We start from the raw sequence: 72,089 nt of genomic DNA, 5'->3' as shown, positions 1-72,089 counted from the left end.
ATTATAATCTATTATGAGTTATTATTCTATACACCTACAGTAGAAATAAAATATTTCACAAATAAAATATAATATTATTATGTGTCTTATTTATAAATTTTAAAACAATAACCTTAAATCATCATAGAATATATAATAACATTAAAATTGCATTAATGAACTATTTTTCATCATGAATATTTAAGATAACAATTTATATATTATACAATAATATATTTTTGGTACCACTAGCCCATACAAGAAAGCACACAGTGCGTAGGTAAGTGAATTAAGATAGTGAAATGTGACAATTGAATGGCTACGATTAAATATATTAGTGAATTAAGAACAATAAGAAATTTGTCGTTGCTTTGTCTATTTATTACGCACAGGTTCTGTCAGTTCATCAGAAACGAGCAATCATGATTCAGTGCTTTAATTTATTTTAAAAAGAAAATGAGCCAAAAGAAATTAGACGTTTTTCCCAATAAATCACCGGTGATCGGTATATTTATCGATCTAATACCAGTCAGATTATATTTCTCGATCTAACACCCGTAGCAGTAAAGCGCGCCCCCTGAACCGCGCTTTACGCTGATTTGGCGCCACGTGGGTATAGCGCACCCCCTGCCCCGAGATATACGGTGATCTGGCGCCACGTTGGTATAACGTGCCCCCTGATCCGCGCTATACCTGGTTATCTGACATGTGTGGTATAGCGCGGTGCAGGGGGCGCGCTATACCCCTAAATACCCGCCCGTCCACATCTCAATCCTCCCTATAAATACATCCATCCTCAATCACTTTTATCACACTAAATTCTTTCAAATTTTCTAAATTTTCTCAAATACTATCTCTTTTAAGGTATATTTTATAATATTTTTATTATTATATATTTAATTTATTTAAGTATTTTATTTTATTTAATATTTTACTAATATAATTCTTTTGCATATATATAATGGAAGGCAGTCTACTTCGCTCGGATGGAAATTATATATCTCTACACTTTACTAATACGGTAACATTTTAACGTTTTAATTTAATTTAAATTATTAGTAATATTTAGTTGATTTATTTAATGTATGATTATTAGATTAAGAATTAAATATCTCGATACTTTGCTGATACGGTAACATTTTAACGTTTTAATTTAATTTAAATTATTAGTAATAATTAGTTGATTTATTTAATGCATGATTATTAGATTAAGAATTAATTTTTGTAATCATTTATTTTTAGGAGAAGGACCGTGTGTTAGATCATTTTTTTAGGAATCTTAAGTTAGTGATTGTTCGCAGTTTGTGAATACTATAAATGAGTGCGGATATGTGTGCAAGTATACACAATCGAATAAGTAATAAAGTGATAAGTTGAGTATCGTCCCTACAGGGAATTGGAGAAATCAAATAGATTTGTAAATGCATTTTACTTTGTCACCTAAGTAAAGTTAGTGATGGTATATACAAATAAGAATGATGTGGCAAAATAGAATGACTGATGCGGAAATAAAATGATGGTAGTGCGGTAGCAATTGATATGTTGTGGCAATTTAAATTGTGATACGTGCAAGCAAATGGAAATGTCAAGGTAAAATAAAATGCAAATATTAGATTTAATAAATATAGAACTTTAGCTTTCTCACACGACAAGCAGCAATGGGAATGAGTGATGGGAGTCAATCTGGAAAACCTAAGTTTACTTCTCAGAATGGTTTTACTTCTGTGCCTAGTCTGTCCGACAGAGTCTCCTAAGGTGCCCTAAGCTATCTCTAGTAAGGGACTCGACAGATTAAAGATGCATTGGCAAAACCGATTGGCGTAAACCCCTGCAGTGATCCTATTGGTTCAGATAACAGAATTTGTCTCGGCAATACCTTTTTGCGGCAGCATTAACATCTAACCTATCGTTTTTTTAGCTCCTTTTAGTCGAATGAAATCCTAGTCTTATCTCTAAGGTGGATTACTACCTAGAACCCTTTGTTTATGTAGTTCCTCCCTAGTTTCTCTCGAATACTAAGGATATTTTGCCAAGGTATTCTCTCGAACCCTAAAAACCTCCTAAGAAACGGATACTCTTGTAGTTCCTACAACCTTAAGGCATTAAGTTTCATAAACAAAACAGAATAAAGCATAGAAAAAACAACCATTCATTGAAATATTACTTAAATATCCGAATGAACTCCCACCAAATAGGATTAGTTTATGGTGGGGTTCAAAATAAACAAGCACAAAGTAATTATCATTCGTTCCTTACAACCTGAATAAGAAAATATGAAAGCAAAGAACTAAGGGAAGGAGGAAGAGCCTTCAACGTGCACTGTTTGATGCTCTCCTCGACCACCACGAACTGCCCCTAGTGAACTAGCTCCTCTCGGATGCTTAGAACGCCACTCCCTCAAGCTTGTCAGATGAGAAATGCCACGGTAAATCGGATTGACGTAGAACTTTTTCTCTGAATTTTAGGCTCTTGGCGGCTTGTATATATCTCCTCTAACATTGTGGCTTCATCCTCTATTTATAGGGGAGAAAAACCCTAAAGGTTGGTGTCAAAATTCCAAAGATACCCCAAATCATGCTTAATTCACGTGAGGATCAGGCAGAGCTGGCAGTGATCCTGCTGGGCAGCTGGCAATGGTCCAGCATGGGTGGTTGACTGGGCAGGTAAGGATTTGCGCTGATCCAGGCGGATTTCTCGGTCATGATCAGAGATCCCATGAAAATAGGGACAGCTGGCTCCAAAAATATCTTCTTTCATTTTGTTCGCTCTCGAAATGCCAATCCAGCTCGGTATTTTCATTCTGCTCAGCAATCTTCTTATGCCACGGCATTTCCTTTTTTTCTTTTCCTTGCTATCAAATCCTGCACATCATCAAACAAACACCTTCCCATAAAATAACACTGATAACAAAATAAAATGCCACAGCAAATAGAATTCCACCTCATGCAACTATATGCTCATAAATGCATCTAAATGATCCTAAATGGGCTCTTAGATATTCAATAACTTAAGTGAAAAGGTCCCAAAATATGACATTTTTACGGAGTTATCACACCCCCAAACTTAAGCTATTGCTTGTCCTCAAGCAATGGATAGTATTAAGCAAAATAAAAATACCATGGCAAGTTCAGAAGCAGAATAGTTGTATAGGATAAAATTTCAGCCCTCAGCATTTGGCTTAAACATGCTAGACTAGTTTGAGAAATCAAGTATTGTCCCCTAGGGCAATATTCTTTGTGTGGGTATGTGCGTGTTTGTATCTAGTCCATGCTTAACAAATCTAAAAATTTCCTACACAAGCTTTCTTGTTTTGCCACGACATTTACAAGTTTACTCCCACATTGTTTTTTTACGAAGGGAGTCAGCCCATCACACCTACCATCCCACACTCTAGGTAAAAGGGAATATACCTTCCACCCCGAGCTAGTCAGGTAGAGTCATCCCGTGACTACTTTCATTCACTCATATATCACAGTTGCCATTTATTTATTTGTAGTTTCCAGGCAATGCCATGACATAGCAGAGTGTCCTTCTACAGATATGCCGAAGCATTTATTCACAACTTCATTCCTTTTTTTTACAAAGTGGGGTTTTCATCGTTTATGCCAAGACATGCAAGAATTCTCTTATAATTTTTTTTTCTAAGTTCCTTAAGCATGGAAAACATACAATCGTGTATTCAAAGGGTTCAAAGAAGCAAGTCCTAGAGTTGGTGCTATCATCCTCATCAGTCATGTACATTCAATCCTAGCCATAAAAAATCATCATCATCGGGCATCCTTAATTTACTCCATAAAACTAATTATACACTTACTAATGTCATGGCATATTCATTCTACTAATACTATTATGCAATGATTTGAGAACCCTATCTCCTCCAAACTTGAGAGAAGCATTGTCCTTAATGCTTAATAAAAACTAAGTAAAATTAAACTATATGCTATGAAATGCAATGCAAATGCAAGGTACCTTAACTTCATGCTTGTGGTGGCGCGGTGATTGTGCGACGGGTGCGCTTTCGCAGTTGTGTGGGGCTGGAATGTTCAAAATATGATACTGGTATGATTGAAGGTTTTGTGGACCCTGACCTTGTAAAGAAAAACAAAATAGTAATTAAAAGGAAACTAAAAAAATAGTAACAAAATAAACATTTATTTATGCATATGAGTAATTGTAAAATGTCACGTCATCCTTAAGATGTTGGGCCAGTATCAACTTCATGCAAGAGAAGTGCAGTCTTGTCACGTAATGGTGGGACTCCTTGGTAAGCCTTCAGGCTCTGTCCATTGACTTTAAAGATGGAACCATCGTTCATGTTCTTGATATCAACAGAGCCATATGGGTAAACATGGTGGACTTCGAATGGTCCCGACCATCGTGACTTCATTTTACCAGAGAAGAGTTTGAGCCTAGAGTTAAACAGGAGCACTTTCTGGCCAACATGAAAATGTCGTGGCAAAAGCATTTTGTCATGCCACTTCTTCGTTTTTTCCTTATAGAGCTTGGTATTTTCATATGCTTGCGCTCGAAACTCTTCAATTTCATTCAGATCGAGCAATCGTTGCTCCCCAGCTGCTTGTGCGTCAAAGTTCAGCCTCTTTATCGCCCAGTATGCCTTATGCTCTAGCTCGACTGGTAGGTGGTAGGATTTTCCATATACCATCTTGAAGGGCGACATTCCTAGAGGTGTTTTGAATGTCGTCCGGTAGGCCCAGAGTGCTTCATCCAACTTTGGGGACTAATCTTTCCTTATGGGGTTTACCACATTCTCAAAGATCTGCTTGATTTCACGGTTGGACACTTCAGCTTGCCCATTTGTTTGCGGGTGGTATGCCGTGGCAATTTTGTGTCGCACTCTATATTTTTGTAATGCCTTGGCAATTAACTTGTTATCAAAGTGGGTGCCCTCATCACTGATGATGGCTCTTGGTACTCCAAATCGTGTAAAGATATTCTTATGAAAGAACTTGAGTACCGTCTTAGAGTCATTCCTCGGTGTGGCAATTGCTTCAACCCACTTAGACACGTAGTCCACCGCAAGCAATATATATAAGTCTCCAAAAGAAGATGGGAATGGTCCCATGAAATCAATGCCCCAAGCGTCGAAGAGATCTATCTCTAAAATATTTTGCAGCGGCATTTCGTGTCGTCTGGAAATGTTCCCAGTGCGCTGGCATCTGTCGCACACTTTGCAAAATGCATGGGCATCTTTAAATAATGATGGCCAATAGAAGCCTGATTGGAGGACCTTGGCAGCAGTCATTGTACCTCCAAAATGCCCTCCACAAGGTGATGTGTGGCAATGGTGTAAGATGGCTTGTTGCTCCTCTTTTGGGACACACCGTCGAATCATTTGATCAGCACATTGTTTGAACAAGTACGGTTCATCCCAAAAGTAGAACTTGACATCATGATAAAACTTCTTTTTGCCCTGGCTGTTCAATTCATAAGGAAAAACACCACTAACAAGAAAATTGACAAGGTCAGCGTACCACAGAATTGCCGTGGCATATAAAATTTTCTCATCAGGGAATTCATCTTTAATATCAAAAATGTCATGGCATTCTGAAATGTTCTCTAGCCTAGATAAATGGTCTGCAACCTGATTTTCAGCACCTTTCCTATCGATTACCTCTATGTCGAATTCCTGCAGCAGTAATATCCACCTAATAAGTCTAGGCTTGGCATCTTTCTTGTTCACTAAGTACTTTATAGCTGAGTGATCGGTGTGAACTATGACTTTGGTGCCTATCAAGTATGGCCTAAACTTGTCAAATGCAAATACCACGGCAAATAATTCTTTCTCAGTGGTAGTATAGTTCAATTGTAGATCATTCAAGGTACGGCTATCATAGTAAATTACATGGAAAATTTTACCTCTTCGTTGCCCAAGCACAGCTTCCACGGCAAAATCACTTGCATCACACATCAACTCAAATGGTGATGTCCAATATGGGGGAACCACGATCGGTGCAGAGATAAGTCTTTGCTTCAGCTCTTTGAATACGCCATGGCATTTCTGATCGAACAAGAACGACTGGTTCTGTTGCAGCAAGGTGCACAAGGGCTTGGATATTGTGGAGAAGTCCTTGATAAATCTTCGATAAAATCCAGCATGTCCAAGGAAACTCCGAATTCCCTTGGCAGAATTTGGTGGGGGTAGCTTCTCGATCACCTCGATCTTGGCATTGTCTACTTCAATGCCCTTTGCAGAAATCTTGTGGCCTAGAACAATGCCTTCTGTTACCATGAAGTGGCATTTTTCCCAGTTTAGCACGAGATCAGCCTCTTCGCATCGCTTCAGTACCTTCGCCAAATTGCCGAGGCATTTTTTAAAGTCGTATATAGAAACAGAAAAATCATCCATGAAAATTTCAAGAAAATCCTCAACCATGTCAGTGAATATGGCTTGCATGCAGCGCTAAAAAGTTATCGGGGCATTACAGAGTCCAAACGGCATTCTTCGAAAAGCATAAGTACCATAGGGGCACGTGAATGTGGTCTTTTCTTGGTCCTCTGGTGCGATGGCAATCTGGTTATACCCAGAGTAACCGTCCAAGAAACAATAAAATGCCTTGCCGACAAGTCGATCCAGCATTTGATCGATGAACGGCAAAGGGAAGTGATCTTTCTTGGTGGCCTTGTTGAGCTTGCGGTAGTCCATGCATATTCGCCACCCGGTGACCGTACGAGTAGGTATCAACTCGTTGTCTTCACTCGTCACCACGGTCATGCCTCCCTTCTTTGGCACTCATTGAACGGGACTCACCCACGAACTATCCGAAATAGGGTAAATTACTCCAGCATCAAGCCATTTGAGAATCTCTTTCATCATAACTTGTTTCATGATTGGGTTTAATCTTCGCTGTGGCTCAATGGACTTGCCGTGGCATTCTTCCAGCAGGATTTTGTGCATGCAGATTGTTGGACTTATTCCCTTAAGATCTGCCATCGTCCACCCTAACGTTTTCTTATGCTGTGACAAAACACTTAGCAAACTAGATTCTTGGTTAGGAGTAAGAGTAGAGGAAATAATCATAGGCAAAGTTTCATTACTACCCAGATAAGCATATTTAAGATGATGTGGCAAATTTTTAAGTTCAATGATAGGTGCATGCTGTAATGAGGGCTTGGGATGAACAAATTCTTCAAAATTCAAATGTTCAAAGCGCGTACCTGGGCTAGCTTTAAAGAAGCTAGCCTACTGCTCCTCGGATGAAAAATTATTAGGCTCTCCGGCCTTTAAGTCTTCCAATATCCCCTCATCAGGTCCTAGCTGAATGAAATTATCGTGGCAAAATTGATCGGCTTCTTTCGTGATTATTGTATCCACTTCTAAAATGCTCTGGCATTCTTCAGAATCATCCATGTACTTGAGGGATCGGAAGACATTCACAATGACATGTTGATCAGTCACTCGCATGGTTAACTCGCCCCTCTCACAGTCGATGAGAATACGGCCGGTAGCTAGAAAGGGTCTCCCCAAGATGATGGGTGCTGTGGCGTCAACTTCACAGTCCAGAATCAAGAAATCAACAGGAAAAACAAATTTGTCAACCCACACGATGACATCTTCAATTCTCCCTTCAGTACGCACATATGAACGATCGGCTAATTGCAAGGTGACAAATGTGGGTCTCGTATTTCCTATCCCAAGCTTTTACGAAAATTGATTTAGGCATCAAGTTTACACTTGAGCCAAGGTCACACAATGCCTTCCCAACGAACTTGTCTCTTATCGAACATGGGATGATGAAACTGCCCGGATCATGTCTCTTCGGTGGCAGCTTGCTTAAGGAAGAGTAAAATTCTTTTGTCGTAGCAATTGTATCGTACTGCTCAACCTTTCTCTTCTTGGTAACAATCTCCTTGAGAAATTTAGCATATGTGGGCATTTGTTCCATAGCCTCCAAAAAAGGAACATTGATTTGCAGTTGACTCATAATATCAATGAACTTCTTAAACTGAATATCTTCGTTATGCTTCTTCAGTCTTTGCGGAAAAGGAGGTGGGGGTCAGGCTGTCTGTACTGACGGGGTGCGAACAGAAGTTGCCGCGACATATTTGTTTGCCCCTTCAGTTTCTTTACTTGATGGACCCTCGGCTTTATCCTCTTTCTCTGGTGCTTCTTCTTGATCAACGTGACTGGTCTTAGGGGGTGAATCATCCTTCGTGTTCCCCCAAATTTGTCTTCAACATTAATTTGTGTACCACTTCGGAGAGTTAGCATACTACATTGCTCTTTTCCATGAGGTTTGGTGACTTCAGTGTCACTCGGTAAATGTCCTGGTCTGCGTTCTTGTAATGTCGCGGTAATTTGACCAACCTGACTCTCCAGCGTCCTTAATGATGAACTGTGACTTTGAAGCAGGGCTCCTTGATTTTTGATGGAGGTCCCATGGTCTTGCAGCATTATCTTCGTTGTTACAATGAACTCTTACATTGTGGCTTCCAAAGAACTTGTGGTCGATGAAGATGGCCATCCCTTATTAGAATTATGACATGGCATATTATATTGATAATTCTGGGAGTCATTGTAATTCTGCTGCCGAGATGGTTGATGGGCATTGCTGGTTCCTTGATTTCCCCATGAAAAGTTTGGATGTTGACGCCATCCAGGATTATAGGTGTTTGAATAGGGGTTTTTGTTACCTCGGTTGAAGTTGCCTACAAAGTTGATGGATTCTTGATTGGTCGGGCAGTCACTCTCATTGTGATTGCCTTGGCATAATAAACATGCTGAATTGGCTGCCTTCACTTCTCTCACCTCGCTTGGCCTTTGTAAGTTCTTCAACATATTGGTGATAGCAACAAGTTGGGCTGACACCGTATCCTTATAGTCTAGCTCGAAAGTTCCATGTGATTTTTGCCCAAATCCAAGCCGAGTAGATGGAAATTGGTAATCATTGGCGGCAATCCTATCCAGTATGTCAAATGCCTCTGCTGGTGATTTGTCAAGTAACGTCCTATTTGCCGAGGCATCTAGCATCATCCTTGTGGGTGCATTTACTCCATTGTAGAACATCACCACTTGTGTCCAATCTTGAAAACCATGGTTTGAGCACTTGCGAAACAATGCCTTGTATCGATCCCAACATTCATACATCGATTCGTCATCAGCTTGACGAAAGAAAGCAATATCGTTTCTCAGTTGGGTGTTCATGTTCAGAGGATTATACCGCAGCAACAAAATTTTGCACAGATCATTCCACGACTCCATTGAACCCTCTGGAACGCCACTTAACCATGCCCTTGCTCGGTTACGCAGAGAATATGGAAATAGCTTTAATTTCAGAACATCTTCGTGCACCCCTTGTTGGCAAAAAAATCACACACCTCCAAGAAGTTACGAATATGATGTCTGGCATCTTCATTTGGCATGCCCCCGAATAGCCCTATGGAATTTAACATATTGAACATGACAGGTTTCAGCTCAAAGTGGGCTGCCTGAATTTCTGGGGCCACTATTCCAGGATTTAAGTCATCTAAGATTGGGTTTAAGTGATCCCGAATGGCACGAGGCCTGGCTGTATTCCCAGCATTTAGATTTACCTCGGTATTCTGATCTTCCTCATGATCAATGCCTTGATTTCCGATTTGGTACATGTTTACACGTTGAGTGCGTCTTCTTTGCCTAAAAAGTCTCTCGATTTCAGGATCAATCGGTTCTAATGGCTCTTCAAGGTTGCTTCTGGTCATGTACCTAGAAAAACAAATGAATAAAATTAAAGAAAGCAAAAAGTAAAGCTAACTGAAAAGAAAATATGAACAAGTAAAATAAAAATGTTATAACAAATCAATTTAACTTCAAGTTGCCAATTCCCCGACAACGGCGCCAAAAACTTGTCTGCAGGTTGTGAGTACTATAAATGAGTGCGGATATGTGTGCAAGTATACATAATCAAACAAGTAATAAGGTGATAAGTTGAGTATCGTCTCCACAGGGAATTGGAGAAATCAAATAGATTTGTAAAGGCACTTTACTTTGTCACCTAAGTAAAGTTAATGATGATATATACAAATGAGAATGATGTGGCAAAATAGAATAACTGATGCGGAAATAGAATGATGGTAGTGCAGTAGCAATTGGATATGTTGTGGCAATTTAAATTGTGATACGTGCAAGCAAATGGAAATGTCAAGGCAAAATAAAATGCAAACATTGGATTTAATAAATATAGAACTTTAGCTTTCTCACACACCAAGCAACAATGGGAATGAGTGATGGGAGTCAATCTGGAAAACCTAAGTTTACTTCTCAGAATGGTTTTACTTCTGTGCCTAGTCTCCTAAGGTGCCCTAAGCTATCTCTAGTAAGGGACTCGACAGATTGAAGATGCCTTGGCAAAATCGATTGGCGTAAACCATGTAGTGATCCTATTGGTTCAGATAACAGAATTTGTCTCGGCAATACTTTTTGCGGCAGTATTAACATCTAACCTATGTTTTTTAGCTCCTTTTAGTCGAATGAAATCCTAGTCTTATCTCTAAGGTGGATTAGGCCTAGTTACTACCTATAACCCTTTGTTTATGTAGTTCCTCCCTAGTTGCTCTCGAATACTAAGGATATTTTACCAAGGTATTCTCTCGAACCCTAAAAACCTCCTAAGGAACGACTACTCTTATAGTTCCTACAACCTTAAGGCATTAAGTTTCATAAACAAAACAGAATAAAGCATAGAAAAAAACAACCATTCATTGAAATATTACTTAAATATCTGAATGAACTCCCACCAAATAGGATTAGTTCATAGTGGGGTTCGAAATAAACAAGCACAAAGCAATTATCATTCATTCCTTACAACCCGAATAAAAAATATGAAATCAAAGAACTAAGGGAAGAAGAAAGAGCCTTCAACGTACATGTTGGATGCTCTCCTCGACCACCACGAACTGCCCCTAGCGAACTAGCTCCTCTCGGATGCTTAGAACGCCACTCCCTCAAGCTTGTCAGATGAGAAATACCACGGCAAATTAGATTGACGGAGAACTTTTTCTCTGAATTTTAGGCTCTTGGCGGCTTGTATATATCTCCTCTAACATTGTGGCTTCATCCTCTATTTATAGGGGAAGAAAAACCCTAAAGGTTGGTGTCAAAATTCTAAAGATATCCCAAATCATGCTTAATTCACGTGAGGATCGGGCAGAGCTGGCAATGGTCCAACCTGGGTGGTTGACTGGGCAGGTAAGGATCTGCGCTGATCCAGGCGGATTTCTCGGTCATGATCAGAGATCCGGATTTCTCGGTCATGATCAGAGATCCCGTGAAAATAGGGACAGCTGGCTCCAAAAATATCTTCTTTCATTTTGTTCGCTCTCGAAATGCCAATCCAGCTCGGCATTTTCATTCTGCTCAGCAATCTTCTTATGCCACGACATTTCCTTTTTTTTCTTTTCCTTGCTATCAAATCCTGCACATCATCAAACAAACACCTTCCCCATAAAACAGCACTGATAACAAAATAAAATGCCACGACAAATAGAATTCCACCTCATGCAACTATATGCTCCTAAATGCATCTAAATGATCCTAAATGGGCTCTTAGACATTCAATAACTTAAGTGAAAAGGTCCCAAAATATGACCTTTTTACGGAGTTATCAGTGATACCCAATCGTGTCTTGCCGTATTTAGTAGAGGTTGGATTCGGTTATATAGGTAGATACCAGGGTCACTGTAAGTTAGAGCCATACCTTATTTCTTCCTTAGTAGAGCGGTGGAGGCCGGAGACCCATACATTCCATCTTCCGTGCGGAGAGTGCACGATCACGCTTGAGGATATTTCTATGCACCTGGGGCTTCCGGTGGATGGAGATATGATATCGGGGATATCTTCCGGTTCTTGGACTACTTTGTGTCGGGATAGCCTAGGACGTGTCGCGAAAAATTTTATCAGAGGTAGGATACCGTTAAATTGGTTAGATGCCAATTTTTGAGAGTTGAGCACAGACACCTCTGAGGATGAGGTTAAGATGTATGCATGGGCATGCATACTGCAGCTGATAGGAGGGTTACTGATGCCGAACAAATCTCACAACCTAGTTCACTGCATGTGGTTGCGACATCTTAGCGACTTTTATCTCGTCGGATTATTCAGTTAGGGCTCGGCAGTTTTGGCTTTACTGTACAGGGAGATGTGTGGAGCCACTGACTACATGTGTAATGCTATCGGCGGATGACAAATACATCTTCTGTCTTGATGAACAAATACATCATTTCCTCATCAATTGTTACTTGATGAAAACAGAAGTGGACATGTTTTTCTAGTGTGTCCTGGGTTTCTACAATGGCCACATCTTCTGTCTTGTCTATATCTTTCTCGAATATCCATATTACAATGAATTCGATTGGATTTTGGACGATCACGCTCCCTCAATAAACTCAGATTTGGTACAATTAGAAGCCAATCTTGAACCTTATCAGGGTCTTTGTCATTACCTATGGGGGAAACTCAAATTTGTATACCTTAAAAACTTCAGATAGTAGGTATACGGGATCCACAAAATGGTTATAGTCTTGACGTGTATGCGAGCAAGCTGCTATCACATGAGAGCATGGATATTTTAGAGCTTGAAAAAACCCGCAGTCGCACGTTCTGTCCCTTAGATTTACTCTTAATGACATAGCTTCAATCCCTTGAAGAGGTCGCGGCAACTCTATGACACGAAACATTTCATGCCTTCTAGAGAAGCTTGTTACAGACATTCCATTTGATGCAGCAATTTTTTTCTGTAGATCTGCAACTAATCTAGGTGATAGACATGACCGCCTAGCATCCAGGTTTGAGCTTGTCCCCCAAGCTTTGCAAAAAGCGTCCCCAAACGAAAATATATAGTTTTTACCAAAGTCGCTACAGGTAAGTGACGTGCACCCTTTAAGGTTAAATTGATTGCCTCAGCCAAGTTGGTCGTCATGTGTCCATATCGATATCCACCATCATATGCGTTCGTCCACATTTCTTTATCGATAAGGCTGATGTAATCGTATCCTTCCTCGTTCTTCGCCCGCAAATCTCGAAGCATTGATTCAAACGTTCGAGGAAGTAGTTCGTAACCTGATCAAAAAAATGTATAACTTACAAACTTGCTTTCTTTGCAAAATTAAAATGATCAAAAATGTATAACTTACTAACTTGCTTTCACTTACTCATGCGCACAATTAATTGACGCTCATCATTCTTCTTGTACCTTCCATGATAGTTCGCAGCAATGTGTCGGAGACAATACCTATGTTGGACAAAGGGTGGTTGCCACATTGGACCCAAAGACTCCATTGCTGCTTTGATCCCAGCTCTGCGATTTGAAATGACACAGATTTTTTCCCTCGTGGTAACATGTGCACGTAAATTTCAGAGGAAAAAATTCGAAGAATCTGTATCTTCTCCTTCGACAAGAGCAAAAGCAACTGGAAGAATGTTGCGATTGTCATCTTGGACAATTGTCAATAATAAAACTTGCTTGTATTTTCCATACAAGAAAGTCTCGTCGATCTGGACCACAGGCTTGCAGTATTTGGCAGCATTAACGCACTGTGGGTAACTCCAAAAAACTCGGTAGAATTGGCATCGATCGCGAAGAACTCGATCATTATGGTATGCATAGGAGGTTTCGAAGTCCACAATTGTCACAGGATTCAACGTCCGCACCAGCCTAAACCAACCTGGAAGTTCGTTGTAAGATGCATCTCATTCGCCATAAAGTTTGATAATGGCATTTTGTTTTGCCAACCAAGTTTTTTTATAGGAGACAGTGTACTCATACTGCGATTGTATAGCTGAAATCAACACTGCAACAGCTATATGAGAGCTTGCTTTTACCGTGGGCATGATGGCTTGGCATATCACTTCAGAGTACAAGTTGGGATGATCTTGGTTGACCCCTCCAGTACAACATGTGTGAGGACCGTTGTATATTTTTTAGTTCTCATATGTTATTTTTCCTCTTCATTTTCGATACGCGAACCATCCAATTGCATCCGTTTTCACGTCGGGCACAGTAGCATACATATTTTTCGGTCGTCGATCAGTTGACTCTGGACTGAACAAAATTACGGATATTGTAATTTTTGATAGCCATCATCGCTTCTTCTTTGCTTGAAAACTCCATGCCTAAAGATAACTCTCCATTATTTATTGATGAGTAATATCCATAGTCACCGAGATGAGGCATATCCGCAAATTCTGGTGATGAAGCTGATTATGGTGCAATGTACGTGCCAGAACGTACTACTTGCTCTCCACATCATCCGCACCATTTCCTGGAACTTTATCATCATCGGAGTTGAATTACGGTGATTCTGGGTGAATGAATAATCCAGTCTCAGCACCATCCGCACCAGGCTCACGAAGTGGTTCTTCTGGTGGAGATGATGGTTCCTCCATGCTCTCCACATTTAGGTCGAAGAACCTACTACTTGCACGCCTTCCCCTTGAACTGGAAGGCATATCGACATTCAGATCGAAAAAGCTCGCAGTCGAATACCTCCCCTTGGAGCCTGAAGTCATCGTGTCAAATAGAAACTGTACAGATTGTTGAGTCGATGACATCTCCATATTAAGGTCAAAGAAATTTGCAGATGAATATCTTCCCCTTGAACTGGACGCGGTGTTGCCATACGGATTGTTCGTGGACCCACCTCGGTACATATCATAAGGAGTTGCAGATGAATGTCCCCCCATTATGGCATTAAAATCATTACACATTACTGTAGTCGGGCTGTCAACTTGATCAACTTGTTCAGCCAGCCCATAGTGTGAGCTTAAATATTGACCCCGAACAGCACGCACTTGAACAAAATGTACATACATCTCAATAGCGGCGTCTGAATAATTACTTTGAGCTTCAACAATCATTTGAACATCATCATTGTTCGAAAGTTCGAACACTGTATAAGTTAATGGCAACAATGATGTTGGAAATCTGTACTGCAACGACGACATTCTTCTACTACTTCCAACATGAATCTTCCTCGAAATATTCGTTATCAGCTCCTCAAGAGTTATGTTTCTCTTGAATGATATTTTAACACACTCATTTGATACGAAAACAACGTCGGTTTCATCTTCTCGAATTTCACCATCATAATAAACAATAGTTGAAAGTCGCGCCATTCTTTGAGTTTAAAAGTACGATAATATTATATCTGCAAAAAAAAATAACTGAAACAAACCTGATTAAATAAATTATATATGAACGAAAATATAACACAAAATTTTTTTTACACATCAACGTAAATAATTTAAATAATATAATTTTATATTATTACTTGCACCGCAAAACTATTTCGACGTATGCTCCCGCTTTTCAATTTTACAAACATAAAAATTAATTGAAAATAATTAGTATAATATTTTTCAAATAATGATAATAAACAATAAGTATAATTAAAAAATTATAACAAAATTACCTTATAACGAAAAATCGCACGAACTTCTAAATCAAATATGAGAAGATTGCCAGAATTATTACTCGTTGACCGAATTGTTATATTAATTTATAAGAGAAGAGAGATGCGAGGAGATGTGAGAACCGGAGGAGTGTATTTATAAACATATAAGGTGTGGTACATGCACTGCGTTATATGTAATTATTATATAGCGCAGACCAGGGATCACGTTAAATATAATTTTGGTACGGCGTATAGTGCGCCCCCTGATCCGCGCTATACCCCTACGTGACGTATAGTGCGGAGCAGGGGGCGCGCTATATCCCACGTGTAACCCAATTAGTGTATAGCGCGGTACAGAGGGCGCTACACTCCACGTGACGCTAAATCAGCATATAACACGGTTCAGAGGCGCCCTTTACTGCTACGGTTGTTAGATCAAAAAATATAATCTGACCGATGTTAGATCGATAAATATACCGATCACCAGTTATATTTTTGGGAAAAACACCAAGAAATTAATTAAATTAAGTTTTAGTTTTTAGTAACCATCAAAATATTAAAGTTGGCGCAACAGATGTCAGCTGCCACGCCTGCGGTTAACCAGTTGAGATTAAAAAACTCAATTCCAGAAAAGAAAACATATAGGATTTGCTCCCATGTGGCACAACGTAAGCTCAAAATTGATTTACACGGTTATGGAACATCGGTTGATTAGAATAATATATGAAAATGATGACATTTGACGTTTTCATGAGTCAATATTCTAACGCTTTGTAAATAACTACGAAACAAGGAAGGATAGCCCTCGGATTAAACACTATCAACTCCTCCAGATTGGAGTAAACCCCGGCGTGCGCCGCTACAGAATCGTACGACCCAGACGAAGAAGATACGCCGCTACTATTATTATCCTCCCCCAACGACGGCGCGTCTTCCGTCACTCGCTTCACCCTCCCCGCGATCACACGGCAAACCAGCATGGCCCTACGTCCGTCGCCACACTTGATTGAGTCGTGGGCCCTACCGCTACTAGCCGTAGTGCCGACCCCTTTGAATTCTGCGACTGGCGCGGTCCCTCCTCCTCCTCCTCCTCCTCCACCAGCGTTGTTTTGGAACCCTTGTCTGATTATGGTGCAGACGCCGCAACCGGGGATCGAGCTGCACAAGCTGGACGAGCCACGCGCGCCGAGAGAGCACGAAAGGGTCGTGCAGTGGAACCGGAGGAGTTCGTTGCCGTCAGCCGCGCACCGGGGGTTCTTTCTGGTGCTGTTAAGAGCGCGCGTTTTCACCGCGTCGCGACAGTCTTCGAACCGTTGGATGGTGCGCTGGGTGTTGTGAACTTTCAGTATCCGTTCGATCTTACAGATCGGATTGTCCTTCTTTAGCCAGCTGGATTTGAAAATGATTTCCACTATGTTCCGACCCGAATCTTCAGGGCCCAACTCCGAAACTACGCCAACAAAACAAACGACTCATATCAAAATTAAATTAATCTAATAATTTAAGTTTTGCATTAATGGTAAATATTAGTTTGACTTTGTCGGTGTGGCATGGTCCTCATAAGCCGTGTAAATTTAGGGTTACAGCATGCACTAGTAAAACGCCACGTCATATATCGAGTCTTCCTATTATTAATGAACGGGACATCTGTGATATTTAATTTATCATCAGTAAATATGTTGGGTGTGGTGGGACAAAATTTACGGCAAATAAAAAGTTGGGGGTAATTTGTTTTGAAGCAGATGTAAATTAAATTAACCCACAGAAAAATGACTGATTTGTAAAAAAAAAAACTAAATATAGTAATTTTCATTAAAACAAAAATAGTACTGTAAATTTAGTGTACCTGCATGGCGAACAGCTTGATGAAGTTCCAAGCTTTCGATTTTTGGGAAGACCTCACCGCACTGTGGGCAGGCACATATAGTTGTTCTTGACGATGGATACCTGAAAATTTTAACATTTCATAATTTAATTCTTGAAAACAAGAAAAAAATTATGGGGATATTTAGATGGTAATATAATTTACCTGCTTGGGTCAACGATCGTATGGCATTCGTAACACCCAGAAAGTTTCCTGAATTGCATAGCTCTCGAAGAAGACGTCGTCGTCGTGTACCTCGAGCTGCTGTTATTGGATCTCGTCGACCCGGACAACGACCGAGACGATGAGCCATTCACAGCTTTGCGTCTCAGCAGCGCGGTTTCTCGACCCACCGTGCTACTCTCGGGTGAGTTATCGGCTCGGTGAACCACCCTCGTGTTGCCATGAACAACGTCGCGGAAGCTGCATATAGAGTTACAGGAGGAACTAATCTTCGGGTACCCTTGTTGATGAGGCGGCGCCACCTGGTTCTTGGCCGGGTCGTGAACCTTGGAGCCTTCCATCTGTTTGCAAGTGAGCAAGTTCTTGATTTGGTCCCAAGAAGACGAGGGTTGCTTTTGCTTCTTCACCTGCTTCCTCCGCCGCTGCGGCGGTTGTTTCGTTTTCTCCGGCGCCGGGTCCGGCAAGGAAGTGAGCGCAGCCATGGTAATAAAATAGAAGAGGAGATTGAGCCCTCTTTTTCGTATTATTTTTTGTGGGCAAATGGTGGTGGATCTAGAGGGGGTAATAAGGAGGGGAAGTGAGGAGGGTGGGAGTGGGGTCGCTGTTTATTTATTGCATTAATGTTTTCTTCCACTTTTATTTGTTTAATTTATTTTTTATTTTAACACTTTCCTTATCTTTCCTACAAGTGATTAGGTTATGGACCACTTAACATAGATCACGACGCGAGTCATCCATTGATATTGGACCGGGTCAACGGAGAAGTAATTCAATCCAACGGTTCGCCACTGTTTTAGTAAATGGATGGTTCTTTTATATGTTTTTTCGGACGACTATGATGGCATTGGCTGGAGTAATTGTCGCAGTATCATTTGTTTAATTGATAATAATTTCATGTTTGAATTAATTTTTTCTATAAAAAATGTTACAGTTTAGATTTAATTTTGTATTAATGTTGCAATAAGAAAGTTTTAAAATATGACAAAGGTTAATGAATATAAGTTGACTTGACATTTATAGTGAATGGTTAAAAATTTAAATGAATTTAAATACTTAATATTTTATTTATACAAATATAGTTAGTTAGAGAATTTCTATGTAGATAAAAATAAAGTTAGAAACTGTGAGTGCTTATAATCCGAAAACGAACTTCTTTTAACAGCGAACTGTGATTTTAGACTTTATTGTCGTTACTCGTTTAGAACCGAGCATGAGTCAAAGGCAGCTTTGAAATGCAAAGTTACTTTCAATCTCAATGTTTACTTCGCCTAATTTGTCTAGGTAAATAAATACAAATTTCAATGTAAAAGTGTTCTAATAACAAATTACACTATTCATCTTACAATTTATATTTAAATTATTTGACTATTTCTTTTAATAAAATTCTAACCTCAATTTTTTATTAAAATTGTAAATTATTTTATTATTAAATTCAATATTTATTTATACATATTACATGATTATTACTATTTCTTTTGATATTGTACATATATCACGCCTTATTATCAATGTTCGATTTTATAATTTATATTGAAGATATTTGATTGTCCCTTTTAATAATATTAATGTTTAAAATTCAAACTTTAATACTCTTCTATAAAATAAAATCTTATCATTATACTTAATATTTATTGATATAAATTACAAGAGTATTAATATTACTTTCGGAATGATGCATGTGTCACGCTCTAATTTTCAAATAAGGTAGATAAAATAATTAAATATTTTGAAGTTTAAAATAATAGTCTTGTACATCGACATATTTTTAAAAATAAAATAATAAATTCGTGACATTTGCATAAGCTTTTTGCACCAGCTAATTTTATTCTCATTTTTCCTTAATATATGATATTTTAAAAAATATAATGTATAACTTCATCCTTTAACATTTTTTTAAATAGTTATTTTATTCTTTATTTTTTAGACTTTTAAATTTTGTCAAAATATCCTTTGTTAAATAAAAGATATTATAATACTTATCGTTGACATAATGTTTATACATGTGATTAATTACTATCATAACATATGTCACATTAACAATTAACAACAAGTGACTATGTGACTTATCTCATGTTAGTAAAAGTTATGAAGTGATATATATTATGTCATAAAAAACAATGACATGACATATATAACTTCAAAAATTAAGTACATATAAAAATATCAAATCCAGGGACGGAGCCAAGACTAAATATTGACAGTGGCCAAAATATTAGAATATTTAATAAAAATGTAAAGAATTTTTAGGTATTTAAACTCAAAATTCAACACGAATCAAGCGACCTTAGTGATTAAAAGTGTAACATCCTCAATATCGGGTTAGTGACCAAATTGAAATATTTCAGAATCTGGTGATTAAAGTAGAATAATTGAATAGTTCAATGATTTATGGGAAATATAGTTGAAGGTTGTTTGGTAATTATTGAAAGAATTAAAGGGTAAAATGGTCAATTGACAAGTAAGATTTTTATTTTCCTTTATAAGATAAGGGAACCACGTGGGAAATGAGAGAATTCTCCATAAGTTTTCTTTCTTCTTCTTCCTCCTCCCGTATCTCCAAGCTCAAAGGTGAGTTTCTTTGTTTGTTGATTAATTGTTGATTTTAAGGTTGAGTTATGATCATTAGATGATAATTAAGCTTAAGAAAAGCTTAATTTGTTCTAAAACAACAAGATGAAAGATATAGAAGAGATTAAAGAAAATGAGTTTTTAGATGAATTTTTGGGAAATAGTTAATAAGTGAAATTTGAGAAGGAATTTGACTTGTCATCACTAAGAATAAGAGATTTATAAAGTTAGAAAGGATTAATAACAAAGTTGAAAGTTTAGTAAGATTCTTAATTTTAAGAATCATGATGAGATATATAAGATAAAGATGATTTATATGAATACAAGTTGGTTTAAGTAATGGTAGTTGAGTTTAATGACATGATAGGGGCCTAAAATAGAAGAATTGATGAAGAGTTGATGTTTTTCGGGCGTAAACTACAAATTCTGGGCAAAGTGTATCGATGCACATTCAATGTGTACCGATGCACTCTTTAAAGAAGAAACATCGAATGCTTTGAGTGTACCGATGCACAGTTAGTGCATCGATGCACCCCTTAAAATGAAAACATCGAAGGTGATTTGTGTATCGATGCATGAGTAGTGCATCGATGCACATGTTAAAGAATGCATCGATACACTGTAGAATGTATCGATGCACTTCAAGGGGAAAATAGAATTATACCTTTCTTTTTGTCTAAGAAATGATAGATTAGAGTATATCAATTGGATACTGATAGTATAAATATATGATTGTGTAGATATCGATCAAGAGCAAGTTCCAGAATGATTGAAAGATTAGAATTGATCCAAAAGAGAAAGAAAGTCATAGGAGTAATTGATAGCAAGTGAGGCCAATGTGAGTGCATATTAGTTAGTTTATGATGCTAAATGGAAACAAGACTTGTGACTAGTCTATTTCATATGTTAGAATGCATGAATATATGATTATACGTATATGCATGACATGAATTGTATGTATGCATGATTATATGTGTTAACATGCTTTTGAATGTAATGATATGATAAGTATGTGTTATGTGATGTATATATATGAACATATGTGAAACTGAACTATATGGCTGCATAAGAAAGATATGAGCTATATGACATGATATATGTGAACATGAGAAAACAAAGTATAAGATATGAGCTATGTGATCCTATGAGAATATGAAAAGAAGCTATGAGCTTATATGACATGTGATATGAAAGTGTACATGTGAAATGATAAAGTGAAAATGCCCATGTTATATGATACGAGAGCTATAGGTATAGTTGGCATGCTAAGAGTCGATGGTTTATGCGGTCCTTCGGGACATACAGTGATCTTCCCGGATATTTCATAGTGGTCCTTCGGGACAAAATTTCATAGCCCCTAGTGGGACCCCTTACGAGCTGTGGTGACAGCATAGTGCACAACCTCAATAGACTCACATATCTACAGTTCTCACATATGTACATGGGCTAACAAAGAAATAACAATAAATATATATATTACATGTAAAGTATATGCTTTTGTGATATGAATTGTATTATATGATTCATATGATGATGTGTGTATGGTTTGAATGAGTCATATGTTGATAAAAAGGTATGATTAAAGGATATAAATGATAATAGTATGAATAATATAATAAGATTATGATGGAAATAATGTGTGATGTGTATATGTGTAAATTATGTTATATAGAATGATTGTGTGACATCATGAAGTGATATGTTCATACACGTTTAAGCATTTAGAGTTTCTTTTATAAGTTTAATGCCTCACTAAGTCATAAACTTAGCGTGTGATTGTTTCACACGTAGGTTATATAAGCGAGAAGAGAAGCGAAGAAGAGTAAGACATGTCAGCATCTCCTTTACAAAATTTCAGATCAGAAAATAGATGATTTAAATGTGTTTGGTTATTTTGATTATAGTTGGCATGTACTAATTGATTTAGTTGAATATGCTCTGATCGATTTTGGTCAATTTATGTAAATAAACCGCTTTAATTTAGTTAATGTGACACCTCATACTCGTATTCGGGTCGGGTACGGGTTGGGGGTGTTACAAAAAGATTGTTATTATCATTGAGGTTTCGAGTTTGAGCACTGCGCATGTAGTGGTATGAACATTCATTGTCTAATATTGAGATCTTTGTACAAATATTACCTTGTATTCACCCTATATTTATAAAATATAAAATAAAATAAAAACTCAAAATTCACAAGATAACACATAATTTGTCTAATATGTAACTTATAATGACCTAAATTATTATTAGACCAAAAATTTTGAGAACACAAGTTTATCATTCTTTATTTCGTTTCTTATTTAATTAAATATTTAATATATTCTTATATTTTTTTAATTTAAATATTTTTTTTACATAACCAAAATACTATTAGACAAAAAATATATCGAATATACAAAATTTAAACGGGGCTATGCCCCCTTTGGGCCCTCACTAATCTCCACCCTGATCATATTTTTATTTAAAACATCAATAACAAACATTAATAATTAATTAATTCATATTTTTATTTAAAATAACTATTTTAATTTAAAATAAAATATTAAATTTTAAAGTAATTAAAAACGAGGAAACTAATTATTTTTCTCAAATATTAAAGGATCAAATTTGATTTTTTTACATAAAGTTTAGGTCAGGGTGGCTCCCCTAATCCAGGACCAAAACATATCTAAGACTCAATTGAGATTTACATAGGATTTTATAGATTGTCAACTAAAAGTGACGGTAGTAAGATTCAAACTTGACCTTACAAACTTAAATTCCTAAATTCCAACAACTTGTACCAACACTCGTTGACTAAAATTTGTTTTGATTTTATACCTATAAATAAAGGGAGAAAATGAATGTGGAGAATTAGGTTATTACTTTGGTGTAGCATAATGATGTGGAAAATTGTGGGTCCAGATTCGAAAAATTAGCAAAAAACAAAAGAGCAAGAGACAAAGAGCACCATATAAGAAGCGCAGAAAGATAAAACGGGGGAGTCTTCCATCCCATTCGCGCCAATTTGCGTATTCCAATGTCCGTATTGTCAATCGCTATCCATTGCGGGTGTGCATGCGCTACAAAAACATGCTGTCAGTACTTTCCATTAGTATGTAATTAAATCGAGCTGAGTTTGGATGCATAAGATATAATTAAATTATTTGAGTTAAATTTAAATAAATGTATTTATTAAATTTTGTAATAAAATTATAAATATAAGTAAAAACAAGTGAACAGTTTCAGTAGAAGAGGCTAGAGAGCACTGCACAACTGTATCTGTTTAAACTATATTTAATAATAACTTCATATTATAAGAGAAATCACTGAAGAAAACAAAATAAAATGAAAGCATCTCTGTTTTTTTCCAAGAGTTGTTGGAACTCAGATACAGATTTGGCCAACCATTGGCTCGAAAAAGAAAGCATTGTTCCCTTGTCCCACTATGGGAACCGAATCACTTATTATCCGATCCATTATACAAATAATAACAATAAAACTAACAAATCCACACAGAAAGTAATTAATAAAAGAATGATTCCTTGCAAGTACTACTGAAAATAAATTGTTTCTTTATTATATGCCTAGAGGAAAAAACCTAATCATTAATATAATTCATTTAGAAACTTTATTTCTTTAAAAATGATTTATGGTCTAATTACAATTTTAGTTCCTAACTCACTATTGTTTTTTGTTCTTTAGAAAAATATACAAAGATGTTTCATAAGTAATTAAGTACTCAATTAATATAATTTTTCTGCCAATTCTATCATATTGGTTGTCATCTATTGGGAGTTATTAGGGCATGTCAGATTCTACATCGATGAGACGCTCTGACTTAAAGTTAGATACTATTTATTTTTCGTTTCCACTAATATTTCTAATTTGGAGATTTATTGAAAAGATTTAGGTTTTATTTTTTTAACTATTCTGTATCTATGATAGTTTGATCCATGAGTCAAGGACCATGACTATTTACTTGTTTCAATCGTAAAGAGTAAAAAAAAAAATATTAATTTAAGATAATTGAATGAGTATAAATTAATGGATGTGATTATTCAGTTCCTTTTTTTTAGCTAAGAGTCTCTTTACTTTTAACTTTTGATCATACTCATCAATTAATAGTAATTCAATGATCCTATATCATTGTAAACTTAAAAAGATTCACACTGTATAACTCGAGTCAAACTCTCTCTCTCTATATATATATATATATGTGGCGTAGAGTCTATTGATATAATTTTTACTAAGTTTTACACATATTTTAGATAGTTAGATTAGTTAAATTTATTAAAATTAATTATAGAAAATGAAATTTTTACGGTAAAAAGTAAAAATGAATTATCTCCCATTTAAAAAATTTTAATTTTAATCATTAAATGCAAATAATCCAAAGATTAAAAAACGAGTAAACCATAAATTTTTATATATATATATTGGCAGAGCAGGGGCAGGCTAGAGGGTTCGTGAGTGTAGCACAAAAACCAGACATATGGAAGTGTGGGATTCGCATAGCTCATGTTAGTTGGCCGACCATGCTCCTCCCTTATGATCACAATTGAAGGTACATTATAAATAGAGCTAAAAGGTTTCAATATTTTGCGGTTGTCGTGATGTTTTATGGACCGTTTTATGTATGGTAGAAGCTCACCTAATAGCCGATCTTCCATGTGTTTTCTGGCTCATTCATGCCCCATTTCATTTTAGAAATTGGAATAATTCAATTAGAAAATTGATAAAATTTTATCCACATCTCAGAAAATGTCAAACTCAACCAAAATCAAATTTAATTTAATCATGTTCTCATATTAATTCAAATTTAATTATTTTAGTGTATCATGCACATCTAAAAACTTAAATTTTATTTTGTATCATAATACTACTCTCGCATTTGACATTTAATTTTTATATTAAAATCTAAATTTAATTTAACAATTATATTTTTATAATATCATCAACTAATCTAAATAGTTAACATAATTAATGATTTTGGATAAAAATGTTAATGGTATTTTTTTCCTAAAAAAACACCCTTTCTACATTAAAAAAATCAATGTTTACATGATTGGTTGAAATAGGTGCTTTTAAGAAAAAAATTTGTTCTTATTTTAATCAAATTAAATAATAAAATTAACTATTTATATTAAATATGTAATAATAATATTATATGATTAAATTATATTAAATTAAAATATAAAAATTGAGTCCAAAACTTGAACATAGTAAAAATTCTTAAATCTAATTTGACAAATCTAAAATTAATTTGGTATGTATCGTGTCCAAACCAGTAAATAAGAAGGGTCTTGTTTCAAGGTCCGTTATTTTGTTATGAGTTGGGCTTGTGTGCTGCTTTTTAAATACTAAAACTTTGGGTAATTACAAATTCCATCGACTGACTTTATTTTCACTTTGGTTTAATCATTATTAAAAATAAAATAAAAAACCACCCGACCATGATCCTGTTGTTATTTATTTATTTAAACGTTAAATATTAACGTTGCGATGACATGATAATCGATCATAATATACCAAAATAACGTTGTCTAGGATCTCAAAAAAATCGTTGTTTTGAATTCTTATAAAAGAAAAAAATATATATTACATCTTTTTTTCTTCTCTCCTTCTAATTGAACCAACTTGAATTCCGACCAACGTTGTAGTTAGTGATCGATGAATCCTAAAATTTTCAAATAAATTTATTTTGTTCTTTTAAATATGAATCTATTGTTCATTTAATCAGAAAACACCTTAAACTTCACAAAACTAATATTTCGATTTCTTGTTATGTGATTTATGTTGTCTATCGTTACATAGAATCCAAATATAGACATATCGTTTCCCTTCTCAAAAGGATTTTACCACCACTGAAATTTTCAAATGAGTGATCATGTAGGAGCAAGTGATTTCGTGAACAACCTTTGCTGGCTGCATGGTTTCCTCATGTACCCATTTATTCCTCCTTATCCAGATGCTACATTAGGGTAAGTAGTAGAGCAAACATATCTCTATCAAGAAGGTCCAATAAGTCTTCAAATCAATCTTTACAATAGATTAAAGATGTGTTGAAAACACGGATATCCCATTGACTGTAAGAAAGGACCTCTCTGGCCAAAAGACAGTCTCGGAGGGCATGGATCGTTAACTCCTCGATTTCATTGCACATTTTACAGGAACCATCACCTATACCTGTAGATAAGAGTTTCGAGCCTATTGGGAGAGCCTCTTGACATATGCGCCAACCGAAAATCCTGATCCTTGGAAGAACTGGAGACTTTGCTATGGCGTTCCACATTTTTGAAGAGACTCGTTGGACATTGTTGTACTTCAAAAGCTAATGATACGCGGATCTTATAGAGTAAACACCTAATGAATGATGGCCCCATATCACAAGATAATGGTTGCATCTGGCAATGGGGCAAGCAAAAATCGTCTGGGCGTCGGTAGGGTTGAAAACTTGGCGAACTTTGACTGCATCCCACTCAGGTTTACCTTGAACCATAAATTTTCCGCAGGTGATTGTATTATTGTTGTTATCAACGTATGTATCAACTAATTCAACTCTTGAAGAACTACTCTAGTGGTTAGAATGCATTTTAGTTTTGCTTTGAACTCAAACTCTTTAGAAGGCTTGTTTAAGGGTTTCTTTGGCCTTAAAGATGCAGGACCATGCAAAGAACGTTATATCACCTTGTCTAGCCTCAAGTATGTTGCTTTTGGGGACGTATTTAGCGGCCAAAACTTTGTAGCATAAAGTTTCTTTGTTATGAAGAAGTCTTCATACCTGTTTACTAGCAAGGGCGGCGTTGAAAAGCTTCAAATCTCTGAATCCGAGTCACAATTGCGTTTGAGCGGCAAATTTTTTGCCATGAAACATGGACCATCCTCTCGTTTGCTCTTCCCAACCACCAGTAAGCTCTCATGGTGGAAGTAATATCATTTAGTATCCCTTCAGGTAGTAGATAACATGTCATTGTATAAGTTGATAGAGCTTGGACAATCGCCTTCAAGAATACCTCACGACCACAAAAGGAAAATAGATTTTTAGTCTAGTTTTGAACACGTTTTGACATTCGGTCTCTAAGGAAGCTGAGACATTGATCATGTTCTTGCTGATAGTGAGTGGAAAGCCAAAATAGTGACCCAAAGATTGCACCACTTGAGTCTCTAAAATCGCATCAATAGTGATCTTTAAATGTTCGCTTGTACCCTTGCTGAAGAAGATACATGACTCTTCAAAGTTAATAAATTTGTTATTATGTGATGCATCTTTGGAGGAACTACTCTTATGTCTATCGAATTCTTCGAAGGAACTTTTTCATTAATCGAATTTTTTAAAATTTCATATCTTTTGGCAAACTAAAGTCTCTAGACAAAATCTTAATAGACTCATGAGATTTGTTAGGGTCAAATCTTTTGTCATACGACTATTTTATTTTTTAGCCTACAAATAATATTTAACCTAAGGCCGAGGCAACACTAAGATGCATATATAACCTCATGCAATATTGAAAAGAGATATAAATTTATTTCTCTTAGACCCATATTATGCACCATTTTCAGTTCATTAATCTCCATGTAATCATCGATTGTGATTCTCCGTTCAAATAAAAGAATGAATCTCGTACATCAAAGAATCGCCCTAACTTTTAGATTTAGTATTAACAAATTTAACCTCTAAAATTTATTTCTAAATATTTGTTCAATATTTTCTTCTAAAGGATCTCTTTAAGCTTCAACTTTCAAATTCAATTAAATTGTCATTACCTAAATCTTATAAATAAGAGATTTAGAATTTGATTCCAAAATAAATAAATAAATTAAGATCAAGTTACAAAAATATAAATATATATATCAAGGACTAATATCATTATACTTTTTCAATTTAATTGTAATCCCTCTAAAATATCGGCGCCCCTCTGTTTTTCCAAACGCTCTATTTTCAGAACGATAAAATAAAGGCTGACTTAATGGTGAAATCGAGCGAAGATCCGAGCTCCGCTTCGCAATTTCAGTTCCGGCTTCTCCATTCGCATTCACAGTCTTTCACCACTGAAAGCAATGAAAATCAAAGCAGCCGTTGTCACATGGCGAAAAAATGTTTCCAACTCATTAGGGAGGCCGCCTCTTCTCTTTCTTCATTTGATCACATCAATACTCGCCTCGATCTCTCCCATTCGACTTCCGCCACTCCCTCCGTGAGTTTCTTCCCAATTATTTTTTATTTTTATCAACGAATGTATATTTTAAACATTCATGCTCAACTTATGGTTTTTTCCAGCTTATTTGTATTTCGAAATGGATTGTTATAGACTTGTATGATAACATGTTAAGGAAACTGGATTTTTAATGTATTTGATCTATGTTTCATAGGAAGGAGCGGAAACAGAGGAATGAGGAAAATGTGATTAAAGGGGGAAATTAGAGTACGTGATGTTAATTTTTTAGTTTGTAAGGATGTAAAATAGACCGATGTAAGAGGCTAACCATGATGCTGGAAATTGATTTGTTATTTTTTGTTGAATGAGTCTCGTATTGGAAGGAATATAATTGGAGGGAAAGAAAACGTACAAATGTATGAACAAAAAGTGTTACTGTTCTACTTTTCGCATATGAACTATAATTAATGATTATTTTAAAATTAAGGCTATGCTGGTACTAAGGATTGGAAAGGTGGTATCTATAGAGAAATTGTTATAAATGTTTCTGTTTTATGATCACTTTTCTATTTGTAGCTTAACTATTTGATTACCAATTTTTTTTTGCTTGTTGTCGAGTCCATAGGGAGACGATAAAGCTTAGTTAAAAATCATCTTGTTGCATTTGAAGCTGAAAGTTCAACTATTATTTGACAGGTACTTATTGAACATTTTAATGTTTTTGGGCAGTTGAAGCACATGGCAGAAAGAGAGAATGGGGAGGCTCAGACAAGTGGAAGAGCAGATGTCCCTGAACATGATAAAGACCTTCCCTATCCTTTACTTGAATCCCAGCATCACGAAGGTGTTAAGCTAATAGCAAAGCAAAGAGGAAGAAGAATGCCAGTCCGGAGCTCAGAAGTCAAATTCTGGTATTGTTATTTGATAATTGTGGCTGGTACTTAAACAGACTTTGTTTGTAAGTTAATTAATGGTAATGGCCCGAGTTTTCCTTACAGAGTCTCCCACTGCACTGAATGGTGCTGGTTCCAACTGTCGATATGATAGTTCATTAGGTGGTTTATTTGTTTTATTTCTTCCCTTAAATGTCTGCGCGTAAAATAATGATGACACTTATGATGATGATTGATGGCTTATCTTTGTCGGCAGCTTGTTGACAAGAAGTTTGTGAACTGATCATGGAGGCAAGGATGGCACCCTGATTTGAATCGTACTGCTGAAGTCTTAGAGGTATAAAAGTTTGCCTTCTGTAAGATTTTTCAGATTCTTATATTGTTAACTCAAGAAAGATTCAACTTCCAATGTAATAACAGTAATCAATTAATGGAATTATGTCTGTTATTGAAGCAAATTTTGAGAATTGTGTAACAGTCCCTTTACTGGCATCGTAGTGTGATAACTTGAGTTACTGTTGTTTGATTGCTGACAAATTCTTTATACGTCTTTTTGTCTTGTATGTTCTCTTGCTTCAACAGGTTCAAAGAGAAGGATATATGATATCACAAATGTTCTCGAAGGAATTGGATTGATAGAGAAAACTTCGAAGAACCACATTAGATGGAAGTAATAAGCATTATCTTGAGAGTTTTATATATATATATATATATATATATATTGATAATAACCTGTAGGTATTGTTAACAGGAGATCTGATGATGGGTTCAAAGGAGCTGGATGACAAGTAGTAGTGTTGAAGGAACTGCATAAGTGAAGTTCTATACTGCCTTTCTAACTGTCTACGTTAATTGGTTTCATTACAGGCTGAGATTCAAAGTTTATATGCCGAAGAACATAGGCTTGATGATTACATAAGGTTTTGAAGATTACGGTTGCGATAGCTCTCTTTTTCAAGTTTCCAAAGCAACCATAATGTTTTTTTCCTATTCAGCGCTTTAACAAGTGGTTATGTTCTCTCTACAGAGAAAAGCACGAAGTCTTAGTTCTTTGAACGAAGGTGCAAATTATCAAAAGTATACTCCTCTCTACTTGACATTTTTATTTCATTTTCAGATAGATTTTTCTTTATTTCCTGGTTATAGCCTTTTTTTTGGACTGTAAGGTATCTTTTTTTGACGGAGGAAGATATAATGAGCCTCCCATGCTTCCAGGTCAGTTATTCATACAATCAAATTGGTTTGGAACTAAATCAAATGTGAGAGAAATATTATACAGTCACTGTTGTAATGTGTTATTTCTTCAGAATCAAACAGTTTTTGCAATTAAAGCTCCTCAATATTCTTATATAGAAGTTCCTGATACCGATGAGGTGAGTTGTCCGGTGAAATGAATTTCAAACTTCTATACTGCATTAGAATCTGATTTGTTAGCTGCATTTGTTTGTAATCAGGATAAATGTTTTTCACAAAAGCAATATAAAATGATTATCAGAAGTCATAACGGGCCAATTGATCTGTACCTCCTGAGGTATGTTTATCATGTAATTTTACATGTTTGTGAATCTACGCAAAACTTGTATCCGTTGCCCCACTCGGCTTCTTCTTATGCTTTCGCCTTTTACTGTTTACTATTGTTCCATAACTGTATCTCCCAATGGTTGTAGCAAATGTGGTCAAGTCGAGGATATCACTGCTAAGCAGGCAGGATCGATGGGTACATTGTCATGGTATGTGTGGAGTGCAACACCCAGAGCCTTCTTCCGAAAACAATAATTCTTCTAAAACAGTCAATTTGCTTTGCCCCGAGAAAAGTGGGATTCCAAAGATAATTCCGACGGTTAGTAATGTAAGTGCATTCAAAGTCGTCATGGTACTTTCCCTTTTTTTTCTTCTTTTCTTTGAAATCATAAATGTGAATGTTCTATGCAGAAACGAAGCAAATTCAACTGACTTCTTTTTCTATCCATTCTTAGGAGATTGATGATGATTACTGGTTCCGATCGGATCCTGATGTTAGCATCACCCAGTTGTGGGATGCATAAGATTGCCGACGATGATGTCCACTAACATTGATGCCATCGTTAGAATAGGCGGTTTAAACTATACATTGAACATTATTTGTTGGTATTGTTTACCACATTTATTGGTGTAATTAATAGATAGAAGTTTCTCCTTTTAACAAGAGGTTTTAGAAGGAAACTTGCGAGTGGTTGAATTCGAATATTAGCCTTGCTAAAGCTCTTTAAGGTGCCTTGGAAGAAAAGTAGGATGGGACCACTAGAGTGGGAAATTGGAAAAAAAAATAAAAAAGGAGAAATTTCCATTCATCTTCTTATTTTCTAAGATTATATATATTATTTAGCATAATAATAGAAAGAAATTTCATGTTCAGTTTTTATTCTTCTAATTTTATTTTATTTCTCACCTTATTGAACAAAATCAAAGATTGGGAAAACCAATATATATAATTTTATATCATTAAATGGGAACGTGTATTATCCAAATATACTCCTAAACTTGTTAAAAAAGAGTAAATAAAGATATAATTTTTTTATTATTTTCTTTTATCAAAAAGTTTTAAAATACACCTCAGTTTTCTTCTCTTCCTTTCCATTCACATATTTGCTTAATAAATTTGTATCTTTTCTGGATTTCGTGAAGGTTCCCCGTGTCAGGTAAGATGACAGAGTTTCGTATGGTCTTTGTTATTTGTTTTTTCTTTGTATGCCATAATTCTGCGAACCTGCTTTTATCAATGTAATTATGTGAATCGGTAAGTTTTCGAGATTGTTTCAGTGAAGTACCAGCACTGAATTTAAATTGAGAAAATAATCTTAATGACTAAAAATCTTAGATAATATATGATTTTGATTAATTTTTTTTGGATTTGCGAAAATGACCAATAAAATCGTAATGTGATATCCACTATCGCAAATTCGATGACCAAAAATCGTGGTCGTGGTCGTGGTCGTGATCGTGGTCATGGTAATACGTGTCTTCGACACGTCCGCGCGGATACTATCTTTTTAGAGAAACAAAATATTTTTTTTAACTATCACAAAGAATTTGGAAAATCGAATTACGATTTTGTTGGTCATTTTCGCAAATCCAAAAAAAATTAGTCAAAATCGTATATTATCTGAGATTTTTGGTCACTGAGATTATTTTCTCATTTAAATTTGGTGGCTTTATCAGTGAGGTAGTTCGTTACTTTTCACTATGATTAAAGTACCATTCGATCAGAATGTGTGTACATTGTTGTTATAGATGTCTAGATGGAGTATCCACACATACTGATAATCCATCAACTTCAAGATTACCCCAAAACAATCCTGTCTGAAAAGCTGAATAAGAGTATTGCAGAGAGAAAAAGAAAAAGACAGTCCGAGGCACAACCTTCTTTGGATCAGAGCACAAAGGAGGAAGAAATGTCTTAGGCTATGTCAGGAGTCGTGCTAGAAATGTATGTGATTTTTTTCGAAAGAATTTTCCATGTAAAATTTCGATGTCTATTTTATTATATGATTACTATACTCGTCGTTATCTTCTAATACGACCTTAATTCAAGCACAACAAATGATGAACTATTACGGGCGAGAAAAAGAAAAAGACAGTCCGAGGCACAACCTTCTTTGGATCAGAGCAATGGAGGAAGAAATGTCTTAGGCTATGTCACGAGCCGTGCTAGAAATGTTTGTGATTTTTTCCGAAAGAGTTTTCCATGTAAAATTTCGATGCCTATTTATTATACGATTACCATACTCGTCGTTATCTTCTAAGACCTTAATTCAAGCACACAATGATGAACTATTACGGGCATGTTGTGGTTAGGTTCAGAAACGTGGAATCCAAGTCTTTGGGGAAATCCTTCCTCACATGCCTTTCCTTTCCCACATGTTTTTCTTAACTTTTGCCTTATGTACCAACCCTTGGGGCTTTGTTCCTTTCGGTTGTTGAATTGTTCCTTTTTTACTCTTTGGCCCCTCCATCGTTGGTTTGCTTCTAATTTACTCAAAACAGACCAGACATGAAATCAATGTGACCACGAACTTTCAATTGAATCAATTAGATCACCTAACTATTTAATTGATTCAATCAAACAACCGGCCGTTAATTTTAACATAGGTGGTGACATGTCCGTTAATAAATTGACATAATTATATTTGGTCCTTAATATTTACATATTCTATTAATTTAGTCACCATTTTAATTCAATTAAATAAATTTACTATCAATTAGAACGAGATATGTGTCAATATATGATGAAATTTTTATTTATGATTTTAAATTATTTAGTTAATATTTTTCTATAATCAGGATGGTGACACATATCACCATCAATTGAAATGAGAATAAAAATAATCTTGTGTTCAAGGGGAATCAAACCAAGGACTTGGGGGATGGAGCAAGAGCCCAAAAAATTGGACTAAAAGTCTCCAATGGTTTAAAGTTACAACACTTTGTATTTTGCTTGTAAAAGTTTGTTAATGATAAAAAATTAAACAAATTATTATTTAAATTAATTGTAAACTTTTTTAATTAAAAATATTCAATTTTTATATAATTAAAAATTTTAAAAAAATTCGCTAATTCGAAAATTGACCGAATAATCGAAATTTTGTTTTTGGTTAATAATTTTCAATAATTTAGTTCGATTATAGGTTAAAGAAAAAATATTCGTTTAATTCGGTTCGGTTAATAATTTCAAAAAAATTTTGGTTCGATTAACCGAACCGAATTAACCGATTTTTTGCTTCGATTAATTTGATTAATAATTTAAAAAATGGTTAATTCGATTCGGTTAATAATTTTTAATTAATTCGGTTCGGTTAATAATTTTCCAATAAATTTTGGTCCGATTAACCTAACCGAATTAACTGAATTGTTTGCTTCGATTAATTCAGTTAATAATTTAAAAAAAATCGGTTAATTCGGTTTGGTTAATAATTTTCAAATTAATTCAGTTCGATTAATAATTTTCAAATAAATTTTGGTTCGATTAACCGAACCGAATTAATCAAATTTTTTTCTCGATTAATTCAGTTAATAATTTTCAAAAAAATCTTTTAATTCAGTTCGGTTAATAATTTTCAAATAAATTTTGGTTCAATTAACCTATCCGAATTAACCGAATTTTTTCTTTAACCGTCAATCGAACCAAAATTTATTTGAAAATTATTAGTCGTGAATAATTTATTTAATTTATAATAATTTGTTTAATTTTTTATCGTTAACAAATTTTTATAAGTCAAATACAAATTGATGTAACTTTAAACCATTAGGGTCCTTTGGCCCAATGGTTTGAGCGCCTGATCTATCTCCCAAGTCCCTAGTTTGATTCCCCTTGACACAAGATTATCCCTTTATTTCATTTCAATTGGTGGCGACATATGTCTCCACCTGATTGGATAAAAATATTAATTAAATAATTTAAAATTATAAATAAAATCTTCTAATCATGTATATTAACACGTGTCACTCTATTGGATAGTTAAATTTATTTAATTGAATTAAAAGAGTGACTAAATTGATAGAATATGTAAATATTAAATACCAAATATATAATTATGCCAATTTTATTAACGGACACGTCACCACCTCTGTTAAAAATTAACGGCAGGTGGTTTGATTGAATCAATTAAATAGTTGAGTGGTTTGATTGATTCAATTGAAAGTTCGGTGTCAGATTGATTTTTACCATAGTTTATGGTCTCCCGTGTAGTTTACCCTTTTTTATTAGTAATTTTATGAAGACCTCGAATATAAATATTGAAGTTTTAATCTCAAATATCTCAAATTATAAACGACTGTGAGTGTGTATTTTAGTTCGAAAAAGTTTATATTTAAACATTTAATTTATAGCAATTTTAGGTTTAATCTTTGAAAAATTGTTAAAAATAAAAATAAATATAATAAATTATAAAAATACCAAAATCAAAGAATTTGTTGTCTTTGCACTGTAATAAAAAACTAAAAAGGATGGGGAGATTAACGTTATGAATATGATTAATGCAACGATCTGAAATGTGGATCATTATTACATTTAAAAATCGACATGAAATAAATTTCAAACGAAATAATTTTTTAATCAATATAAATTCCTGTCAAATCCGGTGGATAAAATTTGAAAAATAACGACTGCGACACGAATTGTGCAATTAGGTATTACTCTCTCTTTCATTTTTTTATAAAATTTCCCCCTCAAAAGTCTTTTCTCTCTCTATCCGCTTCCGCCGACTTCTTAACGGTTACTCGTCGGATTCTTGAGGCGGTGATTATACAGTTCGCCGGCGATCTACTCAAAACCGCATTTGTGATTTACTTGGAATCCTTTGCTCTTCGACTATCGCTTTTCAGTGCTTTGGATTGACTCCCATTTCCAGATTTTAGTAGAGTGTGCTTTTGTTTAGCTTCGTTTTCCTATTGGAAAATCTCTTTAAAAGGTATCAATCGAACTGTCATTTTCCCTTTATATCTGGTGATTGATTCTGAAATTCCGAGATCAAGATTCATCTGGCATCACATTGCTGATAGCTATATTTATTGGGATTTTTTTTTTGTTCTTTAAACCCCCTTTTTTTAAAATCATTTTCTAGTTCCCTGCATAGGAATTTCGTCCTTTGCGTTGTTTAATTTCTTTACTGAACTCGATATTGTAGCATTTCTCTCCTACGATTTGTTCGCTTGCAATGCTTATCCGCGCGGTCCGTTGGATAAATTTTTGACACTTGATTGTTCCATGCTGTACCTAGATTCAGTGGAGTTGATTAGTTGAATCATTGTTTTTGAACTTTATAACATTACGTTAGTCTTACGCCTCTGTTTGTTGCTCAGAAAACTCAGGGTAATGGATATTCCTAGCAGCTTTCATGTTGTTTTCATTTCTAGTATCTGAAAATTCTTGCTCAACTAAGTTTTTAAGAGTATTTCCTTGAGCAGCTAAGAGGATCTCGACCATTAGCTTGTGGATTAAAGTTTTAGATCTTTTTAGTTTATTTTTTACCCCTTTGATTTATGGGGACAAGACATTTCTAAGTTTCACCTTTGAATAGGCCTTGTTTGACTATGATTTACTGCATATTTGGGTTGTCAGAACTGGAATAACCCCTCCTCTTTGGGAATACATTAAGGAAAGAATTAAAGAGAGAGTGGACAAACTTAGGTAGCAATTCTCAGTAATCATTTTTTTTAGTTTTGTCTTTTGCAAGCTTATGGTAGAGACTTGTGCAATACTTTCTTAATTGACATTCCATAGACTTTTCATGTTTATGGGATTTATAATGCTGATTTTGTCACCGACTTTTAACTTCATGAAGTGTTTTCTTTCACCAGGAAGTGAACAAAATGATTGGATCCCTTCTTACCAGAGGACTCGTGTATGCCTTATCTTAAACTGATTCTCTTTTTCATTTTAGTTTAAATTTATTATTTACTTGAATTGTATCCTTTTCACTGTTAAATACTTTGGCAGGATGGTTTTTGGCTATGCATATCCAGCATATGAATGTTATAAAAGTGTGGAAATGAACAAGTCTGATATTGATCAACTGAGGTTTGGTGCCAGTACTGGTTGGTCTTACGTGCTATTGTTTTTTTTGTGTGAAGATGGTGCAAATGTTATTTATGTTGTAATTTTCTTCTGTCCTCTCTTCCCAATCTTTTTTTCTGGTTTCAGGATATTGGGGCTGTTTTAAACCGTTTGTGAGCGAATTGGTGATACTTTCATTTCATGGTAAGATATAATAAAATGACAAGGATGTGCTCATGTCTGTTTTTTGCTTTCTCACTGTGTTCCTACTTTGCTTTTTGAAGGGTTCCGATGTACAGTGAAGCTAAATTGTCATTCTATATATATCTGTGGTACCCTCAAACTAGGGTAGGTGCACAATCTTCTAAAGAAATACTAATAACATTTACTCCGCCATCTAAGGTTGATGCTTGTTTTTAATTGGCCCTCTGTTTTCATTTATGTCAGGGAACCACCTACGTGTATGACTCTTTCTTTAGACATATGTTGCTAAACACGAAAACGAAATCGACCGTAACTTGTTGGAACTAAGGACTAGAGCTGGAGATATGGCAGTTCTTTACTGGCAAAGAGCTGCAAGCTATGGCCAGACTAGAATTTTTGAGATCCTGCAGTATGTTGCTTCACAGTCAACCCCAAGACCTAACAATGCTCAGGTATTTATTGAATTAAAACCGATTCTATTTGGTTATGTGAAACCATCAATTGTATGTTTTGTGAAAATGGCTTCTCATTATCACGCATTAAACTGTACGTACAGATGTAATTGATGTATATTAGTTGAATGTCTATAGCAGTTGAAATTGATTAATCTTTACCAACTCTATTTTTGTAGTGATTATTTCTTTCCTTCGTAATTTCGGAATTCTCAGGCACAGAGTGCTAGGGCTTCCCAACCCTCTGGTGGGCCGAACCGTCAAACATCTGGTAAAGCACAATCAGCACAATCCGGGGCTAAACAACCGTCATCACCAGCATCCAGCACATCTTCAAGCCAACACCAATGGGAATTAGCTGAAGATGTGGGACCTTCAAAAGTTCCTTCACAGTTGGCTAAACCACCTACACGTTCAGCATCCTTAAATAACCAGAAAGCAGATACTGTATCCGAAACAACCAGCCAGCCTGCGGAAACTGAAGCAGAAGCAACGCAAACTGAATTGCTGCCACCATCTCCGGAGAATGAATGCACGGACCCTCCCCCAAAAGAGACTCTCATGGAAGAAAGCATTCGACTCACACGCGGTAGATTAAGGAAAACCCGATCTGCCGGCCAATAAAATAATGGTATTAGCTCCTGTTCTTTCAGGTTACTGAATTAGTATTTAAATCAGTAGGCATAGAATGCTATTGAATAATTGGTATTAACATTGATGTAAATTTCTTGTGTTCTAGTTACGATTTCAGTGGTTGAATTGTTGCTTTACTTATGCACGTTTTTATCATCTCACATTGGTGCTCAAGAAATCAACGGCTTAAAATTAATCCTCCAAGTCTCGAGTCTTAATTCAACTTTGGACGCAGAAAATGAGCTTTTAGTTCCTTTCAGCTCGCCCGACCAAAATCACGGGGCATATCCGTCAATGAAACATCGAGAATATAACACCTTAACAGAAAAGCTTGACATTTAATTTCAGGTCATATTCAGAACTGTCGTCCTTTTGTTATTTTAAAATCTTAAGATTTAGTCACTATACTTTAGTTTAACTTAATTTGGTCCTTTTCTTGTTATTCTAGTGAAATTTAATCATCTACTTTTTCATTTCTATCAATTACTCGGAACTATTAATATTGTTAACTATTCTAGTTAAAACAATTATTTTTAATTTGAATAATTTTCATTTTTATTCTAGTTAAAGCAAGTTCATTGGCATTACCTCTTACACATGTATGTATGTATGTATGTATGATGTATGCATGTATGCATGTTGCATTATGCTGTATGCAATGTATGCATGTATGCATGTATGTGTGTGTGTGTGTGTGTGTGTGTACATATATATTGTTTATATATAAGCTTGTTTACTTTTTTTTTATTGAAATTTGCCTCCTTTTTGGGTTGCTCTTTAACTTATGGAGTCAGATTTGATGTTTAGTACTTGGAACAAGTAGTTTATCCATGGTTTTATTAGCAATTTGCAACTGATGAAGTTTGGTTCCATACTTGATAAGGAATCTGATTGAACAATGCTGTGACCAAAAGCCTCTGAATTATTTCTTACATTCTACATTTTTTTACTTCCGAAACTAAGGCCGGTTGGTGATACACAACCAAAGATTAGAAATAGTAACGTGTTGTTCCTGTGTAATGGTAGTACTATAATAATAACAATCTTTGCTTCCAGGCTGATTATTATGTCTTGGGCAGTAACCCCATGAAGATGAGCTTTCTTGTGGGGGTACGGCGATGAATACCCGCAATATGTGCATCATAGAGGGAGGAGCTTTGATTCCGGTCGATGCAGTGATGGTTTCCGTGGCTAACTTCACCGAAACCCAATCCTAATGTAGCTGTGGGAGCTCTTGTGGGGCCTTTCCTTAAGTAACATTCATAGATTCCCGGAACAACTCGATGCAAGCTGAGCCAACCACGTATAACACTGCACTCATTGTTGGCCTCCTCTCCTATTTGGTCACCACGTCTTCTGCAGTTAGATCCTTCACTTAAAAAGTGGCCGTAGATTGTAATCATTATTACATATTTGATTTGTACTAAACTAACATTTGTATCCCATATCTTCCGAAGTTGCGTTTCCGTTATCAATTTTCTGTCTTTCAAAACCTTTAAATGAACTCTTTCGTTGATTAAAGTCTTTAAAGATTCATATCTCCTGATTAACTATAATTTGTTGATAATCTCTAATCTGTTTACGTAATGTAATAGTCAAGTCTACTATTAAGTTTTCACATTTATTTGTCCTATCAATCTACAAGTAGTTAACTAATTATTATTATTCTAAATCTGAGATCATTTTATAAATCATAATGTATAACTAGAAAAGAAATATTTCTCGACTCTCAAACTATACATGTCTTTTGCTCGTCACTCTCTAGAATTCATCAGTTATAACTCCATCTAAATAAAAAAAAAAACCGTCCACAGTTATTATAACCCATATTTTACAATCAAACAGTATCAGAAGCATGTTTCCTTCATTTTTTTTATTTTTTTGCATTCAAGTATGTTTTTTCACACGGCTGAACTCAGATGCGGCTAGTTTAGTTGCTGGAACTGTGTGAGCTAATTTCCCTCAACATAATAATCTTCACAATCCATGGCCAACACAAAAGAGGAAGTTGAGACAGTGTTTCAACAGAAAGGTCAGTGGAGAAGGCGATTTGGGGTTGCCTCCTTTTGGGTCAAAAGGTCGGTCCAAGTCGTAAAAAGCCAATTACCACTCACAAACGCAACGCAGATCATGTATTACCAACGATTTTTTCGAAAAATCACTCTAGGACCTTTATTTCCCTGTCAGCACCGTCCAAACTATATTTTTTGATCTAACATTTTTGTAGGAAGCGCGCCCTCTACACCACGCTTTACGCCACGTGGGGTAAGGCGCCCCCTGTAACGCGCCTTATTAAACGTGTAAAAATTAAGGTGTTAGTTTTATAAATATTTTTAAACTGGTGTCAAATATGTAATTTGTTGAAAACATTTTGTTATTTCGATATAACAAATTAAGATAAATGAATTTTAAGATTTTCCAAAAAGATTTTCTTAGTATATTCGATATAATTATTCGAATATCAAAATATTACTCCAAATCTTTCAAATGTCATTTTAATCCTTACTCAAGTGTAAAATTAAGTTTTAAACTTAAAATAATTTCAAAACAATTTTACAAAACATTTCGAACCATTTCAAAGCCAAAAATTCTAGAATGTCTAGAGGGAACCGATTCCCCCTAAGGGTGAATCGATTCCCCCCTGAATGGTTTGGCTCCGAGAAAAACAGAATGCTCGGAGGGAACCGATTCCCCCCCAAGGGGTACCGATTTCCTCCTGTTTAATGGTCGAAATATTTAAATTTTACACTTAGGGAATCGATTCCCCATGAGGGGGTACCGATTCCCCCCACGCTCCAATTGATTTCACACTAAAACGGCTCTATTGACTCCACTAATCATCCCCAACGTTCAGAATTATTTGAAGGTGTATTTAAACAAGCTTAGAAGCCATTGATCAAAAATAAGAAACAACAATCAACTAGAATCAAGATAGAATCAAAGAGAAAGCATCAAACCTCAAGTTTGAGCATTTCAAGCCTATTTTTCATTTAATATTCATTTTGCTTTCAAGAACACTATTTGTACTCAATTGTATTCATCTTTGAGTGTTCTTTTCTTTGTTCTAGAATTGTGCAGACATCTTTCCTTGTGAGGATTTCCTTGTAAGTTTGCAAATTTGTAATCTTCTCTTTGAGAAAGAGTGTTCTCAAGAATTGGGGTATATTCTTGAGGGAGTTGTAAGGTTATCTCTTTGGCCTCAAAAGAAAGAACAAATTAGTGAATTTGTTGGAAAATCCTTAGTGTGGATAGCTAAGGTATTGGACGTAGACTTGATTGAGAAAGTCGAACCACTCTAAATCGCTGTGCATTACTTTCAATTTTTAACAAAAGCTTCCACCAAAATTTTAATTGCCAATTCACCCCCTCTTGGCCCCTTCTATCGATCGATTAACTCAACAATTGGCATCAGAGCCTAACTCATTTGAAGGTTTAATCACCTCTTGATTCGATTCGGGAAGAGTTACATTGATAATCAAAGTCATCAATGGCCTCCACTTCAAACGTCGACTCCGGTCTCAATTCGATGCCCGTCAACAAGCCTCATTTCTTCAATGGAGTTAACTATGCCTATTGGAAGAATAGGATGATGTATTTCATTCAAGCCAGTGACATGGGAGCATGGAATGTTGTAGAAGACGGATATATCAAGCCTCTCACTCATCCAAGATTCTGGAGTGAAGGAGAGACAATAATGTTCCAGCTCAACTCCAAAGCCATCCATATCATATTTTGTGCTCTTGGACCAGATGAATATGGAAGAGTTTCATCTTGTACAACCGCCAAAGAAATATGGGATAAACTACAAGTCACTTATGAAGGCACCGACGAGGTAAAAAAATCTAAAATTAGTCTTCTAACACATATCTATGAAAATTTCAGGATGAAACCAAATGAAGATATCAAAGCTATGACGGATATATTCTCAACGATTGTCAATGGTCTCAAATCATATAGAGAGATCATTTCAAACGAAAAGCTTGTGAGAAAGTTAGTTTACTCACTTCCAAAATCATGGCAATCCAGAAGACTGCAATCATCGAGGCTAAGAACCTAAAGTCCTTAACTCTTGAAGAGCTAATCGGTTCCCTCTTCACTCATGAAATGATGCTTGAAGATGCAGTGACCTCGATAAGATTGAAGAGACACCAAAGGAGAAGAAGAAAAACATTGGAGTTTCTCTCAAATCCACAAAAGAAGAGAGTGATTCTGATGAAGATGACGAGGAAATTGCATTGTTGCCAAACGGTTCAGAAAATGATGAGACCTTACCGAGGAAGAAAATTCAAACGAAATGAAAGCCTAAAAAATGAACCAAAAGAGAAGGACCCGATCATTTGCTATGAATGCAAAAGCCGGGGCATGTCAAATATGATTGCCCACAATTGAAAAGAAAGGGTCAATCAAAGAATAAGCACAAGGCTTATGTGGCTACATGGAGCGATGAAGAAGGTTCCGATGAAGAGGAACAAGAAGTAGCAAACTTGTGCTTGATGACATTCGGGGAAGATTCTAAGGTAACCTTTAACTCATCTAAATTTGATGATTTATCTTATGATGAGCTATTAGAGGAATATAATGGGTTGGCTTCGGATTATGAGAAATTATTTTTAAAATACAAAAATGATGTTTCAAAATTGAAAAATGAAAATAAACTCATATCCAAAACCAACAACGATCTCGAAAGTAAAATCAATATTTGCAAATCAAACTAGAAGAGTTTGAAAAAAAAAATTCGGATTTGCAAAATTTACTTTCAAAGGTCAATGATGATCATCAAAAGAAAATTGATGATCTTAAAGCTTCTTTTGATAAAGTTGGAACAAAACGTTTTGAAAAAGAAGAAAATTCAAATCCAACTTTGTTAGAAAAAGTTTTAAAAACTACAATCATAGAGGTCCCCGAAGAACCTCTAATGGAAAAATTGTTAGAAGTATAGGTTCCTAAAGGACTCATTACTACTAAAAATAAAGATATCCTACATAAATGGATACCTAAGGGGACTAGGATTTTGGAAACTAATGAATATGGACCCAAAAGAATTTGGGTACCAAAAATTAGAAATTAATTTATGTTTGTAGGAAAATGAGCATTGCTACAAGGCACGTGAAACAAATTCAAATTCATGGTACCTTGATAGTGGATACTCGATACACATGACCGGGGACAAAGCCGGTTTATTGAGCTTAATGCCAAAAATGGAGGAGAAGTGACTTCTGGTGATAACTCAAAAGGTCACATTAAAGGTATATGAACTATAGGTAATACCTCTTCCATACAAATTAAGAATGTTTTATATGTGAATGGATTAAAGCATAATATTTTGAGTATTAGTCAATTATGTGATAAAGGATTCAATGTCATGTTTGAAACCAATGGTTGTAAAGTTATTGACATTGCATCTAATCGAATTATGTTTGTTGGTCATAGAATAGGAAACATATATATGGTGCATTTAGACTCTATTGATATGACTAATTTATACCTAGTTGCTAAAGATGAGCATGATAGTTGGTTATGGCATATGAGACTAGGACATGCTAGTATGAGTGTTTTGCAACGGTTAATTCAAGGAGACTTAGTAAGAGGGATGCCTAAACTGAAATTTGATAATGATAAAATCTGTGATGCTTGTGCTAAAGGAAAGCAAAAGCGAGTTTCTTTTAAATCCATTAATGATGTATCAACTAGTAGAGTATTGTAATTGATCTATTTAAATCTTTTTGGGCCATCTAGAACTACTAGCTTGGGTGAAAAACAATATGCATTTGTCTTGGTAGATGACTATTCTAGATATACTTGGGTTCTATTCTTAAGTACTAAAGATGAAGCATTATAAAATTCATCACGTTTTCAAAAGTAATCCAAAACGAAAAAGGTTACTCTATAACTAGTGTCAGGAGTGATCATGGAACTGAATTTGAAAATCTTGGATTTACTGAATTTTGTAATTCTAATGATATTAGTCATAATTTTTCAGCACAAAGAACCCTCAACAAAATGGAGTTGTTGAAAGGAAAAATCGAACTTTAGAAGAAATGGCTAGAACCATGCTTTGTGAAAACAATTTGCCAAAATATTTTTGGGCGGAAGCCACAAATACTGCTTGTTATGTTATTAATCGAGTAATGATTAGGCCTATTTTGAAGAAAACTTCATATGAACTTTTTAAAAATAAAAAGCCTAACATTATCTATTTTCATCCTTTTGGATGTAAATGTTTTGTTTTAAACAACGGTAAAGACAATCTTGGCAAATTTGATGCTAAAAGTGATGAAGGAATTTTTCTGGGTTATTCCTTAAGTTCTAAAGCTTATCGAGTATTTAATAAAAGAACTTTAGTTGTAGAAGAGTATATACATGTTGTTTTCGATGATAATCTCCTTCCGAGGAAGGATTCTTGCTTGAATGATGATGTAGGTATTATAAATACAAATGACGTTAGACATGACGTTGGAGAATCATCATCAAAGGAAGAAATGAAAGATGAGGAAACTCATGATCCTCTCGAAAATCCAACCATTGAAGAAAGGGAAGTATCTTACCCAAGAGTGTACAACTATGTCAAGGATGGTGAAATCATAGGTGATCCATCCAAAGGGGTAACAACTCGATCTTCTCTTAGAAATATTTATATTATGTTGCATTTATCTCATGCATAGAGCCTAAAATATTAAATAAGCATTAAATGATGAACATTGGATTATGGCTATGCAATAAGAGTTAAATCAATTTGAGAGTAGTAAAGTTTGGACACTAGTTGAAAGGCCTAGTAATAAATCTACTGTAGGTACTAGATGGGTATTTAGGAATAAGCTTGATGAAAGTGGTAATATAGTGAGAAACAAGGCTAGACTTGTTGCTCAAGGGTATACTCAAGAAGAGGGCATAGACTATGATGAAACATACGCTCCCATAGCTAGGATGGAAGCAATTAGAATGTTATTAGCATTTGCATGTTTTCATGAATTTAAATTATATCAAATGGATGTTAAAAGTGCATTTTTAAATGGTTTTATTAAAGAAGAAGTGTATGTGGAACAACCTACAGGTTTTGAAGATTCAAAATTTCCGGATCATGTTTTTAAATTGACAAAAGCACTTTATGGTTTAAAACAAGCTCCTAGAGCTTGGTATGAAAGATTGTCAAACTTTTTAATTGAAAAGGTTTTTCAAAAGGGAAGGTTGACACTACATTGTTTTTAAAGCAAAAAGGTAAAGATTTATTAGTAGTTCAAATTTATGTTGATGATATAATATTTGGTTCTACTAATGATGTTCTTTGCCAAGAATTTTCTAAGCTAATGCAAAGCGAATTCGAGATGAGCATGATGGGGGAGCTCTCATTTTTCTTGGGACTCCAAATCAAGCAAAGAAAAGATGTCATCTTCATCAATCAAGCTAAATAAATCAAAGATATGCTCAAAAAGTTTGGACTGGAAAATGGGAAACCTCATGACACTCCAAAGAGCTCTTCTACAAAGCTTGACTTGGATGAATGAGGTAAATGTGTGGATGTTAAATTATATAGGTCAATGATTGGTTCTTTGCTCTATCTAACTGCAAGTAGACTGGACATTATGTTTAGTGTTTGCTTATGTGCTATATTTCAATCATGCCCTAAGGAATCACATTTACTAGTTGTTAAGAGAATCTTTAGATACCTTAAGGACACTGCTAGTTTAGGACTTTGGTATCCTAGAGACTCTAGCTTTAGCTTGCATGCCTTTTCTGATGCGGATTATAGAGGATGCAAATTAGATAGGAAAAGCACCTCTGGTACTTACCAATTCCTTGGAAATATGTTGATTCTTGGTTTTCAAAGAAAAAATTATGTTGCATTATCTACCACTGAAGCAAATATATTTCAACCGGTAGTTGTTGTGCACAAGTTTTATGGATGAAACAACAACTTTTTGATTATGGAATTGAAGTAGGTACCATTCCTATCAAGTGTGACAATACTAGTGCTATTTGTCTCACTAAAAATCCCATCCAACACTCTAGAACTAAGCACATTGAAATAAGACATTACTTCATTAGAGACCATGTCACTAAGGAAGATGTAGTTCTAGAATTTGTTGATACTTTGCATCAATTAGCGGATATCTTTACAAAGCCTTTAGATAAGGAACGTTTTTGGAAACTTAGGAGAGAATTAGGATTAACTAACCTATCTTCACTTAGTGCTTAAAATAATTTTAGCACTTTTAAGAATAAATGAAAAATGCATATAATAGTAATTTTTTGATTGCATTCATTGCTTTTAGTTAGGGGGAGTTTATGATTTTTGGTGAAAATTAACTTTATGTTCAAATAATTTTTAATGGTAAATTTGATTGATTGAACATGATTAATTTTCAATATATGAGTTGCCAATACCATTAGAGAAAATTAATTTAGCATTTTGAGTATTTAAAAATCATATTTTAGCACTTTAGTGCAGAGGGAATCGATACCCCCTGGGGTTCTGGTTTTTAACACGGACAGAACACCCTAAAACTCAAACCCTCTCTTCTTCTCTTCACGCCGTTTTTCCTCTCTACTCTCTCACTATCTCCATATTTCATCAAAACAACGTTTTTAATCGTAATTCTCTTCAAATATCATCTCCTAAACCTGTTGGAATCATAAAAAAACGTGCAAACTTCATCTATTCTCACTCAAATCCGAAAATCTTCAAGGTATTTTTCTAAAACTTCTATTTCATCAATTTTTTATTTTAGAACTAGTTTTAATTAGTTCTAGGTTGAACTTTAGATCGGGCATTGATTGTCTAGTGATTAGAAACTCGATTCTATAACTAATTTCATCAAAAACAAAAGAATTTTCAAAGATTTTGAAAATTTTCGAAATTTAAAAAAATTATATTTTCAAATTGTTGTGTTTTTGATATAATTATGTTATTATGAAAACTATATGTATATTGATTCTTAAAACCTTATTTTTCAATAGTTTTCAAAAACTTTGCCCATTAGGATTGGTATAAAGAACCTTGAAATATTGAGGACTCAATTGAATTTTGGGATTGATTATTTTGCGTACATATGTTTTTAAAATTGCAGGTTATCTTTACATTTCGATTATCTTAAATCATGTCTTATAAACGTTCTAGGGCTTCCTCTAGTCGTTCTAGCCAACCTCTAAACTCACCTCCAAATCCTCCACCTATCCCACAAATTCCTATTTCTAATCTCGATGATCCAAACATGACCATTCGCAATTCTTGTTTCAATGAACCCGGTCGTAAACAAAATCTCTACTTTAGGTTTTGTCAATACTTTGAATCCTATAGAATCCGGGAAGAACGAATCCCATCTCTTCAAGCCATGTTAGACATCAATTTTCGTCATCTTCCTACTCTTCATGAGTGGAAATTTGACAAACTCTTCGAGCTTGAACAAATTGTCTACCATCAACTTGTTCGGATCTTTTACTCTAATTCCGTTTGCATTAAAAACAGAGAGAAAACCTTAACTATAAGGATCTGATCCTATCTTCTAGGACGTTTCTTTCATCTTGACTCGGAATCCATTGCCAAAGCATTAGAATTAGATAATGAAGGGTTAGACAATGAAAAGCTTACGATAGGATCTCAGTATAAGCGAAGGGATAGTGCAAGTGTTCTAGACCTTTATGACCGTTTTCTTCACCTAATGATTTCTTGGTGGTTTCGACCATCCAGAGACCGTTACTCTACTCTTTGAGCCTTAGATCTATTTTGGCTTCATTGTGTTCAAAATAATCTCAAAATTAACCTTTCACAGATTATTTTTGTTGAACTTGTCGAAACCGTAAATCTTGTTCCCAATAAGAAATTATGTTCTTCTTTAGTTTATGGTTGTATTCTTAGTAATCTGTTTAAGAAGGCTGGGTTTAGAGTTGGTATTGATGTTTCATTTCCCCTCAAAAACCAAATCAATCTATTTTCTTTAACTAAATCGGTATGGAAGATCAATGAAGAAACAGGTCTTTGGGTTCGTACCGGTGAGCAACCTTCGGAAGAAGACGACTCCGACAATGAGCCGGATCAGCACGAGGAACAAGCACCTCCAGAGGAACAACCTCGTCCAGAGTATCAAATGTCTCCATACTTCCGATCTTTTATGGAGAACATTGATTTGAGGCCTGCATCTATCGATTCAAATTTGATCGCTACCACTGAAACGATAAATCGTCATTTTGATTCATTGGACGAAAAGGTCGATGCACTTTCACGTGATGTGACCTATATTTGGTCACATTTATCTCCTCCTGATGCACCGATGAACGATTAGGCCCTATTCTTGCTTAGTTTTATTGGATCAAAACTTCAAACTTATTGTTTTAACATTTTGGATATTTTGGAATGTTTGAATTTGTGGATTATTTGACTTTGAATTTGTTTGGATTTATGGATGGTATGAACTTATATTTCTATATGTTTGGTGTGGTTAAATTTATTCATTATTGCATCATTTACATCATGTTAGATTTATGACCAGTTTTGCCATGTCACATTGTTTATGAATATTGATTATGAAACTAATGGCTAACGTTTCTCTTGATTGTGATATTAGCAGCTTAAGCTATATATATTTATCATCAATTGGCTAAATGATTTCAAAACCTTGTTTAAAATCCTTTAAAAGTCTTTTTGATTTAACAAAAAGGGGAGAAAAGGTAAAGCATTTTAAAGGGGAGAAGTGTTAGAGTAAGGGGGAGTAATTTCAAAACTTGATTTCAAAATCTTAAAATTACTAAAATGTTTTGTTATATCAAAAAAGGGGAGATTGTTGAAAACTTTTTGATATTTCGATATAACAAATTAAGATAAATGAATTTTAAGATTTTCCAAAAAGATTTTCTAAGAATATTCGATATAATTATTCGAATATCAAAATATTACTCCAAATCATTCAAATGTCATTTTTAATCCTTACTCAAGTGTAAAATTAAGTTTTAAACTTAAAATAATTTCAAAAAAATTTTGCAAAACATTTCGAACCATTTCAAAGCCAAAAATTCCAGAATGTCCAGAGGGAACCGATTCTCCCCCAAGGGGGTACCGATTCCCCCACTGAATGGTTTGGCTCCGAGAAAAATAGAATGCTCGGAGGGAACCGATTCCTCCCCAAGGGGGTACCGATTCCCCTCTGTTTAACGGTCGAAATATTTGAATTTTACACTTAGGGAACCGATTCCCCATGAGGGGGTACCGATTCCCCCCACACTCCAAGCTGTTTTTGTAATATCCTCAATACCGGGTTAGTGACTAAATTGTAAAGTCTCAAATTTGGTGGTTAGAATAAAATGAATGAATAGTATAAAGATTTACATGTAAATTATTGTGTAGGATGGAATTGAAAGGAAGAAGGAATAGAAGGACAATAGAGTAATTGCAAGGAAAAATAATTAAAGAAAGGATAATTATGTATATATAAGGATACACGTGGGTGGAAGGGGAGAAAACACCCAAGACTTCCAGAGTTCTCTTCTTCTTCTTTCTTCCTTGTGCGTGTGAACCAAAGCAAAGGTAAGATTTCTGATTATTGAGTTTCTTGTTAAATTTAATACTGAGTTTTGATTATTAGATGATAACTAAGCTTAAGGAAAGCTTAAGTTATCTTAACATCAAAGGATGATGGAGTTATGAGAGATTTAAGATTTGAAGTTCTTAAATGAAATCTTGGAATAGAGTTCATAACTAGAATTGAAAGTTAAATTTGACTTGTCATCAATCTAGTTAAGATATACAAAGTGTTAAAAGCGGAATTCAAACATGTTGAATTATTGATGTAATTCTTGAATTACATATGAAGGATAGAATTTAGAGGTTTAAGATGAAATAAATGAGTATAAAATGGTCTAAGGATGTGTACTATAGTTAAGAATAAAAAAGAGGATTAAACATGAAGGATTTAATCCAAAATGAATGAATTTTTGGGTTCAAAAAGAGGATTCTGGGCAGAGTGCATCGATGCATATACATAGTGCATCGATTCATTAAGGTTAAAACCCATAAATTATTTGAAGGCGTATCGATGCACAGGTAGTGCATCGATGCACTCTTTTAAAATAAAAAGATCGAATGCAATTAGTGCATCGATGCGTAAGGCATGCATCGATGCATCCCATTAATAATAAAACATCGAATGCATTTTATGCACCGATGCACAAGTAGTGCATCGATGCATACCTTCATTAAAAGAGGAAATTGGCATTTATCTTAATCTAAAGAGTGAACCATTAGAGTATATTAGCTATAATACTGATATAGATCCATGTGTGATTATGTAGATACTAAAAGTAAGCTTATTCCAGAACGATCAAAGGATTAGAATCGAATCAAAGCAAAGCTAAGGTGGGTGCATACTATATGTATAGTATAATGGAATAAGACTTGTGATAAGTATAATTCATATATTGATTTTCATAGTACAATAGTTGTGAACATGCATACATGATAATTATTGTAATACATACATAAGGCATATATATATGTTCATGTGATTGGATAAATGATGTATATATATGAATAGATTCAAATACCTGTGTGATATGATATGTGATATGATATGTGATATGAGAACATGACATGAGCTACATGATCACAAGAGAAATGACATGAGCTACATGATCACAAGAGAAATGACATGAGTACATGAACATATAAAATATAAGAATAATGCCCATAGTATACGATATGAGAGCTATAAGTGTAATTGGCATGCCAAGAGTCGAGGGTATAATAGTCTTTCGGGATGTAGTGGTCCTACGGGACATATATGACAGTCATTCGGGATGAATACTGAACTAAGATTCGGTGCCCCATGAGGGAATTGATACGAGCTGTGGTGACATCATTAGTGCACAACCTCAATGCACTCACATACCTCTATTCTCAATAATATACATAGGCAATTGAAATGCAAAGTAAAGTGAAAGTGGTACAAGAATGTAAGTTTTGTACATGCATGATATGATTATATATGTTATTGTGTAATAGATACATGCATATTGAAATGTCATGAAGGAAATGGTAAGAATGCATATTAATTTATTGCCTCACTAAGTCTATGACTTAACGTATAAGTGATTTACACGTAGGTACCAAGAAATAAGAAGATTCAGAATAGAAGTGGCACGGACAACAACATTACTAAGAAATCAGATCATAAGTAATTGACAAAGTAGGTATTTTGTTGTGTATAAAGTGTTGGTATGTAATAAGTGGTTAATTACGAATGCTCTGATCGATTTTGTATTAAGTGGTCTCTTTTATGTAAATTAAAGTATTTTGTTTTAATGAAAGTTTTAAATTCCTGAGATTTTTCTTTAAGAATCAAAGTTTGAAAAGTCAATGTGACACTTGGACTTGTATTCGGGTCGAATATGAGTTAAGGGTGTTACATTTAATGGTATCAGAGCTACGGTTTAGTCAATTCTCGACATAAACCGGAGTCTAGAGTGTTTGATAATGTATACATACCAACAAAATAGTAGAAACTTCTGATCTGATGGAATAGTAAGTATGCTGTTTTGCTAATAGAACTATATGGTTGTATTTTTATAGATGTCCGGACAAAGGAGTTCTAGGAATGAAGTGAGAGATAATAGACCCGCTGAAAGCAGTAATTCACCTGCCCTGGCCAGGCAGAGTGAAGAACAGACATCCTCTGGAATGCCTGTAAATGATCAAGATATATTCTTTAGAACGTTAGACACGGTATTGACACGTTTTCAACCTCCTGTTACTTCAACTCCAAAAATGAATGTTGCGAAAGAGTTGAAGGGATTAGGAGCTCCAGAGTTTAAAGGGGAAGCCGATGACGGTCCTGTTACTGTGGACATTTGGCTTAATGACGTGAAGGTCATGCTTACGGGACTTCATTGTTCCGATGCTGAGAAGCTGGATGGAGTAATTTCCTTGTTGAGAGGACAATCAAGGATCTGGTGAACCAATGTTACATTGAGGATGTCTAACGCCCAAGTAACTTGGTCATTGTTTTTAGAAGAATTCAAACATAAGTACATCGGAGATCAATTTATTCGTCAAATGAAGCAAGAGTTCATGAATTTGAAGCAATGGAATCACACTGTATATTAGTACGAGTGTGAATTCAATAAGTTGAGCCGCTTTGCTGCCGAGCTAGTTCCTACAGAGAAGGATACTTGTGAGTGGTTTGTAGAGGAGTTACGTCCTCGGTTGAAGGAAATGTTAATTGTCTTGAATTTATCCTCATTTCAAGAGGTAGTCAACCGTGCCAAGGCTCTGGAAAGAGCTCAGAACGAGAGGTTTGAAAATTCGAGAGCTCAGACAGTCAAAAAAACGGGTGCTTCTTCGAGTTTCGCACCATCAAAAAGGGGCAGAGATACTAGTTTTCGACCCCAAGTTAGATCAGAGTCAGTGGCATCCTCCGCAAGAGGATCAAATCAGATGAGAGGTAGACAAACTCAGTCAGTGGGATCTGGAGCTGGGAGATCTAATCAGAGTCAAGCCAGACAATGCCCACATTGTGGAAAGAATCATTCAGGTATATGCCTGATGATTTCTGGAGTCTGCTTTAGATGTGGGGATGTTGGGCATTTTGTTCGGGATTGTCCAATGTTAACCAGTGAATCTACACAGCCAGAGAGATCTATTTTTGCAGGCCAGAGAGGAAGAGGTAGAGGCAGAGGAAGAAGCCAATCGAAATCCTCTGCTCAACAGGAGATACACTCCACTGCTTGTACAACCTCAAGACCAATGAGGATTGTGATGACCCAGATATTATAACATGTACCTTTCTATTGTTTGACAAATGTGTTCTTGTATTGATTGATACAGGGTCTACATATTCATACATTACAAGTAAGTTAGTGGGAGAATTGAACATTCCGTTGGAAACTACTAGCAATGAGGTGATAATGATGAATACGTTAGGACACATTGCTCGGGTAAATATGGTGAGTCGAGGATGTCCCATACAAATTCAGGGAATTGAATTCCCTGCTAATCTGATGAAATTACCTTTCGACGAATTTAAAGTGATACTGGGAATAGATTGGTTATATCGTTATTACGCTAATGTCGATTGTAAATTGAAAAGAGTAACACTGAGAAGTCCAGAAGGGGTAGATGTGGTGGTATTTAGTGAAGGATGGAATCCATTGGCAAATGTAATTTCAGTAATGTCGGCGAAAAAGTTATTGCTACAAGGATGTCAAGGGTTCATTGCTAATGTGCTGGATGTTAGAACCAAGGAGAAAGGGATTGAAGGAATTCCTATAGTCAGAGAATTTCCCGATGTATTTCCTGCAGAGTTTCCAGGTTTACCTCCAGACAGAGAGGTAGAATTCCAGATTGAGATAATACCGGGAACAACGCCCATTGCAATGGCACCATACATGATGGCTCCAAAAGAGTTGCAAGAATTAAAGATTCAATTACATGAGTTACTAGACAAAGGGTTTATAAGACCAAGTGTATCACCTTGGTGAGCTCCAGTTCTATTTGTTAAAAAGAAAGATGGATCAATGTGTCTTTGTATCTATTACATGCATCTCAATAAAGTGACCATCAAGAACAAGTATCCACTTCCCCGAATTGACGATTTATTTGATCAATTAAAAAAAGCTTCAGTGTTCTCAAAAGTTGCTCTACGTTCGGGTTATCATCAATTAAAGATTCAAGAGAAATACATTTTAAAAACAACGTTTAGAACAAGATATGGTCATTATGAGTTTATCGTGATGCCGTTTGGAGTTATGAATGCACCAGCTACTTTTATGGATCTAATGAATAGGATATTCCAACCTTGTTTGGATCAGTTTGCTGTGGTGTTTATTGATGATATTTTAATATATTCAAAGTTAGAAGAAGAGCGTAGTTCACACTTACAGATTGTTTTACAGATTTTACGAGACAAGAATCTTTTTGCTAAATTTTCTAAATGTGAATTTTGGTTGAATGAAGTGACATTCCTTGGACATGTAATTTCTGCAGAAGGAGTTCGAGTGGATCCCCAAAAGATTAAAGTTATTCTGGAGTAGGAAGTTCCAAAGAATGTATTAGAAGTTAGAAGTTTTCTGGGGTTAGCTGGTTATTATCGAAGGTTCATTAAAAACTTTTCGATCATAGCATTACCCCTAACTAAACTGTTGAAAAAGGAAGTAAAATTTGTTTGGACTCAAGAATGTCAAGAGAGTTTTGAAAAGTTAAAGAAGATTCTTACAGAAGCTCCAGTGTTAGTTCAACCTGAGTCTGGCAAGAACTTTATAGTGTCTAGTGATGCGTCTCATAGTGGTTTGGGATGCGTATTAATGCAAGAAGGCAAGGTGGTGGCCTATGCTTCGAGACAACTAAAACCGCACGAGAAGAATTATCCAACACACGACCTAGAGATGGCGGCAGTAGTGTTTGCTTTAAAGATCTGGCATCACTACTTGTATGGTGAAAAGTGCTACTTGTATACGAATCACAAGAGCTTAAAATACTTGATGACTCAGAAAGAGTTAAATTTAAGACAAAGAAGATGGGTGGAATTTCTCAAGGATTATGATGTTGTGATTGATTTCCATCCCGGAAAGGCAAATGTGGTAGCTGATGCCTTGAGTAGAAAGACGTTTGCAGCTTTGCGAACTCTTGATGCTAGATTATCGTTAAGAGAAGATGGTGCGATCTGTGCAGAACTGACTGTCAAGCCAGCATGGCTAGATCGAATTAAAGAATTGCAAGCTAAAGATGGAAAGTGTTTAAAGAAGATACAACCGATAAGTAATGGAGAGGGTACGGATTATGAGATTAAGTCTGATGAGAATTTATATTATCGAGAAAGATTGGTAATTTCGGATGATGATGAATTAAAGAATGATTTGTTAACAGAAGCTCATTGTAGTCCATTGACAATGCATCCGGGAGGGAACAAAATGTATATGGATCTCAAGAGTCGATATTGGTGGCCGGGAATGAAGAAAGACATTACGAAATTTGTATCAAAGTGTTTGACTTGTCAACAAGTCAAAGCTGAGCATCAGGTTCCGACAGGATAGTTACAATCAATTTCAATTCCTCAATAGAAATGGGAAAACATAACAATGGATTTTGTGACGGGGTTGTCTTTAACTCCGAACAAAAAAGATTCAATCTGGGTGATCGTAGATAGATTGACTAAGTCAACCCATTTTATTCCGGTACGAACTGATATCTCCATGGATAAGTATGAGGAACTGTATATTAGAGAGATTATACATTTGCATGGTATACTTATTTCCATAGTTTCTGATCGAGATCCTAGATTCACATCACGGTTTTGGAAGTCATTACATGGAGCGCTGGGAACTCGGTTGAACTTCAGTATAACGTTTCATCCTCAAACCGATGGTCAATCCGAGCGAACTATTCAAATTCTGGAGGATATGCTAAGAGCTTGTGTCATTGAATTCAAAGGATCGTGGGAAAGGTATTTACCAATTGCTGAATTTGCGTACAACAATAGTTATCAGTCAAGCATCAAAATGGTTCCCTATGAAGCTCTATATGGAAGAAGATATCGTACGCCCTTGAACTGGTATGAACTTAAGGATCAATAAGTTATTGGTCCTGAGTTGATTCAGAATACGGAAGAAAAAGTTCAAATAATTCAGAATAATCTGAAAGTCGCAGCTGATAGACATAAATCGTATGCTTATTTAAAAAGGAAAGAGATTGAATTTCAAGTCGGAGATAAAGTGTTCTTGAAAGTGTCTCCGTGGAAGAAAGTATTGAGGTTTGGAAGGATAGGAAAGTTGAGTCCTCGATTTATTGGACCTTACGAGATCACTAAGAGAGTATGACCAGTAGCATATCAACTAATTTTGCCACCTGAAATGGAAAAGATACACAATGTCTTTCATGTCTCAATGCTTAGGAAATATCGATCTGATCCATCCCACATTGTGACTCCTGAAGAAATTGAAGTTCGACCAGATTTAACTTATGAGGAAGAACCTGTTCAAATATTAGCTCACGAAGTCAAGCAACTAAGGAACAAGCTTATTCCATTGGTTAAAGTCTTGTAGAGGAATCACAAAATAGAGGAAGCAACATGGGAACGTGAAGAGGACATGAGGATTAAGTACCCCTACCTCTTTGCATAATGAAAATTCGAGGACGAATTTTCTTAAGGGGGAGAGTTGTAACATCCTCAATACTGGGTTAGTGACTAAATTGTAAAGTCTCAGAATTTGGTGGTTAGAATAAAATGAATGAATAGTATAAAGATTTACATGTAAATTATTGTGTATGATGGAATTGAAAGGAAGAAGGAATGGAAGGACAATAGAGTAATTGCAAGGAAAAATAATTAAAGAAAGGATAATTATGTATATATAAGGATACACGTGGGTGGAAGGGGAGAAAACACCCAAGACTTCCAGAGTTCTCTTCTTCTTCTTTCTTCCTTGTGCGTGTGAACCAAAGCAAAGGTAAGATTTCTGATTATTGAGTTTCTTGTTAAATTTAATATTGGGTTTTGATTATTAGATGATAACTAAGCTTAAGGAAAGCTTAAGTTATCTTAACATCAAAGGATGATGGAGTTAGAAGATATTTAAGATTTGAAGTTCTTAAATGAAATCTTGGAATAGAGTTCATAACTAGAATTGAAAGTTAAAATTGACTTGTCATCAATCTAGTTAAGATATACGAAGTGTTAAAATTGGAATTCAAACATGTTGAATTATTGATATAATTCTTGAATTACACATGAAGGATAGAATTTGGAGGTTTAAGATGAAATAAATGAGTATAAATTGGTCTAAGGATGTGTACTATAGTTAAGAATGAAAAAGGGGATTAAACATGAAGGATTTAATCCAAAATGAATGAATTTTCGGGTTCAAAAAGAGGATTCTGGGCAGAGTGCATCGATGCATATACATAGTGCATCGATTCATTAAGGTTAAAACCCATAAATTATTTGAAGGCGTATCAATGCACAGGTAGTGCATCGATGCACTCTTTTAAAATAAAAAGATCGAATGCAATTAGTGCATCGATGCATAAGGCATGCATCGATGCATCCTATTAATAATAAAACATCGAATGCATTTTATGCACCGATGCACAAGTAGTGCATCAATGCATACCTTCATTAAAAGAGGAAATTGGCATTTATCTTAATCTAAAGAGTGAACCATTAGAGTATATTAGCTATAATACTGATATAGATCCATGTGTGATTATGTAGATACTAAAAGTAAGCTTATTCCAAAACGATCAAAGGATTAGAATCGAATCAAAGCAAAGCTAAGGTGAGTGCATACTATATGTATAGTATAATGGAATAAGACTTGTGATAAGTCTAATTCCTATATTGATTTTCATAGTACAATAGTTGTGAACATGCATACATGATAATTATTGTAATACATGCATAAGGCATATATATATGTTCATGTGATTGGATAAATGATGTATATATATGAATAGATTCAAATACCTATGTGATATGATATATTATATGATATGTGATATGAGAACATGACATGACCTACATGATCACAAGAGAAATGACATGAGCTACATGATCACAAGAGAAATGACATGAGTACATGAACATATAAAATATAAGAATAATGCCCATATTATACGATATGAGAGCTATAGGTGTAATTGGCATGCCAAGAGTCGAGGGTATAATAGTCCTTTGAGACGTAGTCCTTCGGGATGTAGTGGTCCTACGGGACATATATGACAGTCCTTCGGGATGAATACTGAACTAAGGTTCGGTGCCCCATGAGGGAATTGATACGAGCTGTGGTGACAGCATTAGTGCACAACCTCAATGCACTCACATACCTCTATTCTCAATAATATACATGGGCAATTGAAATACAAAGTAAAGTGAAAGTGGTACAAGAAGGTAAGTTTTGTACATGCATGATATGATTATATATGTTATTGTGTAATAGATACATGCATATTGAAATGTCATGAAGGAAATGGTAAGAATACATATTCATTTATTGCCTCACTAAGTCTATGACTTAGCGTGTAAGTGATTTACACGTAGGTACCAAGAAATAAGAAGATTCAAAATAGAAGTGGCACAAACAGTAACATTACTAAGAAATCAGATCAGAAGTAATTGACAAAGTAGGTATTTTGTTGTGTATAAAGTGTTGGTATGTAATAAGTGGTTAATTACGAATGCTCTGATCAATTTTGTATTAAGTGGTCTCTTTTATGTAAATTAAAGTATTATGTTTTAATGAAAGTTTTAAATTCCCGGGATTTTTCTTTAAGAATCAAAGTTTGAAAAGTTAATGTGACATCTTGGACTTGTATTCGGGTCGAATATGAGTTAGGGGTGTTACAGTTTTATTAATTGATTTCACACTAAAACGGCTCTATTGACTCCACTCAACGTTCAGAATCATTTGAAGGTGTATTTAAACAAGCTTAGAAGCCATTGATAAAAAATAAGAAACAACAATCAACTAGAATCAAGAGAGAATCATGAGAGAAAGCATCAAACCTCAAGTTTGAAAGTTTGAGCATTTCAAGCCTATTTTTCATTCAATATTCATTTTGATTTCAAGAACAATATTTGTACTCAATTGTATTCATCTTTGAGTGTTTTTTTCTTTGTTCTAGAATTGTGCAAACATCTTTCCTTGTGATGATTTCCTTGCAAGTTTGCAAATTTGTAATCTTCTCTTTGAGAAAGAGTGTTCTCAAGAATTGGGGTATATTATTGAGGGAGTTGTAAGGTTATCTCTTTGGCCTAAAAAAAATAACAAATTAGTGAATTTGTTGGAAAATTCTTAGTGTGGATAGCTAAGGTAGTGGACGTAGACTTTGATTGAGAAAGTCGAACCACTCTAAATCGCTGTGCAATTACTTTCAATTTTCTGCAAAAGCTTCCACCAAAATTTTAATTGCCAATTCACCCCCCTCTTGGCCGCTTCCATCGATCGATTAACTCAACATAATTAATTTATGTTAGGGTAATATTTATGTAAAAACGCCAACTTTATCTATTTATTTTTTGTGATAGTATTTTTAACATAATTAATAATGTTTATTGACTTTTAAAATTAATTGTTTAAAAATATTAAAATATTAAAATAAACTTTAAATTACAATTGATAGATCAAATGAATTATTATTCACTTTTTAAAAAAAATAAATAAAAATACAATAAAATTCAATAAAAATATAATGTAAAGCTAAAAATATCACCTCTTTATTTAAAATATTATTTCTAATATTAATTTTAAAAAATAAAAAATAAAAAATAAATATAAATTTTTAATTTTTAATTTTATTAAAAATGAATAAACATTATTAACTGTTGTTAAAAAAATAATTAATGAATAATAATTCATTGGATCCTTCAATTGTAATTAAAAGTTTATTTTAGTCAAGTTTATGATTGTTAAATAGTCGTAGGTGTGGAAAGCTACAAGAATCGAATGAAAATTCGATCGTACAAAGTCAATAACTCAAAATTGTCTAACTGTTGTCTAAATATCAACTCAATTATACCACAAATAAACATCCGATCAAAGAGTTGATCTTTTCTGCTCAATCTTCACAAAAACTGTTTTGTCTCAACATTTTCTCCCGCGCATGAGCTCCTTTGTTTTTTCAATTCTTTTCTGTTGAATATAGTAGTCCACGTGCACACAGAAAAATCAAAAGTAGAGTGACTTTATTGCAAAAGTCAATTGTATTTAAAATTTTATTTTAATACTTTTTATATTTTTAAACAATTAATTTTAAAAGTCAATAAATTTTTCAAAAATATATGAAATTTATAATTTTTTAAATTATAAAATATTTATTATCATCATCATCATTTTATAAAAGAAATACTAGTTATAAAACTTTTATAAAATTATTCATATTTTAAAATACTTTTAAATATTCTTTTGCAAATTATTTTATAACTCGACAAATTTTGATTTTTGCATGAAATTACACAATACGCATATTCTTTTGCATAAATGTTATAAAAAGAAAGGAGCTCATACGCGGGAGAAAATGATGAGACAAAACAGTTTTTGTGAAGATTGAGTAGAAAAGATTAACTATTTGATCGAATGTTTATTCATGATACAATTAAGTTGATATTTAGACAGTAGTTAGACAATTTTGAGTTTTTGACTTTGTACGATCGAATTTTCATTCGATTCCTGTAGCTTTCCACACCTACGACTGTTTAACAATCATAAACTGACTTTAGGTCTTGAAAATAGAGTATTTTAAAATTAATTGTTTAAAAATATATAAAATATTAAAATAAACTTTTAATTACAATTGATGGATCAAATGAATTATTATTCATTAATTATTATTTTTTAACAACAATTAATAATGTTTATTCATTTTTAATAAAATTAAAATTTAATATTTATTTTATATTTTAAAAAATTAATATTAAAAATAATATTTTAAATAAAGAGGTGATATTTTTAGCTTTACATTATATTTTTATTGAATTTTATTCATTTTTAATTCATTTTTATTGCATATTTATTTATTGTTTTAAAAATAATAATAATTAATTTAATCTCTCAATTGTAATTAAAGCCAAAACGACCTCATTGACAAAAAATGCCTTATAATATACGATTTTAACCAACTTTTTTTGGATTTGCCAAAATGACCAACTAAATCGCAATGCGATCGATAATTCGCAACGCGATCTCCAGTATCGTAAATCAGTTTCCAGATTCGCAACGCGAACTTCGACTATCGCAATGCGAACTTGGACTATCGCAATGCGAATATGTAAATCGCAATGCGAATATGTAAATCGCAATGCGATAGTCGGCTATCGCAATGCGAATATGTAAATCGCAATGCGATAGTCGACTATCGCAATGCGAACTTGGACTATCGCAAAGCGAACTTCGACTATCGTCGACTATCGCATTGCGATAGTCCAAAATCGCAACGACTGGTGGTACTGCATTTGTTTCTTAAGAATTTTCTCTAAAAAGATAGTATTCGCGCGGACGTGTCGAAGACATGTATTACCACGACCACGACCACGACCCGACCCGACCCGAGACGAGACGGATAGTGGCGGCGGTGGCGCGTGAGAGTCCCCTTGTTCTCTATCACTCAACAAGGAAGTGGGAAAACCAAGCCTTAAATATCATTCCCAATAGTGTTTCCAATACTATGTGGGATTGAGCATTACCAACACTTGTTTCTAATACAATGTGATTATTCAGGAAATAATTAACAATCATGCACCTTAAAACAACTGAATCAGCAACCAATTGCATTAGTATTATACGATTAAATATGTCATAATTAAATGTCAATCTACAATCAATCGTGATTATTGCAATTTTAAGCAAAACATTCAAAAATAATATCACTATTTAAGGCTCAATCCCACATAGTATTGGGAACAAGTGTTGGTAATGCACAATCCCAAATAGTATTGGAAACACTATTGGAAATGGTATTTAAGGTTTGGCTTTCCCACTTCCTTGTTGAGTGATAGAGAACAAGGGGGACTCTCGCGCGCCGCAGCCGCCGCCGTCCGTCTCGTCTCGGGTCGTGGTCGTTGTCGTGGTAATACGTGTCTTCGACACGTACGCGCAAATACTATCTTTTTAGAGAAAATTCTTAACAAACAAATGCAATACCGTCGTTGCGATTTCGGACTATCGCAACGAACTTGGAATAAATCGCAACGCGAACTTCGACTATCGCAACGAATTTGGAATAAATCGCAACGCGAACTTGGAATAAATCGCAACGAATTTGGAATAAATCGCAACGCAAACTTCGACTATCGCAACGAACTTGGAATAAATCGCAACGCGAACTTGGACTATCGCAATGCGAATATGTAAATCGCAATGCGATAGTCGAAGTTCGTGTTGCGAATCTGGAAACTGATTTGCGATACCGGAGATCGCGTTGCGAATTATCGATCGCGTTGCGAATTATCGATCGCGTTGCGAATTATCGATCGCATTGCGATTTAGTTGGTCATTTTGGCAAATCTAAAAAAAGTTGATTAAAATCGTATATTATAAGGCATTTTTTGTCACTGAGGTTATTTTCTCGTAATTAAAAGTTTATTTTAATATTTTAATATTTTTAAATAATTAATTTTAAAAATTAATAAACATTATTAACTGTTGTTAAAATAATATCAAAAATAAATAAATAGATAAAGTTAGTGTTTTTATACAAAAATCACTATAATATAAATTAATTACATATTTGACATTAATTAAAAATATTTATAAAACTAGCACTCAAATTTTTTACACATTTAACAAGGCGCGTTACAGGGATTCACCTTACACACGACTCCAAATCAACGTAAGACGCACCGCAAGTGACATGCCGGAGGTGACGCGCCCTTCTACAAAGATGTTAGGTCGAAAAATGTAATAGGGCCGTGTTTGATAGAAAAATAAAGGTCCCTGTGATTTTTCGGGAAAATCACCATTACCGACAGGCATCAAAGGCTAATTGTTTGGGGGGAAAGAGGTCGGTCCACTCCCTCTCTCCACCATTGCTTTCTCTGTTTTTTTTTAACACACGTTGCGCATTGTAGTACAGTCGATAACAGGTGTCGTTTACCTTTTTTATTGAATCTGCAGTGCCCACTCAGAATCAACCCCCAAACGTGGTCTTGTTATTTGAAAACTCTCATCATGAACAATTATTAGCCTAACGTCTTTGCTTTTGCACTCCTTTTTTACCCTATCCATTAGACCCGTCGTACCTAATATCAAAAATATCAAAATTTTACTATAAATTAATGTACTGAAAGTTAAGGTCTTCCCTGTTTTATTGTTATGCAATTGTTGAAACTTCAAAGCAATTTAGAACAACAAAAACCCACAGTTTCCAGAACAATAATTTAAGAAGTATACATAATTTAGCAAAGCTAATATAGTCGCTTACACTGTTCTGTCCTTGTCATAATTATACTTAAACAATTACAACAAACAAACAAAAAAGAATTCACAGCTTGAGAACTGGAACTTTTGTCTTTGGGTCTACAAGGTTGTTGTCGTTGTTATTGTTTTGACTGTTGGGGGTTGTTATTGTTTTGACTGTTGGGGGTTGTAAGAATCTACGGTCATAAAATTGTGATTGAATATAAACGAAAGCTGGTTGTGGATCAACGAGCAATCTCTGATTTTGCCTTGAAACCCAGTTGTTGTTCCATTTCCCAGCTTAACTTGGCTACCCCAGAATGTTTAGGTTCATATTCCTGTGCTCAAAATGAACCCAAGAATGGAAATGGACGGGTCAGATGACTTGAGCTATTGATCAACAGTAATGAGTTTGTTGGGGGGGGGGGGAATGTACCTCGAGCTTGCACATGAGATCTTGTGCAGTTTGGGCAGAGACAATTATGTTCCTGGCAGCTGGTGCTATGAAACCTTCATCAACAGCTTTGTCTATGAATGATAAGAGTGCGTTGTAATACCCATCCACGTTCAATAATCCCACCTGTTATGCCAAAAACACTCAATTTGGGTATTCAATTATGCACCTTTTTTGCATGTGAAAATCTGGGAAAATTCTTACAGGTTTTTCATGGATTCCAAGCTGAGCCCAGGTGATGACTTCCAGGAGTTCTTCCAAGGTTCCATATCCACCTGGTAAGGCAATAAAGGCATCAGCTTGGCGAGCCATTTCAGCTTTACGTTGGTGCATGCCTGATACAGCTCTTACTTCTCCCACTGTCTCCCCTGTAATCTGAAATCAAAACCCCAACTTTAAGAAGAAGAATACATACTGTTTTTTTTTTAAATCAAATGACCCAAATTTTACCTCTCTTGGCATCAGAGTCTTGGGAATTACCCTGGAAGAAAGGGGTTCAGAAAATTAGATAAGAATTTGAAACTGTGAAAAGAACAGTAATAATTTTTAAAAATTGATTACCCCAACACGTGGCGGCCACCATCAAAGACAGCTTGAGAGACGAGGCCCATCAAACCAATGCTTCCTCCTCCATAAACCAAGTCAATGTTCCTTTCAACCTGCACGTTTTATTTTATCCATTTTATTAAACTTTACGTCTCTAATTTAAATTATATATTCTCCCCCTGCAATTACTCCATCCCCCACCACTATTTTATTGTGAAAAGAGTTAAATATTAGTAAAACTCAAATGAAAGGATGACTTTGAACAGCAAAAAAAAAGCTTTGCTTTCAGCAATTCAAGAATGAAGAAGGCTGAATTCCTTTCAGCATCAGTTTGGGTGTCGATGTAAAAAGCAAAGAACCCAGAATTTATCAGGCGAAGAAGACTAGAAATACATGTGTGAGATTAAAGGATAATTTTTTTTAAAAAAAAAGAGGTTCATAAATGATAAATACCAGTTGTTTGCCAAGCTGAATAGCAGCAAGCTGGTAGCTAGGATTCTTTCCGGGACTGCTACCACAAAAAACACATACACGTTTGAATCTTGAATTCATTTGACGTTGCTGCTGCTGCTGGTGGTGGTGGCGGTGGTGGAGTTGCTTGTTTTCCATAACAGGGAAGGCTTGAAACCGTTGGTTTTTGCTTCAAATACTCAGAAATCTGTTGAAAAATCAGAGGCTCAAAAGTTAAGGAGGAGGGAGAGAGATGATGGAGAAAAAATGGTGTGATTGTTGTCCTTTTTATATCAAATCAGAAATGCCCCACAATCCAACACATCACGAACGTCTCTCTCAAGTTCAACGTCATCACTGTAGTAGGCTGAGTTTGAGGAATATACTCTCTTTTTTATTTCAATTTAATCTCTCCTGCTCCTTGTTTTGTGGATTCAACTACGCCTCAATTCACGAAACATTCTCTGAGATTTACACACGTATCTAAGATGATCTTACTTCAACTACCATTAAACGCTAAAGTTAAATCCCCATATCCTTTTTGTTCTTCCCCCCACAATCTGTCTTTTTACATGACTGCATCCGTGTACATTCAGTGTTTTTAAGGCCATATCTATCTTTAAAAAGATTTAGACATGTTTAAGGTCGGATTATTTGTGATTTAATATTTAAGATGATTTGCAAAAAAATATTAGTTTCGAAAATAGGTTAAAAGTAATTAATTCGTCTAAAATATGAATTAAGAGTATGCTTTCAAGGCTCGAGCTCGATCTTTTTTCTCAAAATTCTCTGAATATTTATTTAAAAAAAGACTTGGATCTAAATTCACGTACGTGTAGATTGTGATGTTCAAATCCAGGTCATCAAAAAAGAACAAAACTCCTTTTTACTATTGGAACCACTCCAAGGATTCTTTACGTTTTTAAATCAAGTGTTGATTTGCATTTAAACAATATCAAATCCATAGACTAAGATATTGTAATTATAATAATATAAATTGAAGTAAAACTTAATCGGAAAATTAGATTAAATTAATAAGTTGTTTGAGTTTAGAAAATTAAGGGGTAATGCTAAAGAAACTTTGGTTGAGTTAATAAAGACGTCTTGGGTCCTTGAGGACTCAAATCCAACTCTCATTATGTGTAAATTATGTGGATTATCTTTATAAATTTTCACTGGTGGAGTCATGTGACTGACACCTATCCTTTTTTTATAATTTTCATGTTAAATTATTGATAAAATCAACAACACTCTAGAAATAATTGATACCTTAAAAAATCAATACCGCACTTTATGAACTTTAACAATATGGTATTATTGCTTTTTTCTAAAGCGAATTTATATATCTAGTTGTACTAAAAATTATGTATTAAATTAAATTTTAAAATCAAATTCAGATATTAAAATATATTATATGTATTGGCATGTAATGCGATGTGAAAATTAATGTTTAATTTTTGAGAGAGAGGAATATAATATTATCTAAAGGCATCAGTCTACAAAAATTATTCTATCTAGAAATTTTGGGTTTGAACAGTTGCGTCTGCAGGGTTGTATACATTGTCAATAGATTAAAAAAAATTTGAACAATATTACCTTGTAATCGCCCAACACTATCCAAAAATATATATATTAGCTTTCATGTAGCATTGTCCTCTTTAGTAAATATCTCATAAACTCGATATTATATATACTACAGACTGGGGCGGATGTATATGGCTTTGATGGAGTTAAATTGCATACCCATTATTTTGGAATTTTTTTTTAAATCCAGTTTAGTATATTAAGGGAAATGAAGAAAATAAAGAAAATTGCACACCCATTTTTCTTAGAAAATAGAATATTAGAATTTTGAACTCCTATAAGTTTCTATATCTACCACTGCTACGTATTTGTACTATCCAAATAATCTAAATAGTTAAAAGAGTGGTTGTTATCCGTAGAGGTCCCAAGTTTGAATACGATATTTGTATAGGTGTTTAAACGTTCACGGTCAAATAGTTGATAATTTTTAAAATAAACACTACTATATAATCATCTCATATTATATATACCACATATATATATTAATCGATCTGCCCATGTTAATGTGAGTCTTGTATGGAGTAATAATTATGTAAAGATTTTTCAGACAAAAATATTGTGTGTTTGACAATGAAAACAGGCTGCCAGCTGCAACTAGAGAGATGCTGTCATCTGGGAATTTAGTACAAACGAGCCATTTGAAATGAAAGAAAATATGCAAATTGATCTAGAAGATGGGAGATTGAATAAAAAAACAATTAGATTTGATATTTAAGAACAAGTCCAAGGGTGGACACGTGATACCATGAATTCTATTCTGTCCCACTTGGTAATTATATCGAAAGCCATATTGAGGAAGGTTCTATGTGTGCATTCACATATATTAACTCTTTCTCATTTATTTAATAATTTTAAATACATACTGTTAAATTTAAGTAAATTAATTAATACAATTTATTTATCCAAAATCCACTCGTTCTTAATTTTAATTTTTTTTAAAAAATGTTTGAAGTGTACAAGTATAGGATAGAGAGACAAAGGGGCATTGATAAGGTTTAGAAATGTGTGAAACAGCTGGATTGGTGGTTGCAACAATGCAACTTATGCTGTTGTCTCTGATTGGACAGTTCTGGACCTCCTTTTCACTTCAGCTGGATTTTCATCTTTATGTTATCCTTTTCTTTAACTTGTTATATTTTGTATACATCAAATTTTCAAATATAAATAGATAAAATAATTTGAGTGATCGAAAATGTCTTATAATATACGATTTTAATCAATTTTTTTTGGATTTACGAAAATGACCAACAAATTCGGAACGCGATTTCCAAATTCGCAATACTGAATTTCAAATTCGCAACTCAATTTCTGAATTCGCAACTCGATTTTCGAATTCGCAACACAAATTTTAATTTCGCAACAGGTTTTATTTTTGCAACACAAATGTTTTGGGTATATAACTACGCAGCAGCAACAACTCATAACCTAAATCCCTAAATCGAAACTCATTTCATCTCCATCTATCACTCTCTCCGGCGACATCTGTTTCTATATCCAACGACATCCTTCCCCATCTCTAATTTTTTTACATAATTTTATTTCTATATAATTTTTTAATGATTTCTCTCCCAAATTATCAACTATCAACTAAATAAAGGTATGTTTTTTCTCTAAGTTAGTGATGATATGTAGTTTATAGCTCGTTTGTTTAGTAAATTAATTTACAATTTGTAGAATAAAATCATATAATGTTGGTCATTTTTGGATAGATTTGTGTTTTGGAGGGTCATGGGAGAATGTTCATGGTGTTTTACAATATATGTCTTTACCCATGAATCTTTAACTAAAACTGTCGTTAAAAAGTTAACTTATGAAACTCTAATGTTACGTGTTGCAAAGAAATTGAATTTACAGCCTCTAAGTAGATTTAAGCTATCTTATCAGAGAAAAGGTAAAGTTTATTTCTTAACCGACAATGAAGATATTGAACGATTCATTGCTTACATTAGTGTTTCGCAAGAAGATGATGTTACATTGTATGTTGTTGAACCTAGAAGTAGTGAAGTTGGGTCAGTAATGGGTAGTAATCAACTAAGTTTTTCAACCCCATTTTATGGTGCTCACAATGTACAACGTTGTTATCAACCTCAAAATTTAATAGTTCCACCACAATTTCATCACCAAGAAAATTTTGTTTCACCACATTTCCAATACCAAACACAATCTCAAAACCCAAAACATTTTCCTAATCCAAATCCCAATCAAGTTTTAGCACTAAATTCTGGTTTTCGTATTAACCAGTTAGACGATTATGAGCCAACAGAAAAAATTGTGAGTACTAGTCAGTATTCGAAATTTGATCTTGGCCAATACCCGGACTTTGATCTTGGTTAATACTCGGATTTTGATGATGTTTCAAAAGAAGAAATAGACCATATGTGTAATGATTTTGATATATGTCAATACTCAAATTTTGATGATGAAATAGCTGCTACCGAGGAAGATGTTGTTGATAATAATAAGGAGGAAGTTAGGACTGTGAATGAACATGTTGAACATCCATTCTATAATTCATATAACCCTGAAGAAGAAGAAGAAGAAGAAGAAGTACCCAAAGAAAAGAAAAAGAAGAAAATGCCACGAGAGTATAACTGGAATATGCCAAAATTACTTCAAATACCGGAAGAAGAGTTGGTAAAGATAGCAGTTGATTGTTACACAAAAGTTATTCGTATCAAGTTAGGACTTTTATTAATAAACATACATGTTCAAGAACTCAAGTTTTTCCTCACCATAGACATGCAAACAAAAAGGTGTTGGGTGGTTTTCTGGCTGAGTTAATGTTTTTGAATAGTAAGGTATATCGGGGACATGAAATTATGACTGACATGAATGCTCGGTTCAAGATTAGTATCTCATATTCTCAAGCTTGGAGAGCCAAATGTTATGCCTTGAAATTGTTGAGGGGGCCTTCAGAAGCATCGTTTGCCCAACTGACAGCTTATTGTCACAATTTAAAGCTGAAAAATCCTGGGTCGGCAACTCATATCAAAACAAATAGAGATGGACGCTTTGAGTTGCTGTTTATCGCCATTGGTGCTGCGGTTAGTAAATTAATATAATTTTGTTGACTCATTTTTGTTAGTTACATGCATTTCACATTTAAATGATTATATTTCTTGTGTATATTATTTTGTAGATTCGTTCGTTTATTACTTGCAATGCGCCCAATTATTATAGTTAATGGAGCACATTTGAAAGGTCGATACCTTGGAGTAAACTTATTAACAGTAGCATGGATGCTAACAATGAGATACTGCCAATAGCTTACGGGATTAGCAAATCTGAAACCTCTGATTCATGGACATGGTTTATGGGGCATCTTAGGGATTGCATATGTCCTATTAGTAATCTGACAATCATATCCGATAGGGCAAACTCAATTGACAACGTTGTTAGAACGTGTTTCCCAGATGCTTTTCATGGACTTTGTGGTGTTTATTTGTACAGAAATCTAAAATCAAGGTATGATGGTATAAAAAATCACAAATGGACATACTGGAAGGCTGTAAAAGCTTATCGGGAAGTGGATTTTAATAAGCATATAAATTATTTAAGACGTGTTTTGCCTCAATATGCTTAAACACTAGAAGATGTCGGGTTTGAAAGATGGTCAAAAGTACATCAACTTGGAGCAAGATATGGTTTCATGCCGTCTAATAGTGCAGAATCAATCAACGCTCTAAGTCGTCATTCCCGAAAATTACCCATTACTATGTTAATGGAGTTTTTTTGAGCCTCTATTCAACAGTGGTACTACAAGAAAAGAAACTATGCAGGTATTATTTTTTTAAATTCGTAACTTATCATATTTATATATTTTACTAAGTATTATTTATTTAAACTTACAAGAACATTGGAACGTCATGTTACACCATGGACTTAAAAAAAGATAACGAAACGTTTTGTGAAGTCAACATCATGGAGAGTTGAACCATGTTCAAACACTTTGTTTGAAGTATTGGATAATAACTTAAATGAGTTTGTCGATCTAAATGCAAAGACGCGTAGTTGTATGAAATGACAAACATTTGGTTATCCGTGTGACCATGTTATAAAAGTTGTTCTTCATCTAAACCAAGATGATTCAATCGCATACGCTATGGATTGCTACACTACATAAGTATATCGACAGACTTATGTCGAGATTGTCTACCCTATTCCACATCCTTCTGAGTGGGACATACCAAATGACTTACAAATAGTTTTGCCACCAGTCATGGATAGCAGACTACCTGGCCGACCAAAAAATCACGATCGTATACCGTCTAAGGGTGAAGAGAAGAGGATATCGACATGTAGTCGGTACAAGGAAAGTGGTCATACAAGGTTGACCTGTGGATCACCAGTGCCATTACAATAATCTTTTCCTCTACCAAAATATGGATCCTCATCAAAATCCAAAGCTCATATGGTGTCAAGCAAAAGGAAATCAAAATCGCAATTAAAATCAAAATCTCAATCACAACCGGCTTCACCTTTTGGGACTTATTAACTTATGTGATTTTTAAATGCAAACGTTGTATTATGTGTATTTTATGTGTGAATGCATATATTTTCAGTTAGACATGCATTAGTAACTTGAGTTTGAACATTTCTATGATCTGTTAAGTTGTTATCACTTATCAGATTGTTGTATGTTATCTTTTTAAAGGTGTTTTCCTTGAATTCGCAACGTGAAAGTCAAATTCACGTTGTGATTTTTTGTTGCGATTATTGCGAAAGTCAAATTCGCGTTGCGATTGTTGCGAAAGTCAACGCAAAAGTAAAATTCGCAACAATCGCAACGCGAATTTGACTTTCGCATCGTAAATTTGATTTTCGCATTGCGAAAGTGTACCTTCAACATGTCTTTTTTGCCTTTAACATAATGCATATTGAAATTTTCTTAAACAATAAATCAACTTTTACAAATCAATTAAACAAGCAAAAAACAATTCTTATTTACACATCTAAAAAAGACAAATCAACAACACATTGATACAATTAGCCCCAGACAACAAATTTCACGCATCTCACTTCAAGATTAACTTGCATAAACCAAACATTTGCTCAAACAACACTTTCTACACATCTAAAACCAGCAAACAACAAATTATTGAATTCTAGGTACTTAACGAAACATTTTCAAACCAACAAAGAGTACAACACTTGCTCAAACTTACCAATAACAAATGGTTGTTATGCACACTTCCAGCACGCGGATGCAGGTAGGCAACGTCTCGAATATATCACTCTAGCCATAAATTGACGAAACCACAACCCTACTGCACCTCTATCTCTATATGTGGGAGGTAGAAATTGTTTACCTCCTGTCGTCAAACGTTCCAAGCACATACATACAAGAGGACCACAATCCCCTCTGGCTCCCGCCGTTTGTTGTGGCATTGTCTCATCTCTAATTATTATAACTTTGAACTTTTTTGGCTTCTTGTTTCCAGAATTAGTCTAATAATCAATCGCATCCAAGTATTTAGCCAAATGAGTGCTTCATCCCTTACAAATAATATCTTTCAAATCAGACAATGGTATGTAATTCAATATATTGTCATATACTATCGTCTTCAGGGATGGGAGCTGAAGCTCGACGAGAAGCCAATGACGACGTTTCATAACAGGGATAAACACCTGCAATCATAAATAATAATTCAATTGTGCACATCAAATAAAATTTATGAACACCTTTAAAATATTCAAAAATAAATACTAACCTTATCGACCTCCCACCACGCAGGATAAAGCTTAGCTTTTCCATTACCCAACGAATATGAAGCATCTCTCTGATCCTTCAAGTGAGCTACGTGAAAAGAAGAATGCATAATAGTCCATCCGTCTTTTTTATTTTATTCAATTTCCTTATAATCAGAAGACGTGACACCCATGCATTAATATGATGTGGATAAAAAAAATACATATATTAGTGAATTTAATAAATTAAAAAAATCAAAATGCAATATAAGAAGAATATAAGACTTACCTCCCATTCGAAGTAGCCATTCGAAATGCACTGACCTCATCACGTAACTCCTCTAACTCATCCTATGGAGGTGGAGAACAGAGAGATAAATGTCGTGGCATCTTTGCCGGTCGCCTATCATGAGGTGATGGTGGAGAAGAGGCTCGATGATGTGATGGAATAGGTGATGGTTCTCGTTGTGGAGGTGAATAATCGGCTCGATCAGGTGATGACTCTGGGTGTCGAGCTGTAGAATAAGCTCGATCAGGTGATGGCTCTCGAAGTGGGGGGTATTCATCATCCGTCCCATAAAAAAACCCTTACTAGCTTGCCACCAATTAGTGGCAAGCTCAGCCTCTGTAATGGATAGTTGGCCTCTTAACAATATAAAAGCTCAAA

The 72,089-nt window shown here is 34.9% G+C and overlaps 3 protein-coding genes, 2 long non-coding RNA genes and 1 pseudogene across 5 annotated transcripts; 4 read left to right on the top strand and 2 right to left on the bottom strand.

Moving 5' to 3' along the window:
- Positions 1–16,037: 16,037 nt before the first annotated feature.
- LOC120197888 lies at positions 16,038–17,960 on the bottom strand. The gene is made up of 3 exons (XM_039199282.1): positions 17,396–17,960; positions 17,213–17,313; positions 16,038–16,816 (listed from the first exon to the last, which is right to left on the bottom strand). The coding sequence occupies exons 1-3, from the start codon at positions 17,893–17,895 to the stop codon at positions 16,122–16,124; spliced, it is 1,296 nt and encodes a 431-aa protein (XP_039055213.1). The 5' UTR covers positions 17,896–17,960; the 3' UTR covers positions 16,038–16,121.
- A 9,946-nt stretch (positions 17,961–27,906) lies between these two features.
- Positions 27,907–29,176, top strand: LOC120198062. Its single transcript, XR_005523336.1, has 3 exons — positions 27,907–28,159; positions 28,850–29,031; positions 29,119–29,176. It is a non-coding gene; the product is annotated as an uncharacterized LOC120198062 (long non-coding RNA).
- A 275-nt stretch (positions 29,177–29,451) lies between these two features.
- Positions 29,452–31,058, top strand: LOC120198435 (transcription factor E2FC-like). Its single transcript, XM_039199785.1, is given in 10 exon segments — positions 29,452–29,482; positions 29,596–29,683; positions 29,765–29,795; positions 30,041–30,090; positions 30,180–30,228; positions 30,321–30,386; positions 30,468–30,544; positions 30,681–30,746; positions 30,748–30,886; positions 30,990–31,058. Coding segments are annotated over 10 exon segments (666 nt in total).
- Positions 31,059–36,710: 5,652 nt separating this feature from the next.
- LOC120198434 lies at positions 36,711–37,850 on the top strand (annotated as a pseudogene).
- Positions 37,851–39,013: 1,163 nt separating this feature from the next.
- LOC120198270 lies at positions 39,014–55,647 on the top strand. Its single transcript, XR_005523345.1, has 3 exons — positions 39,014–39,253; positions 49,101–49,111; positions 55,634–55,647. It is a non-coding gene; the product is annotated as an uncharacterized LOC120198270 (long non-coding RNA).
- Positions 55,648–62,945: 7,298 nt separating this feature from the next.
- Positions 62,946–64,309, bottom strand: LOC120198218 (cytokinin riboside 5'-monophosphate phosphoribohydrolase LOG1-like). Its single transcript, XM_039199576.1, has 6 exons — positions 64,154–64,309; positions 63,716–63,813; positions 63,605–63,635; positions 63,359–63,529; positions 63,137–63,280; positions 62,946–63,038 (listed from the first exon to the last, which is right to left on the bottom strand). The coding sequence occupies exons 1-6, from the start codon at positions 64,307–64,309 to the stop codon at positions 62,946–62,948; spliced, it is 693 nt and encodes a 230-aa protein (XP_039055507.1).
- Positions 64,310–72,089: the final 7,780 nt, after the last annotated feature.

This window comes from Hibiscus syriacus, unplaced genomic scaffold, assembly GCF_006381635.1.
Source record: "Hibiscus syriacus cultivar Baekdansim isolate YM2019G1 unplaced genomic scaffold, ASM638163v2 tig00117056_pilon, whole genome shotgun sequence".
NCBI lineage: Eukaryota > Viridiplantae > Streptophyta > Magnoliopsida > Malvales > Malvaceae > Hibiscus > Hibiscus syriacus.
This window is presented reverse-complemented; position numbering and strand designations above follow the sequence as displayed.

Coding starts and splice junctions, on each gene's coding strand:
- LOC120198218 (XM_039199576.1), bottom strand. CDS start 64,309: ATGGAAAACAAGCAACTCCACCACCGCCACCACCACCAGCAGCAGCAG. Junction 63,530..63,604: donor AGACTCTGATGCCAAGAGAG/GTAAAATTTGGG, acceptor TTTTGATTTCAG/ATTACAGGGGAGACAGTGGG. Junction 63,039..63,136: donor ATCTCATGTGCAAGCTCGAG/GTACATTCCCCC, acceptor TTTTGAGCACAG/GAATATGAACCTAAACATTC.
- LOC120197888 (XM_039199282.1), bottom strand. CDS start 17,895: ATGGCTGCGCTCACTTCCTTGCCGGACCCGGCGCCGGAGAAAACGAAA. Junction 17,314..17,395: donor ACGATCGTTGACCCAAGCAG/GTAAATTATATT, acceptor TAAAATTTTCAG/GTATCCATCGTCAAGAACAA. Junction 16,817..17,212: donor TCAAGCTGTTCGCCATGCAG/GTACACTAAATT, acceptor TTGTTGGCGTAG/TTTCGGAGTTGGGCCCTGAA.